Consider the following 72,089-nt stretch of genomic DNA (forward strand, 5'->3'; position numbering starts at 1 on the left):
TGCTTTCAATGCATGCCCTTCAGACCAGTAGAGCTTCTGAGAAATGCAGGATCTTAGGTTTTGCCACATCCACCAAAGTTCATGAAAAAAATCTGGTTGTTGATATCCACATGAAGTCTGTTGTTCAGTTGCTAAGTCCTGGCTGACTCCTTGCTACCCAAGGACTGCAGCACGCCTGGTTTCGCTGTCCTTCACTATCTCCCAGAGTTGCTCAAGCTCATGTCCATTGAGTCAGTGATGCCACCCAACCATCTCACCCTCTGTTACCCCTTCTCCTGCCCTCAATTTTTCCCAGCATCAGGGTCTTTTCCAATGAGTTGGCTCTTTCCATCAGGTGGCCAAAGTATGGGAGCTTCAACTTCAGCATCAGTCCTTCCAATGAATATTCAGGACTTATTTCCTTTAGGATTGACTGGTTTGATCTCCTTGCTGTCCAATGGACTCTCAAAAGTCTTCTCCAACACCACAGTCCAAATGCATCAATTCTTTGGCACTCAGCCTTCTTTATGGTCCAGCTCTCATATTCCTACATGACTACTGAAAAAATCATAGCTTTAACTATACAGACCTTTGTTGGCAAAGTGATGTCTCTGCTTGCTAATATGCTGTCTAGGTTTGTCATAGCTTTTCTTCCAAGGAGCAAGCATCTTTTAATTTCATGGCTACAGTCACCATCAGCAATGATTTTGGAGTCAAATTTTATTTGGAGAAAATAAAATCTGCCACAGTTTCCACTTTTTCCCCATCTATTTGCCATGAAGTGATGGGACTGGATGCCATGCTCTTAGTTTTTTTGAATGCTGAGTTTTAAGCCAGATTTTTTCACTCTCCTCTTTCACACTTATCACCAGGCTCTTTAGTTCCTCTTCACTTTCTGCCATTAGAATGGATCATCTGCATATTTGAGATTGTTATTTCTCTCATCAGTCTTGATTCCAGCATGTTATTCATCCAACCCATCATTTCTCATGATGTACTCTGCATATATGTTAAATAATCACAGTGACAACCAGAGATCAAATTGCCAACATCCACTGGATCATAGAGAAAGCAAGGGAATTCCAGAAAGAAACATCTACTTCTGCTTCATTGGCTACTTTAAAGCCTTTTACTGTATGGATCACAACACACTGTGGAAAGTTCTTAAAGAAATGAGACTATCAGACCACATTACTATCTTCTGAGAAACGTCTATGCAAGTTAAGAAGCAACAGATAGAACTGGACATAGAATAACAGACCAGATCAAAATTGAGAAAGGAGTTGTCAAGGTTTTATATTGTCACTCTGCCTATTTAACCTGAAGCCTGAAAACATTTTTCTATAGGAGGTTTTGCTGCATAGGCAGAATCAAAGCCATTCACCAGGTTAGGATGAACTAGCCTCTGGCACTGCCGAAGCAACTTTGCTACAATTATGGATCCTAAACATTCAGCTTTGGTTTCTATTTAAGTCACATGTTTGGAGAACAGTATTTTGGGCCAAGAAAAACCAAAGGGACGATACAGAGGAAGATGGTGGGATGCTCACATTACTCCGTTGGTCAGTCATGTCCGACTCTTTACGACCCCATGGACTGTACCTGCCAGGCCCCTCTGTCCACGGGATTTTCTTGGGAAGAATACTGGAGTGGGTTGCCATTTTCTCCTGTTGCCATGGCTACAGTCACCATCAGCAATGATTTTGGAGCCCAAGAAAATAAAATCTGCCAGAGTTTCCACTTTTCCCCCATCTATTTGCCATGAAGTGATGGGACTGGATACCATGCTTAGTTTTTTCGAATGCTGTTTTAAGCCTCATTCTTTTTCACTCTTGATGAAAGTGAAAGAGGAGAGTGAAAAAGTTGGCTTAAAGCTCAACATTCAGAAAACTAAGATCATGGCATCTGGTCCCATCACCTCATGGGAAATAGATGGGGAAACAGTGTAAATGGTGTCTGACTTTATTTTTTGGGCTCCAAAATCACTGCAGATACTGATTGCAGCCATGAAATTAAAACATGCTTACTCCTTGAAAGGAAAGTTATGACCAACCTAGACAGCATATTAAAAAGCAGAGACATTACTTTGCTAACAAAGGTCCGTCTAGTCAAGGCTATGGTTTTTCCAGTGGTCATGTATGGATGTGAGAGTTAGACTGTGAAGAAAGCTGAGCACCGAAGAATTGATGCTTGTGAATTGTGGTGTTAGAGAAGACTCTTGAGAGTCCCTTGGACTGCAAGGAGATCCAACCAGTTCATCCTAAAGATCAATCCTGGGTGTTCATTGGAAGGACTGATGCTGAAGCTGAAACTCCAATACTTTGACCACGTCATGTGATGAGTTGACTCACTGGAAAAGACCTGGATGCTGGGAGGGATTGGGGGCAGGAGGAGAAGGGGACGACAAAGGTGGCTGGATGGCATCACCGACTCAATGGACATGAGTTTGGGTAAACTCCAGGAGTTAGTGATGGACAGGGAGGCCTGGCGTGCTGCAATTCATGGAGTTGCAAAGAGTCGGACGTGACTGAGTGACTGAATTGAACTGAACTGAGTTTTAAGCCAGGGTTTTTTCACTCTCCTCTTTCAAATTTATCAAGAGGCTTATCACACTTATCTATGGGGTCACAAAGAATTGGATAAGATTTAGCAACTGAACAGCAAATATTTTTCTCAAGCAATGACAACAATCTGTTTAGTCTCTTTCCTTGTTGATATGCATTTGTATCTGTGTATAAATATTTATGAAATTTAGGAATTTTGGAGTGTAAGGTAAAACATAAAATTTTGCTCAGTAATGATTATTTCAAAATTATTGTTATATTTTACCTTTCTGTTCTCTACTTTTGAAACTCCCAACTGCAATGTATTCTTTGTCTATTTATAGCAAGTCAACAGAAGCAATTGTCAAAAAAAAAAGGTAACAAAAATTTTTAAAAATTCAAAGAGGTAAAGTTGCCTTTTTAAAAAAATTTTTTTAAAAAGTCATATTTATTAAGCCGATTCTTCCCTATCCTAAGCACTATAGTTTTATTTTCCAAATTATCTCACATACTGGGAGCTACTGGCTTTACATGTTCTAGCTGTTGTAAATAGTGCTGCAATGAACAATGGGATACATATGTTTTTTTCAATTTTGGTTTCCTCAGGGTATACGCCTAGGAGTGGGATTGCTGGGTCATATGGTGGTTTTATTCCTAGTTTTTAACAGAATCTCCATACCCTCTTCCATAGTGGCTGTATCAATTTACATTCCCACAAACAGTGCAAGAACATTCCCTTTTCTCCACACTCTCTCCAGCATTTATTGCTTGTAGATTTTTTGGTGATGGCCATTCTGAGTGGTGTGAGGTGATATCTCATTGTGGTTTTGATTTGCATTTCTCTAATAATGAGAGAGGTTGAGCTTCTTTTCATGTGCTTGTTAGCCATCGTATGTCTTCTTTGGAGAAATGTCTGTTTAGGTCTTTTCCCACTTTTTGAATGGGTTGTTTGTTTTTTTGGTATTGTGTTATGTGAGCTGCTTGTATGTTTTAGAAATTAATCCTGTGTCAGCTGTTTCATTTGCTATTATTTTGTTCCATTCTGAGGGCTGTCTTTTCACCTTGCTTATAATTTCCTTTATTGTGCAAAAGCTTTTAAGTCTAATCTGTCCCACTTGTTTATTTTTGTTTTTATTTCCATTACTCTAAGAGGTGGGTCATACAGGATCTTGCTTTGATTTATGTAATTGAGTGCTCTGCCTGTGATTTACTCTAAGAGTTTTACAGTTTCTAGTCTTACATTTAGGTCTTTAACCCGTTTTGAGTTTTTCTTTGTGTATGGTGTTAGGAAGTGCTCTAATTTCAATCTTTTATATGTAAATGTCCAGTTTTCCCAGCACCATTTATTGAAGAGTCTGTCTTTGTCCCATTGTATATTCTTGCCTCCTTTGTCTAAAATAAGGTACACATAGGTTCATGGGTTTATTTCTGGGCTTTCTATCTTGTTCCTTTGGTCTATATTTCTGTTTTTGTGCCATATCATACTGTCTTGATGACTGTAACTTTGTAGTATAATCAGAAGTCAAGAAGGTTGATTCCTTCAGCTCCAATCTTCTTTCTCAAGACTGCTTTGGCTATTCAGGGTCTTTTGTGTATTCATATGAATTGTGAAATCTTTTGTTCTAGTTCAGTGAAAAATGCCATCGGTAATGTGATAAGGATCGAATTGAATCTGTTGACTCCTTTTGATAATATAGTCATTTTCACAATATTGATTCTTCCTAACCAGGAAGTTGGACTATCTCTCCATTTGTTTATTTCATCTTTGATTTCTTTCACAGTGTTTTATAATTTTTGGTGTACAGTTCTTTTGTCTCCTTAGGTAAGTTTATTTCTTGATATTTAATTACTTTTTTTGCAATGGTGAATGGGATTGATTCCTTAATTTCTCTTTCTGATTTTTCATTGTTAGTATGTAGAAATGCAAGTGATTTGTGAGTATTGATTTTGTATCCTGCAACTCTGCTAAATTCACTGATTAGCTCTAGTAATTTTCTGATACTATCTTTAGGGTTTTCTTTGTACGGTATCATGTCATCTGCAAACAGTGATAACTTTACTTCTTCTTTTCCAATCTGGATTCCTTTTATTTCTTTTTCTTCTCTGATTGCTGTAGCTAGGACTTCCAAAACTATGTTGAATAATAGTGGTGAAAGTGGACACCATTGTCTTGTTCCTGATCTTAGGGGAAAAGCTTCCAGTATTTTACCATTGAGAATAATGTTTGCTGTAGGCTTATCATATATGGCCTTTACTTTGTTGAGGTAGTTTCCTTCTATACCCATTTTTTGAAGAGTTTTAATCATAAATGGGGGTTGAATTTCTTCAAAGGCTTTTTCTGTGTCTATTGAGATTATTATATGGTTTTTATCTTTTGATTTGTTGATATGGTGTATCACATTGATTGATTTGTGTATATTGAAGAATCTTTGCATCCCTGGAATAAACCCAAATTGATCATGATATATGAGTTTTTTGATGTGTTGTTAAATTCTGTTTGCTAACATTGTGTTGAGGATTTTTGCATCTATGTTCATCAGTGATATTGGCCTGTAGTTTTCTTTTTGTGTGTGTGTGTGTGTTTTTTTGTTTGATTTTGGTATCAGGGTGATGGTGGCCTCATAGAATGAGTTTGGAAGTGTTCTTTCCTCTGCAATTTTTTGAAATATATAGAAGGATAGGCATTAACTCTTCTCTAAATATTTGATAGAATTATCCTGTGAAGCCATCTGGTCCTGGGCTTTTGTTTTTTCAGAGATTTTTGATCACAGCTTCACTTTCAATGCTCGTAATTGGGTTGTTCATAATTTCTATTTTTTCCTGGTTCAGTCTTGGAAGAGTGAACTTTTCTAAGAATCTGAGCGTTTCTTCCAGGTTTTCCATTTTATTGCCATATAGTTGTTCATAATAGTGTGTTATAATCCTTTGTATTTCTGTATTGTCTGCTGTAACCTCTTTTTTTATTTCTAATTTTGTTGATTTGATTCTTCTCTCTCTTGATGAGTCTGGCTAAAGCTTTGTCAATTTTGTTTATCTTCTCAAAGAAACAGCTTTTAGCTTTATTAATCTTTACTATTGTTTCTTTCATTTCTTTTTCAATTATTTCTACTCTAGTTTTTAATCATTTCTTTCCTTCTACTAATTTTAGGGGTTTTTTGCTTTTCTTTTTCCAGTTGTTTTATGTGTAAAGTTAGGTTGTCTATTCAATGTTTTTCTTGTTTCTTGAGGTAGGATTGTATTGCTATAAACTTCCCTCTTAGAACTGCTTTTGCTGCATCCCATAGGTTTTGAGTTGTCGTGTTTTCACTGTCATTTGTTTCTAGAAATTTTTTTATTTTCCCTTTGCTTTTTTCAGTAACTTGTTGGCTATTTAGAAAGTACTGTTTAATCCCCATGTGTGTGTGGTTTTTTGTAGTTTTTTTTCTCATAATTGATATCTAGTCTCATAACGTTGTGGTCAGAGAAGATCCTTGATATGATTTCAGTTTTCTTAAATTTACTGAGGTTTGATTTGTGACCCTAGATGTGGTCTATCCTGGATAATGTTCCACATGCACTTGAGAAGAAGGTGTATTCTTCCACATTTGGATGGAATGTCCTGAGGATATCAGTGAGATCCATCTCATCTAATGTATCATTTAAGACTTGTGTTTCCTTAATAATTTTCTGCTTTGATGATCTGTCCATTGGTGTGAGTGGGCTGTTAAAGTCTCCTACTATTATTGTGTTACTGTCAATTTCTTCTTTTATGTCTGTTAGTGTTTGTCTTATTATTGAGGTGCTCCTATGTTGGGCACATAGATATTTATGATTGTTATGTCTTCCTCTTGGATTGATCCCTTGATCATTATGTAGTGTCCTTCCTTATCTCTTGTAATCTTCTTTATTTTAAAGTCTATTTTGTCTGACATGAGGATTGCTTCTCCAGGTTCCTTTTGCTTCCCATTTGCATGGAATATATTTTTCCATCCTTTCATTTTCAGTCTATGTGTCTTGAGGTCTGAAGTGGGTTTCTTGTAGATAGAATATATATGGGTCTTGTTTTTGTATCCATTCAGCCAGTCTGTGTCTTTTGGTTCGAACATTTAATCCATTTACATTTAAAGTAATCATTGATATATATGTTTCTATTGCCATTTTCTTAATTGATTTTGTAGATCTTTTTATCTCTTGTATTGTTTGACTATATAAGTCCCTTTAACATTTGTTGTAAAGTTGGTTTGGTGGTACTGAATTCTCTTAACTTTGCTTGTCTGAAAAGCTTTTTATTTCTCCATCAATTTTGAATGAGATCCTTGCCAGGTATAATAATCTCGGTTGTAGATTTTTCCCTCTCAGTATTTTAAATATATTCTGCCATTCCCTTCTGGCCTGCAGAGTTTCTGGTGAAAGATCAGCTGTTAAGTGTATGGAGTTTCCCTTGTAAATTACTAGTTGCTTTTCCCTTGCTGCTTTTAATATTCTTTCTTTGTGTTTAGTCTTTATAGTTTAAGTAGGATGTGTCTTGGTGTGTTTCTCCTTGGGTTTATCCTGTATGGGACTCTGTGCCTCCTGGACTTGATTGACTATTTCCTTTTCCATGTTGAGGAAATTTTCAACTACAATCTCTTCAAAATTTTTCTCATACCCTTTCTTTTTCTCTTCTCTTTCTGGGACCCCTATAATTCAAATGTTTGTGAGTTTTGATATTGTCCCAGACGTCTCTGAGACTATTCTCAGTTCTTTTCTTTCTTTCTTTTTTTTTTACTTTATTCTGCTTTTCAGAAGTTATTTCCACCATTTTATCTTCCAACTCGCGGATTCATTCTTCTGCTTCAGATATGCTGCTATTGATTCCTTCTAGAGTATTTTTAATTTCAGTAACTGTGTTGTTTGTCTCTGTATGTTTTTTCTTTATTTCTTCTATGTCTTTGTTAATTGATTCTTGCATTTTCTTCATTCTGTTTTCAAGATTTTTGATCATCTTTACTATCATTATTCTGATTTATTTTTCAGGTAGTTTGCCTATTTCCCCTTCATTTATTTGGAGTTCTGTGTTTCTAGTTTGCTCCTTCATTTGTGTAGTATTTCTCTGCCTTTTCATTATTCTTTTTTTAACTTGTTGTATTTGAGGTCTCCTTTTCCCAGGCTTCGAGGTTGAATTCTTTCTTCCTTTTGGTTTCTGCCCTCCTAAGGTTGGTCCAGTGGTTTATGTAAGCTTCATATAGGGTGAGATTTGTGCTGAGTTTTTGTTTGTTTGTTTTTGTTTTTCCTCTGATGGGCAAGGCTCAATGAGGTGGTAATCCTCTCTGCTGATGATTGGGGTTGTATTTTTGTTTTGTTTGTTATTTAGATGAGGCATCCTGCACAGGGTGCTACTGGTGGTCAGGTGATGCCAGGTCTTATATTCAAGTGGTTTCCTCTGTGTGAGTTCTCATTATTTGATACTCCCTAGGGTTAGTTCTCTGGTAGTCTAGGGTCTTGGAGTCGGTGCTCCCACTCCAAAGGCTCAGGGCTTGATCTCTGGAAGGACAAATCCATTTGCTTCTGTCTCTGGTACTGGTGGTATTTTAGGTTGCAGAGGTTTTCTGAAGAAGTGAAGCATCGCTGCTTCTGCCGATACTTGATGCTTGTACTGCATTCCCCCTTCGTACCAGCACCAGAGCCCACCACCTTGTTTCTGGGGTTCAGCGCACCTTGTGTTTTTATTGAGCGATGTAGGGAGCTGCAAAAGAGTGATGTTCCCAATCTTAGGGTGAAGAAAAAAACAAACAAATACAAAATGCATAATCTTCCTTGAGCCCATTGGAGTGCTGACATTGTGCAGCAAGAAACTGGCCCAGAATCTAAGGAGAAAGGAGCAAGGAAAGAAAAGATTGGAGCGCTAGTTTTGACAAGACACGGACACTCCATGATTGGGATTCAGCTGGGCACATGGCTCACTGCACAGTATGCCGTGAGAGAGGTGAACGTCTCGGGGTTATAGGTGTAAGGGGTATCCTCATATTTTTTCCAGGGTTTTCCCTCACAAACTTCACTGGTGCTCACCCATGAAAAAGGATAATTCTTAGACTCCTTCATGGTACAAAACAGGAGGAGAGGGGAATAGCAGCTGCCAGTGGGGCTCAGTTGGGGGGCACTGCTGAGATGCTCATTCCACCTCCTCACTGAACAAAAGCTTAATCTGTTGGGAGGGCAACAAATGTTGCATTAGGTCAGTGGTGGAGATTCCTTGCAGGTGAGGTAAAACAAGAGAGAGAGGGGGAAAAAAAATACCCTTTCCCTGGTGGAAGGTCAGCAGAGATAAAGACTGACGCTTTATTCAAACACAGAATAGGCCTACTCCAGCCCCTAGCAGGCCAACAGGCATAGAATAAAAGCAATATCTCAAGGGTGGCAAGAGGAATGAACAGGCAGAGTCCAGAGAATTTTTAGACAATAAAAATACTCTGCATGATAGTATAATAATGGGTAAATGTCATTGTATTCTTCTCCATAGAATGCATAGCATTGAACGAAATCTAAGGTGAACTCTGGACTTTGATTACTATGTGTCAATGTAGATTTATCCTTGGTAACAAACATACCATTCTGGTAAGTGGTGTTGATAATGGGGGAGGCTATGCATGCATATGGGAAATCTCTATATTCTCGGTTTTTCTGTGAACTTAAAACTTTTCTAAATTATAAAGCTTTAAATTTAAAAAAGTAATCCTGCTAGAGACAGACCACCTCTGAGATGCAGTGCAAAGGCCTAAAATTAACAGAGCAGCAGGCACTCAGGACCAAAAAAATTAAAAACCTATGAAAATCTAGCCTTTACTCTAAATGCAAAGTAATTATTTAGAGGAATTTGAAGCCTGTGGTGCACTAGGGTAACCATAGTAACAACCAAAAACAAACCCATCCCAACTTTTAATTAGAGTCAATCAAATCTGCTCACTACAGGCCTTGATTAAAGAAAAGTATGCCCATTTCCAGGTATAAAGCTACTAACTTCAGTCTTTACTATACTATACAAGAAGCCCAACTTTCAATGACAATGAAAAACTAGGAAGCATATGAAAACACACGCTAGGGTGATACCTTCTAAGAGAGAACACAATCATGACATAAGAGTTGAAATGATATGACAGTAAACTTAAAATAACTGTGTTTAATAGGTTAACAGCTTTCATGGGAAAAGGTAAAGAGCATACATGATTAAATGACTAATTTCAACAAAGAGGTGGAAATTATAAGAAAGAATCCAAAGGCAATGTTAGAAATGAACAACACTAACAAAGATGAAGTCTCTGATGATCTCTTCAGTAGATTCAATTCAGTAGTAGAAAGAATTGCCTAACATCAAGACAGGTCAATAGAAATTATACAAACTGAAACACACACACACACAAACCCCATGTATACATATACACACTATATGGATTTCTACTGATTACAGAATTTTTATTTTATCTTTGTTATATTATAGACTGGATGGGTTTGGCACCAGCCTTAGAAGCAAGTCCTTTAAAAGAATTCATTACTGATGGTTGACTTTCAGAGGCCTGCTTATCAAACTGGATAATCATTAATCAGATTTAAAGCCTCTTCCAATGATTACTAATTAGAACAGCTCTAGAAAATTATAGGGACTTGATTTATAAATTCTCAATTCTGTGTATATTCTAATTACTGACTTGGTCTAAGATAAAATGAAAAGCATACTTACACCTGTTAATAGACCCCCCCCAAGTTTGTCATGACTAGTCTTTATTTTAAGCTGTACTTCAGGTTGGGGTTTCCCAGTGGCACTAATGGTAAAGGGCCCACCTGCTATTGCAAGAGACACAAGAGATGTGGGTTCGATCCCTGGGTCAGGAAGATCCCCTGGAGGCGGGCATGGCAACCCACTTCCGTATTCTTGCCTGGAGAATCCCTTGGACAGAGAAGCCTGGCAGGTAGTAGTCCATAGGGTTGCAGAGATTCAGACACGACTGAAGTGACTTAGCACACATGCACATACTTCTAATTGCTAAATATTCCAATGTTTATGAGATATTAAGATAAACCAAAATAGGCTCCCACTGTAATACCAGATTTTTATTTTTTATAACTGTGGGATAAATGTCTTGAGGTTATTCAAAAGGTCAAAATGTCTAATATTTTAATCAAATATTGTTTAGAATCCCTCTCTCCACTATTGTATATCACAGATTCAGGCAAAAACATTAATTTCTGTAATATTATTACAAGTTTACAGAGTAATTTCAACTGTAGACATTAAAAATTAAATTAAATGTGAGAAAAAGCAGCAAATGACATTTGATGCATTACTGTGGTGCAGCTTAGTGTGTGGGATTTTAATTTTGAAAATACTGTAGGAGTGAGTTGTGGGAGAAAGAAAATTATCTATTGCAGAAACAACTCATCTCAAGATAGTGTCTATGTATGCGATTACTTTTGTCAGAAACTGTGTAATTGACAATAATTTGCTTGCTAATCTAATTAAACTATGAACAAATGGTGCAAGAAATTGTAAAGAATTCTGGGTAAAGCCTTGGGCTCTTCTTGATGGATGTTACTGAAGGTACTAAGCTCATTTTTCTGAGTCATTATTTTATGCATTGAATGGTGGAGAGAGAATTGAAAAATCATTTTTGCAGTAGTTCCGTGTTTAAACTCCTAGATAACTTACTAGTATATGAGGTGTAATCGTCGGGGGGTGGGTTAGGAAAGGAGGAGTTAGGTACCTGGCAAGCCAGCAATGAATCCTTTAGCTATAACCTCACTGACCACAGCCTTCTGACCCTCAAGGACCCCCACGTGTCTCCATCTACAAGCTCACACCAGTCTTCTGAGACCAAATGGGCCCTGCTTCAGAGGAGTTCTGCCTCTGAAGCTTGCCTTGGCATCAAACCTCACTTTTCTTCTCACTATGCTTAAAAGGATCAAAAATTTAAAGCAGATCATCAATATGTGCCTGGCAAGCAGGAGTGGCTTTGGGGAACTACCGGACAAGCTATTTCAGAAAATCTTGAATTTTTGATCATTGTATTCATGATATTTGCTGAAATCTATGTAGATATACCCCTTCCTTTTAAACCCTTTTCATTATCATTCCACCTGTGTATATTGTTTCATTCATTAACAATCTATTTGCTTCATTATTCAATAAATATATATTGAGGTCACACTATTCACCAGGGCTTCCCTGGTGGCTCAGCTGGTAAAGAAGCTGCCTGCAATGCAGGGGATCTGGGTTTGATCTCTGGGTCAGGTAGATCCACTGGAGAAGGGAATGGCAGCCCACTCCAGTACTCCTGCCTGGAGATTTCCATCAACAGGGGAGCCTGGCAGGCCATGGTCCATGGAGTCACAGAGTCAGACACGACTGAGCTACTGAGACTTTCGCACCATCCACCAGGTGTGTTGCTGTAGTTGTTTAGTTCTCACTTGTGTCCGACTCTTTGTGACTCCCTGGACTGTATATAGCTCACCAGGCTCCTCTGTCCATGGGATTCTCCAAGCAAGAATACTGGGAGTGGGTTGCCATTTTCTTCTCCAGGGGATCTTCCCAATCCAGGGATCGAAACAGCATCTCCTGCAATGGCAGGCGGGTTCTTTACCGTTGAGTCACCTGGGAAACTCATCCACCAAGTGTACTCTAGGTATACTCGTAGTTTGCATATATCTGACAAATGCCTGCATTTTATTTTCTCTAAGATCTACTAAATGCTTCTGCTTCTTGTGGGGTTCACCAATGCTTTTTTTTAATATAAATTTTTATTGGAGTATAGTTGATTTACAATGTGTTAATTTTAGATGTACAGAAAAGTGAATTAGTTTAACATATACATATATCCACTCTTTGTTTTGTTTTGTTTTTAGATTTTTCCCCCGTATAGGCTGTTTCAGAGTATTGAGTAGAGTTCCCTGTGATATACAGCAGGTTCTACTCAGTTATCTATTTTATATATTGTGGTGTATCTATATCAAGGGCTTCCTTGGTGACTCAGTGGTAAAGAATCCACCTTCTACTGCAGAGACATGGGTTCTACCCTGGGTCAGGAAGATCCCCTGGAGAAGGAAATGACAACTCACTCCAGCATTCTTGCCTGGGAAATCCAATAGACAATGGAGCCTGGCGGGCTGCAGTCCATGGGGTCACATGATTAGCGACTAAACAACGACAAATATACATCAGCCCCGATCTCCCAATTTATCCTCCACCCTATCCCTTGGCAGCCAAAGTTTGTTGTCACATCTGTCACTCTACTTCTGTTTTGTAAAAAAAGTTTATTGTATCATTTTTTTAGATCCTAGATCTAAGCGCTACCTTATGATATTTGTCTTTCTGTGTCGGACTTAACTTCACTCAGCACAACAATCTCTAGATCCATCCATGTTGGTGCAAACGGCATTATTTTATTCTTTTTAAGACTGAGTAGTAGTCCATGGTATTTATGTGCCACATCTTTATTCATCCCTCCATTGATGGGCATTTAGGTTGCTTCCATGGCCTGACTATTGTAAACATTGGGGTGCATGAGTCTTTTTCAATTATCTTTTTCTCCATCTTATTTCCATTTATTTGTTTGCTGCCATTAAGGTATAAATTCCAAGGGGTAAAGAGCATGCCTACCAGTTAGTTTAACTCATGGGCACCACAGCCCTGGGAATAAATTTCAATAAACATTTATAGAAAAAATTCTTCTGTAGCAAGACTTGTTTATTTGTATCCATGTTTCCTCAAGTTTTGGCTTATTGGATTATCTGTACATGTTTAATGGATAAAGAACTAATTAATGAATATATTCTAACCTCTTATTTTTTAACCCAAAGTCCTTGGACTTTTTTTTAACCTTTATTTTGACCATTTATTGAATTTCTGCCACTTTGTTCCATAACCTCATACTTGTTACTGATGCATTTGCTTCCCGAACCTGTCTGTATTTCCTACTCGAACGCTGTGTCTCTGATCATTAGTCCTTTTAGTTACTTGGAGTTCCTATCCTAACAATTCAAATTTCCATAGCTAATGTTCCTGTTCTGCCTTATCTTACAGCCATTCAAGTCCTGGCATAATAGCCTCTGTTCATCTTGTGCTCAAATCCTGGCTTAAGAGGGCCAGCCTGTCCTGAACTCTGCTACCAGTTCCCAAGATTAAATGAGGTGACAAGATAACATTTTCTGACTTGAGATTTCGAGTTCAGTTATTTTTGTATTCTGACTGTACGCAACATTTTCTATAGAATCCATTTACTTCATTTGTTTGATTTGGAATATCTATCTTTCCCCTGAAAACAAAGTCTGTGGAGGCCATTGACTATGCTATGTCTTTATCTTTCTATTTCCTGTTACCTTGCTGCCATTGTAGCATCTAGCTCAGTGCATTATTGTAAATAGTTGTACCATATATAAGGCAAAATCAAAACCAAATAATGAAATATAGTAATAAAATCAAGTAATGAAATAGGGACAAATTTGGAAGATGATGAAGTATTTCTTATATAATGACCTTTCTCAAATATATAAATTATTTACAAATCCACACTATTAGAAGCTAGTGTATTGTTAAGCTTCAGATAGGGAATTTGTCCCATGTGAGCCTTCCAAACTATCTGAGTATTTGGAATTGATGACAGCTTTAATCTGAAATTTTGTATTATAAATTTCAAAACATAATTTCAGTTTTGATGAGGTTATTTGGAGACCCTCAGGTATTATTCCTAATAAAGATGTACAAAGTGAGTGAAAGTCGCTCAGTCATATCTGATTCTTTGTGACCCTATGGACTATACACTCCAAGGAATTTTCCAGGCCAGACTATTGGAGTGGGTAACCTTTCCCATCTCCAGGGGATCTTCCCAACCCAGGGATTAAACCCAGGTTTCCCGCATTGCAGGTGGATTCTTTACCGGCTGGGTCACAAGGGGAGCCCCAAGATGTACAAAACTGATATATAATATAGCTAATGCATAATATTATCTTACATTTGTAAAATTATCTGTAGTTTAACAATCATCATTCTGTACATTTCTCATTTAGCCCCCAGGATAGTACTCTGAGGTTAGTGTATTACCTCCATTTTTAAGGTATGAAGCTTAGAGATGTTAAAGTGACTTGCCCAAAACCAAAACTCACCACTTCTCGTGTTACCTTTTGTGGTTTTTTCAAAATTAATACATCATCCTCTGTTCTGAAGTTCAGTAGAATATGACTGACTGACTCTTTGTGTTGCTTTTTAATTTAGAAGACCTCATCATTGGTAGATGAAAGCACAATACTAATTTAGATATGATTTGGACAGATTTAATTTTTGGTATATTTCAATAACTTAAAAATTATTTCTACTTTAAGTTTCTGAGTTATTTTAAATGCACAGTGATAACTATCACAATCTATGAAAATTGAAGTAAGTGTTAGACCTGGAAAGATCAGAGAGTACCTATAGACCCAGTGTGGTTAATGACTTACCCATAGACATTTTGTTGATCGAGACAAGAGTAGCAAACACAATTCATTTAATATCTGATGCACTTCTCTACATGATGTTAGAAGTCATGGGTATATACATAAATCTTAAATGCTGACTATACCAGATGCTTCATGCCAGCCTCAATAGTCAGACTGTACTGGTCACACAATATTCCCAACTGTTTTCATCAGCAGATGTCAGCACCACATGCATCACCTCACATTTGTATTAACCCAAGAGATGTCCCAAATAAAGGCATAGCAAAAGGAAGGATAAAGCTCATGAGGTGAATCTGTTTTACTTATAAAATACTGTTTAATCTATAAATACTATTCTTGCACATAAAAAGAGAATTATGACTCGCAATTTCACTAATGCCCATATTTTAGGGGTTTGGCTAAATGAGGAAACATACATGATATATAGTTATTTTCTTGTTTGCTTTTAGCATTTTCAGAATTGTATCTATTTTTCCTAATTACCTATTCCAAGTCCCTCCCAGTTACACTGAAAAGACTCAAGACTAACTTACTACATATTAAATTAATCACTTCATGTCATATTAAAAATAATTGTACAACTATTTTATTAAAAAGTCTACTCTTAAAATTAAGAGTATAAATTCTAATTTATTAAATGCTACTAACAGCAAATTATAGTGTCTATTATTTTAATATTTCTAGTATAGACATTCTATAACTTGTAAGTAAATAAAATTTATAGCAATAAATGGGGATGACTTTGCAATTAATCAGTCTGATTAATCAATCAATGAATCATCAAATATCTTTTCAAAACTAAGCTTGTGTCTTGTAAGACACAAGTTTCTAAATCCTTAAAGAAATTCATGATTTAGTTGAAGAGACAATAAATTTATAAAATTTTATTAAATATACAGTGCTGATAAATATTCAATGTATATAATTTATGTTGGAATTCCTAAGATGTTGGGAAAATCTTGACAGACCTAATCTAGGAAGAGAGGGGAAATTTAATCAGAACTTAAAGAGACAGTAAGCATTAAATAGGTGAGATGTGAAGATGAATAGACCAATGAATTGTGAGACAATGGAGAAAACTGAGCTGAATTCTTCAATTTTAAAAGTGAACTTATTTGCATACCTTAAATTATTTTGTGTGGTGTTTCTTACATCACTCAAAGGTTAGGAAAGAAACTTGTCTAGCTGTTACTACTTTGAATTGATTTCAATAAATACAAGATGTATTGAAGAAATTATCTGATGTCCTGAAGCAAAAGCAATATCAACTATTTGAAGCATCAATGCTTTTAATCACTTGTAAACTTCCTGTAGGATGAAAGAGAGCTTAATCCCATAAATTCAAAATTTCCTTAAGCCCCATACATGCATATGGGAAAATCCACATAAGTGCAAGTGAGGGAGGTATTGATCAGTGATATCTCATAAGGGCCTTTGAGATAATAGTGTGCTGAGGCTGCCAACAGAATAAATTTGGTATATATACCATGTTTGGGAAAATTAAAATCACTTACATCTGGAAGAAATTTATACCAACTGATGCCCATCTAGGTATAACTTTAAAGTTTTACATTTAAATAGATACTATTTATTGAATTTAAGGACCTTAAGAATTTTTATCTGACTCCATTTCTCAGCATTGCTATCTTGTTTGTAAAGAAGATTCTTTGATTTGAGAAATAATTTAACATTAATTTGCAATACATTTTTTGAAAACTATAATAGAAGTAAGAGACATCCAGGGAGACACCATGAAATATTTCTTTTTCTGAAAACATTACTAGATTCAGGAATAAATTCAGCTGTATTCCTTAAATTGAGGTATCTATACCAACCTTTAAAAAAGAGAATTATAGAGACTAAACACACTAGTGTGTGTGTGTGTGTGTGGGGGGGGGTGTCTTTCTATATGTGGGTGTAATTGAAAAGTGTTAAAAAAAACAATTTGCTTAAGTGATTTTTTAAAATGTAACACTTTCCAATTACTACTAAAAACTAGAAGAACATGAAGGAAAGGAAATCAAGGGTAAAGATCTAAGGGTCAATTTTCAGTTATTAAAGAAAAAATTTAATGAAGTCAAATGTTATCTAAAAATTTAATTGCATTTTAATCATTCTGCTCATTTACCACTCTTTCATAAGCTAAAGGAAAATAATGGAGTGGACTATGGACTTTTATGGCAATACAAATTCTTAGTATGAAATAGATTTCTCATGTACCACAGTTTTGCAAGCATAGTAAGTTTTCTAGTGTATATAACCACAGGAAATTTCCTACAGATTTATCACATGGAAGAAAAATTTATGATGACATGCTTTTAAGAAATGACTATATTCAAAACAAGAATTGAGAAATAGATTTTCATCAGGTGATGCACACTAAAAACTAGAGTGTGTTAAACAGGCAAGAAGATGAGAGAAAAGTTACAGTCTCTTGTGAGTCACAGTATCAGGTAAGTTAATGAGACTGAATTGTAAGGAATTAGGAGGTAGAACCCAAAGAGGTGTGGAATTGAAAAAGAAATTGAGGGGGCAAAACTATTCTGTAAAAGAAACAGAGGCATCAGGAAATAAAAATCCATGTCTGTTCCACTTAATGTACAATTTCATGTCACTGTACTTTCCTTAAACAATCCTGAAGCTTATTCAAACAACCAATATAACTTTTTCCTTAACTGCAATCAATCGATTCACCACTCAACTCTGTTGCATAGTAGGCAAGTAGATACAGCATCACCTAAACTATTACAAAGGCATTTGTACTTTTATTTGATCATAAAAATGAAGATGCTTTAGAAAATGTACTGTTATAAGAGAAAAAATAATTAAGTTGGTGAACCTATGTAATAGAGAAAGCCATTATTGGACTTAATCATTTTTAGAGAGAACTGATTGAATTAAAAAAAAAAAGAGGAAATGAACACCAAAGAGTGTCTATCCTGCCTAGAATGTGAGGCTTCCTTGGGTTTTACAGTCTTAAATTTAGTTTATATACTTTGAAGCTTTATTAATGTGTTATACAATAGATATCTTAACATTTTAGTTATTTGTTAGGTTTGAAAAATTAAACATCCATTCTCTAACAAGTTAAAGTTAGATAATTAAATTGAACACTAATTCATAACAAGTGAGAAGGTAGGCACATTTATAAAACTTTTTCCATTTTTTTTATCCAGGCAAGAATAGTGGAGTAGATTGCCATGCCCTCCTCCAGGGGATCTTCCTAACCCAGGGATCAAACCCAGGTCTCCCTTGTTGCAGGCAGATTCTTTACCGTCTGAAACACCAGGGAATTGTAAAATGGTTGTTCTGTGGCCATAAAGAACTGTTACAATTTCCCAAATATGTAAGACATATTTCAGTCAGAAAGTAAAAGTTGCTAGAAACCAGGAAATAATGGCAAGCTTTTGTAAAAGAAAATATAAATTTTTTAGAAGTATGTAATCTATTTATTGTGCTTCCCAGGTGGTGCTAATGATAAAGAACCCTCCTGTCAGTGCTGGAGACTTAAGAGACAGAGGTTCAATTCCTGGATGGGGAAGATCCCCTGGAGGAGGCCATGGCAGCCCACTGCAGTATTCTTGCCTGGAGAATCCCATGGACAGAGGAGCCTGGCGGGCTACAGTCCATGGGGGCAAAGAGTCAGACATCCCTGGAGAGACTTGGCAAGCACACACACTCTTGCCTTAGTCATGAACAAACAGTCATCCTAGAATTCTCTGATTTCAATATTAGTTTATCCAAGTAGTCAAGGTTTTGTGACAACTTATTCTTTCTCTAAAGGAGTCGTTCTCAACCAGAAATGGTTTTGCTCCCACGGGGCATTTGCCAAGAGATATTGCCAAGTGTTCCCTGAGGGGGCAAAATTATCCCCCGTTGAGAGAGCCCTAGTATCTCTCAGGTATAAGGGATATACCTGAGAGTGTTTGGTCAGCATTACTATTTCCAGTACTTTCTACAACAGGGGAAGGAAGACTAGTAGCTATATCAATAGTTGTATACAAATGACTGTAGTTTAAGTCAGACAGAAAAATATATATATATTTTGTCATTGAAAATGAGAAGAAATATTCCCAGGCTAGATTGCATGGGGTAAACTAAGGTAGATTGTTATGTGAGTCTGTGATACTTTCAGTGTCTAGACTACACTACAGAAGAAAGCAGAAACTTTTTAAAAAATTCATTTATTTTAATTGGAGGCTAATTACTTTACAGTATTGTGGTGGTTTTGGCCATACAATGACATGAATAAGCCATGGGTGTACATGTGTCCCCCCCCATTCTGAACCCCTCCTCCCACATCCCTCCCCATCCCATCCCTCTGGATTGCCTCAGTGCAGTGGCTTTGAGTGCCCTGCTTCATGCATCAAACTTGGACTGGTCATCGATTTCACATATGGTATGATATACATGTTTCAATGCTATTCTCTCAAATCATCCCACCTTCACCTTCTCCCACAGAGTCCAAAAGTCTGTTCTTTACTCTTTTGCTGTCTTGCATATAGGGTTGTCATTACCATCTTTCTAAATACCATATATATGCATTAATATACTGTATTGGTTTTTTTTTTTCTGACTTACTTCACTCTGTATAATAGGTTCTACCTCATCCACCTCATTAGAACTAACTCAAATGCATTCTTTTTTTATAGCTGAGTAATATTCCACGGTGTATATGTACCACAGCTTTCTTATCCATTCATCTGTTGATGGACATCTAGGTTGCTTCCATGTCCTAGCTATTGTAAGCAATGCTGCAAAGAACATTGGGGTACACATGTCTTTTTCAATTCTGGTTTCCTTGGTGTGTATGCCCAGTGGTGGGATTGCTGGGTTGTATGGCAGTTCTAAGGGACTTTAGAGCTATCAGGGACTTTCCTGATAGCTCAGCTGGTAAAGAATCCACCTACAGTGCGGGAGACCCCAGTTAGATTCTGAGTCGGGAAGATCAACTGGAGAAGGGATAGGCTACCCACTCCAGTATTCTTGCGCTTCCCTTGTGGCTCAACTGGTAAAGAATTCACCTGCTATGTGGAGACCTGGGTTTGATCCCTGGGTTGGGGAGATCCCCTGGAGAAAGGAAAGGCTATCCACTCCAGAGTTCTGGCCTGGAGAATTCCCTGGACTATATAGTTCATGGGGTTGCAAAGAGTTGGACACAACTGAGTGACTTTCACTTTCAATTTATGGCAGTTATATTTCCAGTTTTTAAAGGAATCTCCTCACTGCTCTTCATAGTGGCTGTACTAGTTTGCATTCCCACCCTCTCCAGCATTTATTGTTTGTAGACTTTTTGATGACAGCCATGCAGACCAGCATGAGATGGTACCTCGTTATGGTTTTGATTTGCATTTATCTGATAATGAGGGATGTTGAGCATCTTTTCATGTGTTTTTTAAGATATTAACTCTTTTACCACTTCCATTAAGCAAGGAGCCAAGTGTGCCTTGTCTTGGCTTTAATGAAAATGACAAGTAAAAGGAGAAAAATAGAATCGGAAAGCCTAGTTCTCTAGCATGAAGAATATTTCTTCACCAAAGACATAAAGGATAAATTGATTTTCAACAACTATAAATGGTGTTTTCTGAAGTTCATAAAGTACTGATTTTTCACAATTTATCACATGTCCAAAAGATCATGATTTTAGGAACTTTTGTAGTTTCCTTTGGGAAAGAGTCATTTGATTTGTGGGAAACTTTCATTTATTATTATTATTTCCTGAAAATAAAAATGTCAAATCAAATTTTTTGAAATCCCTTTCCCTCTCAGTCTTTTGAGTTAAAAATCTTATGAATTATTAAACACAAACAGATAAATCTGACTCTACCTTTTAAAACGAGTGGCATTCTTGCTTTTACCCTTAAACATAAAGACCAGCTATTTACAACCCTGCTTTTTTATATATATATTTTTTTATCTCTGGTGATTGGGGGAAATGCTTCTTACTTGTAGACTCTCTTATAAATGTAGAGAGATAATATCTATAATCTTTACAACCTCTCACTTCAAAGACCTTACAAATATGCAAATCTCATTTATTTTCCAGTTCTCTGTGCTGTTTGTAAAAATACCCTCCAGGCACAAGTACAATCAACTAGCAGTAGTTCAAAATAGTTTGTTTAAAAGAAACAGCAGCAGAAAAAAAAATCAAACCCTAACAAACCAAATAATATAGCATAAAATAACAATTATAACCTTCCCAGCCCAGGAAAATAGGCTGTTAAAATGACAACAGTAACAAAACTTGTTTAGTTGGACAAACATCACTTTAAGAGATCATGTGACATCTGAACAGCATGGAACAGAACATATATTTTAAGAACATATTTCTTTACTACTTTCTTTTGAGAGTTATCACTGATGCTTTGGCCATTGGAAATAAACTCCTTATACAACATTTAACTTCAAGTGTTCTGAATCCCCTAAGAAATTCACATACATCTGTCTGTGCCTGAAAGGAAGTATAAATCCGAAAACATCTGGCACTGTGTATATTTGATACCCTGCGTATCCTTAGCCATCATCTAGTCCCCCCACCCTTTTTTTTTTATTGCAGTATATATTTAGGAGCAACTGCTTGTATAAACCAGCATGACATCCTCATTCACACACTACCATCAGATTGAATTTCTTTTTATAATCCAGACTATAGATACAATTTAAAAAGCAATTCATAGGTCTCAGTCCCTAGAATGACTCACAATCTAGCACAGACGCTAAATAGAACGTTGCTTTCCCTTTGTTGCTATGTAACACAAAACTCATACATCTATGAAGATTTAGCACTCTTTGGCTCAAATCTGCAGTTTGAAAACAACTCATTGGCATCTTCAGTTTTTCTTTTTGCCAGCCTGTATCCAAAATGCAGAGAAGCGGTGCTGGTCAGGGAAAGTGGGAGACACACAAAGACTAGGCCAGGAAATGGACAGGAAGGAGGACGCAGCACCAAGCTGGCGTTGTGATAGTGCCAGGCTGGCCCGCAGAGCCTCCGCACTCGGCCCTTGCTGCAAGCCAGTAACCCGCACCCCGTTGCCAGGCAACAGTCACCGTCCTCGCTCAGCCATTGGCTGGTGCCAGGGTGGGTCTCTCCGCCAAGGAGCACCGGTCGCTGAGCGACCATTAGTGGGCCATTAGGCCAACAGTTGGTGGAGTGGTGGTTGTCGCCAGGCGGAGTGAGGTAAGAGGCGGATCCCGGCCCCCTTCCTTTCAGTCTCCAATTCACCTGGCCTCACCTCAGGCCAGCGGTGAGCTCGGGGGGCCCGGGGGAAAGGCCGGGGCGTGGGTCCTGCGGCGTCCAGAGCCCTCGCCATGGCCTTGAGGTGGAGGTGAAGCTCCCCCAGCATCCCCGCCTCGTGACCTAAGGGCGGCAGCGGTGCTCTGGCGGGATGCCTTCTCTGGGGCCTGGGGCCCGCCATTTGGGTGCCCCGCGGAGCCCGAGGGCCAGCTGGGCCCCTGCACCCGGGTCCCTCAGGGAAGGCAGCCGGGCAGGGCCTGGGGCTTGGCCTGCGGGCGCCGCCCGCTCAGACCTGCTCCTTCAGCTAGGACCGGGACCGCAGCGTGGCAGCTGCGCCTTGCTTGTCGGCACTGAGAACACTTGTCTGACAGAGATTTACAGGAACATCAGTCATCTTACCTCAAGAACAAGGGCTCTGACACCAAAAAGTTCGCAGCAACGAACCATGTCCCCCCCTCACCTTTCCAAGAAAAGGGCTTTGTTGAAAGCTTTTGGGGAGTTGGGTGGTTTTAAGACACGAGCCACTCGTCTCCTTGCGTGGCCCTGCAAGGAACCTTTCTCTGTTCCAAACGGATGGTTTGGTCTTGTGTGGCCTCTCCCAGACTTCACGGTGGTGGAGGGCGCGCTGCTTCTGCTGAGAGGTGACCGTGTTAAACAAGGGAGCTGAGGTGAGGCGAGAAGGAATGGGAGCGCCACCGTCTTTCCTCAGAGCTCTTGACTGCTTTCCGAGTTGAGACAGCCAAGTTCTTTGTTTTCTTCCTCTAGGAAGCAAATGAAGGTTTTGACAGGACCATAGTCAAAGAATACTCAGAAAGCAGGTAACAGAATGCGGTGCGCCGTATGGTAGCCCTGCTGCGCTTCTTTTCATGGATATTTTATTCAGCTTGTTTAAAATGACCATCACTATGAGTGTCTCTGGCAGCTAACAGGTAGCCTGGCGCATCTGAAATGCTGCTGGGAAGAACAGGTGTGTCTACCTGCATGATGAGTCTGTGTGCTGGTGTGATTGGAAGCAGTCCCACACACTCGTTTCTGGGGACGGCTGATCCAGTCCTTATTAATTACTTAGTCCTCCTAACTGCCTCACTGGTTATCCTCATTTTCTGAAGTACTCTGGAGAGGCAAATGAATAGCCTGGCATACTTGCCAATGAGAAAAAAATGCAGCTTGGGCAACAATGATGTGGCTAAGGCCAATCTCTTTCTATAGGTAGAATGCTTAGTATAGAAACAATTTTTTGTATGTTTTAGTGTTCATAATTATTTAGAAGTGAGTGATACACACATTCATGTGGATGCATGCTCTCACATGCACACATACACATATATATTCCTTTCAGAATATTATAGAAACTACATGGTACCAAAAGATACTTATATTTTTAAAACATGCTGTGGCTTTTGGCATTACTTGTTTTTGTACAGATGATGAGAGTGGACTCTGAATTCCCTATCAACACTGTAATGTCACTTGTCTTTGGTTAGAAGGGATAAATTTTCCCTCTGGTGCTGATTGACACAATGATGCTTTTATTGCTGTGTTGACTGTTTCAAAAATATGATTTCTAGGCTGGCAAATATTATCACAGGTGTACTAATGTTACATGGAGCACTTGTAGAAGTATTGGAATAGCTAAACTATTAAATCTTTTTTGGTTTATTGGGGGAACTGGCTCATTACCTTAGGTTTTCTATGCATTGATACTTTTTAAATTACTTTTTATACTCTGCACTGGTTGTCACTAGACCTGACTTTGAGATTTCAGAAATGGTGCTCAGTTCAGTTCAGTTTTCATTCCAATCCCAATGAAAGGCAACGCCAAAGAATACTCAAACTACTGCACGATTGCACTCATCTCACGCGCTAGTAAAGTAATGCTCAAAATTCTCCAAGCCAGGCTTCAACAGTACATGAACCATGAACTTCCAGATGTTCAAGCTGGTTTTAGAAAAGGCAGAGGAACCAGAGATCAAATTGCCAACATCTGCTGGATCGTCGAAAAAGCAAAAGTTCCAGAAGAAGATCTATTTCTGCTTTGTTGACTATGCCAAAGCTTTTGACTGTGTGGATCGGAAAAAACTGTAGAAAATTCTTCAAGAGATGGGAATACCAGACCACCTGACCTGCCCCTTGAGAAATCTGTATGCAGGTCAGGAAGCAACAGTTAGAACTGGACATGGAACAACAGACTGGTTCCAAATCGGAAAAGGAGTACATCAAGGCTGTATATTGTCACCCTGCTTATTTAACTTATATGCAGAGTACATCATGAGAAACGCTGGGCTGGAAGAAGCACAGGCTGGAATCAAGATTGCTGGGAGAAATATCAATAACCTCAGAAATGGTGCTAAACTTTATTAATTTTATCCCTATGTATTATTTTTGTCTATGTCTACATCATAGCTTCTGTTATGTTTCCTGAATATTTCTATACTATGTACTTTTCCTTAACCCATGATATTTTCAAATTTGTAACAGAAATAAATGAGATACTGGGGGAGAAATGAGCTCTAAAAAATTTTGCACTTCTCAGAAATTTCTGCCCCTGAGCATGGATACCTGATGTCAGTTGAGAAGTCTTTATTCACCTTTTAGAGAACAGTTTTCAGTCCTCCTGTTATGCACTGTGATCTGTGGGACTGAACCAAGATTTCAATCCTGACTTCTCTTCTGGTTGTAAACATAATTATATAGTACTAGGTGTTCATACAACCTTTCTCCTAAGTAACACAAAAGATTTTCCTGTCCCTCACCTCTGTTATTACCTATGAGCAATCACAGCTGTACATATTTTTCCATGTCACAAAGGGAGAAATGCAGAGAAAATAATAAAAGGATTTGTTTGTCATCACAGTGACAGTCTAGGTTTGAGCCTTGTTCAATCCCTGGGTCGGGAAGATCCCCTGAAGAAGGAATTGGCAATCCACTCCAGTACTCTTGCCTGGAGAATTACATGGATAGAGAAGCCTGGCAGGCTACAATTCATAGGATCGCAAAGAATTGGACACGACTGAGCAACTAACTTTCACTTTTTTTTTTTTTTTTTACTGAATCTCATACCCTTCCTTCTATTAAGCAACTCCTCAGTAAGAGAGTAGATAAAGGGGGATAGGAGTGGGAGGAGAATGGATGCAACATGATAGATTGGAAGATATTCTGATAGATCTCCCGGAATGCCATCTGTAGAAATCCATCCTGATTCGGAATGATCCTGGTCTAAAGCTGTTGCAGGAAGAAGAACCCCCTTGTGGGACCCAAGAGTGGGCTCTTATCTAGCACTTGGAAATACACACGCTGACAAAGCAAGATAATTTATTGGGAAGGGGCGCCAGAGAGGAGGGCCGCACGAGTAAGGGGACGAAGGAGGACTGCTTCGCCACTTGGCCTGCAGTCTCAGGTATTATGGTAATAGAGTTAGTTTCTGTGTTGTCTCTTGCCATTTATGTCAGATCTCACTGTTGCTGTGTGTGAAATGGCAGGATTAGGTGTATGCATTATTAAAACCCTGGATTCTTAAAAATTAAAGATTACTGTAGGGAATAGGAATTTATGTCTTGGTCATAGGTGAACTATCAATCAGAAGCCTACAGAGATGACTTTTATTTATATGGGTTAATTTTTTAACCATAGATTGGGATTTAAATGCTCATTTAATTTCAAGTTCTAATTCTAACCAGAACTTCCCTTGATATTTATTGCCAAGAGTGACAACTCCATTACAGAAAAGCATAAATTTCTTGATATATATTTGTTTTGCTGTGTTTTGCAAACTAAACTCCTTTATAAATATGTTTTCCCTATGTTTACTGCCTGCGGAGCCATCTGGCAAGGTGTAAACAGTCTCACAATGCACATTGACAGAAGCTTGGTATGTCAGCAGAAAATTAATAGTTGTTTTGTTTTTGTTGCTAATACAATTGATCATATGAAGTTATGTAATTTTTTGTTTATCTCCAAGGTTTTCCACATTATTAACACCTTGGTTTTCCTTTCTATTAATTATAAAAATTAATGAAATCTATAATAATCCTTTGTGTGAAATACTGCTTAATACAGCAAGGATGTATCAGGGCATTATTATCTCTTCCTTGTGTCTGTACCATGAAAATAACTTTTAGTACATTTTTATTTTTTGATCACAGAATTCTACACATAAAGAGCACAATACACATGAGAAGTGCCAAAATCAGGAATAGATGATATCACTGAACCTCCAGCACTTACAAAATATTGTCCAAATTGTCCTTTAGTACTCATTGGACATTACTCTTTGAGAGAAGAAAGCAATCAGATCTAGGGTATAAATTATGCAGTGAACAAAACAGATGAAATCAATAGTAGAAAAAACATTCACATATTTTTATTAGTAGTTACTCGTAGCATGCTGGGAATTTCTACTACCTCTCCTCTTTTAAGGTTATTCTTTGGCCCTATCATTTTAGGAAAGTTTGACAATGGCAGGACAACATTATAATTGAAATAATCTCTTCTCAACCCTTAAAAAATTGGCAGAGTAGTCATTTTTTCCCAGTGGTTAATGATATTATTTGGTAGAGCCTTATCTGAAGATACTGATTTTTAGCTTTGATGGTCTATATGACTTCAAATATCATTCATTTTCTCAACTTTCCAAAAGTGATAAAAATTTCCTCCTAAAACTCTCTGATTAAAGATGATTATATAATAACACTTTTCGTCCTCTATAAGGCCTACTGCCAAAAAAAGGAGATAAACTCTCTTCAGCGAAGCAAGAAAATAGCTATAGCTATCAAACAAACTATAAAAGCCCACTGCAAATATGGCAATGTTCGAAGTAAGGCTGGGAAGGACACGAAGGGTCAGCAGAGCTCTGGGGAACGTTTAAGTTTCTCCAAGAGCCAGTGGAGCAAGAGATCCAGGCCGTGACCTGGCAACGGACAGTGTGGTGAAATGTCATGGACGTAATGCTGAAGGAGACCCCTGGAGCCGATGAGGGAGGAAAGCAGAGTGAGGGGCAGTCCCTGCTAGAGCTGTGACTTAGGACACAGAGACTTTTTTCTTGCATTTTTATTGAAGTGTAGTTGATTTACAGTGCTGTGTTAGTTTCTGCCATACAACACAGTGAGTCAGTCACACATGCATATGAGTGAAAGTTGCTCAGTCGTGTCCGACTCTTTGTGACCCCATGGACTATACAGTCCATGGAATTCTCCAGACCAGAATCCTGGGGTGGGTAGTGTTTCCCTTCTCCAAGGGAGCTTCCAAACCCAGGGATCAAACCCAGACCTCCCGCATTGCAGGTGGATTCTTTGCCAGCTGAGGCACCAGGGAAGCCCAAGAATACCGGAGTGAAGAAGCCCACTGAAGCCCACTCCAGTGAAGAAGCCTATCCCTTCTTCAGTGAATCTTTCTGACCCAGGAATCGAACTGGGGTCTCCTGCGTTGCAGATGGGGTCTTGACCAACTGAGCTAACAGGGAAGCCCTATGTACACATCTTTTTTAAGGTACTTTTCTCATATAGGCCATTACAGAGTACTGAGTGGAGTTCGCTGCACTATAAATAGGGCCTAATTAGTTATCAATTTTATGTATAATAGTGTGCATACATTGAGCCCAATCTCCCAATTATCCCTCCATTCCCCTTACTGTTACCACATGGCGACAGTAAGTTTGTTTTCTACATGTGTAATTCTATTTCTGTTTTGTAGATAAGTTTATTTGTACCTTTTTTAGATTCCACATATAACCGATATCATGTATTTGATTTTTTCCTGTCTGACTTCACTCAGTATGAATCTCTATGCTCAGAAACATTTTGAGTGAAGAAAACCTAAATAGATACAATCCCAGGTAAAAGGAAATAACAGATTTAATAAGACACTAATCCTGATAGTGTCTAACTTGAATCAAAGCTCCATGTTTCCTCTAGTTCGTTCTCAGATTCCTCTGCTGGTCTTCAGTAAATAATCATCTCAGCTCAATGACAGGCCATATAATGAATTTGGCCTTTTAAAACTGCATTCAGCAAAGGACAGTCTGAAACAAAGACTGAAGAACGTATATCACAAGAGGATTTACACAAGCCAGTAAGTGAAGAATTTTAAAATAGGGTTCTATTTCTCAAAGAATTCATAGTTGACATAATCTCTTTTTAAAAATAAGGTTTAAAAAGAGGCTATAAGGAGACACTGACAAGTAAGGATAAGTACATGTAATAAATAAACAAAGACCAATGAACACTGAGCCACAAAGAGCATACAGCAAAAAGAGAATATTCATCAGGAAAATAGACAATACATCTGAACATTCAAATTCCCTTCTGATTATGTTTGTAATGAAAGCAATCTGCTTGGAATAAGTGATTTTGGTGGATTGGGGGATGTATGGAGAGTATGTTTCCATAAAATGCACAATTCCTGAAGTACTACATTTAAAGCTAAGATATATAAAGCCACAAAAAAGTAAATTTTCTATTTAGAAGATGTTAACAAAATTTATAGGGAATTTTCCATGTGTATTAGGAAAAATTATCTGTTCAGATTGATTACATTATTAAACTCACAGTGCAATAGCAGTAGCCAAAGGATAAGCTTTTTTTTTTTGAAGTAAACTTTCAAACCTCAATTCCTGCAAGATGGCACTAAAAGGACCAAGTGACCCCTGTGCCTGCAATGAATTGCACGACAGTAAAGGAACCCTGAGTTTAGTGACAGTGAAACTTTAATAATGGATAATAAGCTTGTCTTGTGTTTACTTCAGAGGAAGATACTATGTCTTCCAGGACTGCCCGCGATGTTGTTCGCTATATAGACACCTGTGAACAAATAATCTGGAAGGAACACTAGTCAGTCTTTTGCTCATAAAATCTGCAGAAAACCAAGAGGCCCATAGAGAAATGATGCCAGCAATTATCTACCCCTCATTTCTATGTCTCTTGACTTGTGAAATTTCCCATGAGTACATCACACTGCAAGCTACTCTAATTATTCTGGCTGATGAAGTGGGACCATATTTGTTCAATTTGTCATTTAGGGTTTGGCACAAGTGGGACCTCCATCAGTCAAGGGGTGCAATGTGACAATGCTTCCCATGTTATTTCTTGGCTCTCTGGTAAGCCTTAGGGTTCCCAATCAGTTTAAATAATCATGTCTAGCCTTTGCTGCTGAAGAAACCACTTGAGGGTATCCATGTTAGCAGCTAGGTTGTGTTAGTCTGTGCTGTGAATGACTGACCAACAGTTACAGAAACGTGGGCTGGAGAAGGCATTCAGGTGTTCTGCATGAGAGTTGCAAATACAGAGGCTATCCTCTGCTGTTTGTGATACTTTTTCAGGAAGTCTAAGAATTATGGCAGTCAAATTTTTGTCAGAGCTGTTTGTCACGGAATGGCAGACCTAATTCCAGGTGGTTCAGTGGTAAAAGAATCTGCTTGCCGGTGCAGGAGACACAGGAGATATGGGTTCAGTCCCTGGGTTAGGAAGATCCCCTGGAGGAGGAAATGGCCACCCACGCCAGTATTCTTGCCTGGAGAATCCTGTGGACAGAGGAGCCTGGGGGCTATAGTCTATAGTGTCACAAATAGCTGAACGGGAGTCAGTCGGACTGACCCAAGAGTCAGTTTAATTTAAGGTGTTTGCAATGGTTTGGGAGAGCAATGTCAGGCATAGCTTGAGTGAACAGCTGCAGAATTCAATTCTGAAAGATGAAAATTTTTAATGCTCTTTCCTCTATTCCCAGGTCCCAGGGTAACTGTTGCCCCTCCACTGCCGCAAAATAAGTGTGCTGCATTTCCCAGTCTAGTGGACAGAGTTTCACCTTTCTTGCAAGCATCCCCTACTTACTCTATTGGCTGGGAGGATCAGGTGCAAGAGGGACAAAGACACTTTTCCAAAGCTTACAGAAATCACTATTTTCTTACTTTAGCCTCCACGAAGCACTGTAGGGGGACCTCAACAAGAAGTGTACTTGGACAAGTGGTTATTATCCTGTGGTCAAGCACCATGTCAGTCCAAATAGAAAATCCATGTGACTGAACCAGAATTAACCTTGAATCCTCTAAGCCCATTTTAAAAGAGTGTAGCAGTATGCTGGCCTAAGGTTGCTGGATTCCGGTGAGAGCTCTTCTCCTGACTCACAGATGGCTGCCCTCATGCGCTGTGTTCAAATAGCCTGTCCTTGGTATCCACTCAGAGAGAGAGGGAGAGGAATCTCTTTCTCTGCTTAGAAACCCACCAAATCTAATGGCTTAGGACCTTACCCATGTGACCTTATTTAATCTTTATTAGGTCCTAAAAGCTACATCTTCAAAAACCATCACATTGAGAGTGAGGGCTTCAACATATGAATTTGAGGGGGGGTGGGGGACAACTTAGGCCATACTATGGAGTACATTTTTATTAAATAGTCTTAGCTCTGCTGTGTTAGCAAATATGTCCTGAAACCTCAGTGAACTAGCACAGTAAAACTTTATTTCTCTATCACACGCAGAGATCTAGACTTCTTCAGTCCTGTGATTCATCCATCTCAAATGTGATTTTCAGGGACACTTCAGCAAGGAAAAGACAGTGTGGAACTGGAAAACCAAATATTGAATAATTCCTTTATAACCATAAAATTTTAAAACTGGAGGGGGAAATAGAGTCAAGTCCAATATTTTTATCTATATTTTATAGGTGAGTAAAAGGAGCATAAAAAGGATAAATGAGTCACGCAGAACAAGATGGTGACTGGGTAGAAGTTGAATCCAGATGTCCTAGCTTAGTATGAGTTAACCAGTCTCATCTGGTTGAGATATTAGGTCCTGGAAATCAGAAAAACAAAGTAAATATACTTTTAAGTCTAATTCTAGTCTAAAAATATTATAGAAAAGTTTACATTCAAGAAATTTAATTTACAAATTTGTTTCTGATGTAGGTCTTGGTAATGATTTTTTGAGTCTGACACCAAAGATAAAAGAAATAACAAAAGCAAAAAAACACAAAAAACAAAAACCAGAACTACATCAAACTAAAGGACTTCTGCACAGCAAAGGAAGCCATGGGAGGAAATGTTGCAAATCGTGAGTTAATATTCAAAATATAGAGGGCTTCCCAGGTGGTGCAGTGGTAAAGAATCCACTTGCCAATGCAGGAGATGTAGATTCGATCCCTGGGTTGAGAAGATTTGCTCGAGAAGGAAATGGCAACCCAACATAACTCACTCATACAACTCAATAGCAAAAAAAAAAAAAAAAAAAAGAAAGAAATACCTAACTAAAAGTAGTGAGAAGATCTGAAGAGATTTTTTTCCAAAAAGACACAGATAGCTAACCAGGTACATGAAAAGATGCTCAACATTGTTAACCATCAGGGAAATGCAAATCAAAACTACAATGTGATATCACCACATATTTTTCAGAAAGGTTGTTGTCAACAAGACAATAAATAATAAGTTCTGGCAAAGATGTGGAAAAAAGGAACCCTTGTTCACTGCTGGTAGGAATGTAAATTGTTGTAGGTGCTATTGAAAATGATATGGAGGTTCTGTGAATAATTAAAAATAGAGCAATAATGTGATCCAGCAATTCTACTTTTGGGCATTGATCTGAAAAGAAGGAAAACACTAACTTGAAAATATATATGGTCTCTCATATTCATTGCAGCATTATACACAATATCCAAAATATGGAAACAATGGATGAATAGGTAAAGAAATAAATTGATATATATATATATATATATATATATATATATATATATATGTACATATATGTGGAACATTTCCTATATATGTAATATTCAGTCATTAAAGATTTAAAGGAATAAAATCTTGCCATTTGAGACAAAATGGATGAACTTCAAGGGCATTTCATTAAGTGAAATGAATCAGACAGGGAAATAAATACTGTATTATTTCTCTTATATGTGGAATCTGAAGGGAGAAATGCTCATAGAGTCAGAGGAGAGATTAGCAGTTGCCCCAGAAATGGTGAAGTTGGAGGGGAGAAATAGGTGAACTTTTTTTTTTATTTAACTAAATTGAATTACATCTTAAAATTATTTGTCCCCAGATTTCCATAAATTTAACAGTATAGTTGGATCATACAAACAAAAACTTGTGTTGATATATTATCATATGGAAAAAATTTTGTTGGTCTTATTTTTTCAATAGTTTTGTTTTCTGATTTCTAGTTGCAGAATATATTTAACCACAGTTTCTTTCTATCTTCTGTGTCTACAATATGCTTTGTAAGTAGAAACTTGACCTTGTTAGAGCTTTCTGAAAACTTATAATGTACCATAATAGCAAAAATTCATTTCTAAGACAAATTCTTCTAATAAATGGAACTCAAGGTAATTCAATTACTTATAAAATATATTCATTATTATTTCTAGTATGTATGGCATATTGGATTTCTTTTACATAGAAAGGGAAGTGAAATCAAACCCACCAATTCTGTATCTATTCAACGATTCTTAATTGTGTTCTCCTGTGTTGCCGTTTTCATCATTAAAGAAATAATTCTAAGACTCAGGCATTAGACATAAATATCAAACCCATTTCAAAGACTTTTTGTTAATATAAAATAATTTAGAATTTTATTCTGTTGCTATCTTTTGACTAGTAAGAAAGGAAACTCTTGTCCTTGTGAATCACAGATATTTTGAATATTTTATAAATTGAGTATGGATCATCTCTGTGCAGAGAGTTGAACCATTTCTTCAGCATGACCTTAGAGCAGAAAGACCAAATGGGCCTCAGTTCAGTTTAACTTCAGTATTTCCAGAGTTTGTTAGCTGTGTGACTGTTTTAGACTACTAATGTTGCCATAACAAAATAACATAAACTTGGTGGCTTAAACAACAGAAATTGATCTCTTATAGTGCTAGAGGCTGGAGATGCAAGATCAATGTTTTGAGCAGGCTGAGTTTCTCCTGAGGGCTTTCTTCTTGACTTGCTGATGGCCATCTCCTAGCTGTCTTCACAGGGCCTTTTATGCAGATGTACATCTCCAGTCCCTTATAAGGAAACTGGTCCTGTTAGGTTAGAACTCTACCCCACAACCTCATTAAATGTTTATTGTCTCCTCCAAGGCCCTATCTCCAAGTATAGTCAACACATGAGTTTAGAAGTGACAGAGTTCAGTTCATAACAATGACCCTAGGCAAATAATCTACCCATGAGCCTCCTTTTTCCTGGTGTGTACAATGGAGATATTTAATAATTGCTATGAAGGGTTATTATTAAATGGCATACTATGTATCAAGTTACTGACACAATATCTATGCTTAATAAATCGTATACATATGACTGCTATTCTAATTGTAAATTTGCTATGTCCACCCCTGATTTTCCATCTACTATTGGTTGTTGCATGGGTATTAAAGAAGCAAAAGACAATAAAGTTATGGTTTTGTCTTATTAAAAATACATAACTTATGGCATTTGAGACAGTGGTATTTATGATAAAAAAAGATTTTATATATAGATATACAAATGAGATTTATAGTGGCTGGAGATTTGATAGGTCATGACACTATAACATTTGCAGTAAAAATTAAAGGATGAATATTATTTTGATATATACAGAGATATGGGAAATGGGGTATACATTGGGAGATTGGAAGGGTATTCTACAACAGCTTTATCAAAGAAACATGAAAATAAAAGCAATATGCAGGTATCATGGGTATGAAACTTACAGACTTTATGACTATCTTTAAGAAAAAGAATACACATTTGAGAATAAAAATTAGAGGCAAAAGTAAGTATTTATTAGAAAAAAAAAAGTAAATCCTACTAAATTACTAGAAGCTTATAGATCATGACTTTTCCCTATTAGGCAGTTTATCAGAAATGGTACAGAGAAATCCCTCCTGATTGCAACCTGAATTCCAGATTCTCTCTTGAACTATTTACAACTCCCAGCAACTTCTAGTCTTGGAGATGCTTGTGCAATTAAGAGTCCCTGGTATATCAAGTTCATCCGAGTCAAGGTAAATCTAAGTGTGGTTAGGAATGGTAAGGCTATATTGGAAGAATACCCTTCCAATCTCCCAATGTATACCCCATTTCCCATATCTCTGTATATATCAAAATAATATTCATCCTTTAATTTTTACTGCAAACACCAGGGGCAAAGGCAGGAGGGGTGGGGAGAGTAGGGTATCTAAGATAAAATTGAAATGGGGATAAATGAGGCCAATCATGGGATGCCTTAAAATCTTTCTAAGATCTTTTGGCTTAAGATCTTTTTCTAAGATCTTTCTTCATTGAAAGAACCTATGGGGAGTTTGGAGAAGGAATTCTTATATTTCAGGACTATGTTCTTATAATACAAAGCTCAGAAAATGATTTGCAGATATATCATTCTTTCGTGGTGTTAAAGTGGAATATGTATTCACATAGGAATTGATTTGACCTCTACTCCAATCTAATGTGTGCTATATATAGTAAGATGACATGATGGTGTTTTAAGGTCTATTTTCAGTGCTTATAAAAATATATTTTTCATTTTTATGCCTTTAAAAGACCAAAGGTACTCAGCAAAAAAGAAATTTGATGAAATTTTCATTATTTCCTTATTTTCTTTAAAAGTGATTTTATTTTAATGATAGTTTTAGATAATGGGATTAAGCAACTGAATTTCATGATATGCTACTTTGATGGAGACAGTTGTTTTCATTATTAATCTCCCATGCATAAGAGCAGATAAACAGTAAAGAAAGATGACAAATTAGCAAGTAATTTTTTTCTTAATTAGAAATAAGAATACAATTGCATATTTGAGGAAAGTGAAAGAGCTAAAGCTAAGCAAGCTAAATTTTGTCTCTTTGCTGTTGAATTCCCCATTTGCTTTGTAGGAATCAAAGATCAAAGTCCCTATGGGATGACACTTAAAATACTTATGTAGCTTGGAAATTATCTGTCATGATGAATCATTAAAGGAAAACTTTATCATAGTAGAGTTGATTCCTGCCAAGTGAGGATAACTCATGGGTGTTCACATTCTCTATAGATCTAAGACTCTTCTATGTAAGGAGGGGTGGGGTGGGGTGGTGTTTCCACAATGGACATCTATTTTGCACCAAATTGTTGGATAGGAAATGTGCATGCTATTTCCTTCCAGTCTATATCAGCTCCCCTCCGATATCACAGCTTGTTCTCCTGCTCACATAGGTCTTCACTCTTCCCAGGTAGGCTGTCGCTAGAACCTGATGCTCTGTCTGCTTTGATTTTTAGAGTGTTATATTCAGACCTCCGAAATCTTAATGACCGGGAGAATTTGTTAAAATGAAGACTATCTGGGACCTGAGTCCAGAATAGGATCTAGAAATCTGTACTTTTCACAAGCAAGTTGGAGGTTTTTTGAGTTTCAACTTTGAAAGCTTCTCTTCATGACTAAAATGCCAAGTTGAAAGTCAGAAGACTCAAATCCTACCTCACCAATATTCATCAGTGGTGTACATCACTTTGAGTTTGTATGACTCATTTTTCCTATTGGAGATAGGCTTATAGACAAGCAGTGTGCATTTTCTAACACTAAAGATCTATGTGCTAAGTCAGGCTGTGGAACAATCCCTTTTAGTCCTTCCTTATTACCCTTTCTACACCATTTCCTAATCCGGTGGTTCTCAATGTATATCCTGAGACCAGTACTACCAGCATCACCTGGAAACTTACTAGAAATGCATATTTTTGGACCCCATTCGAATTCATCTGAACCAAGAAAATGGGTGTGGCACACCCTCCCAAAGATTTTCATACTGCTAAAGTTGAAGAGCCACTGATCTAGTCAGTTCCTTTGAGTCCATCTCAGTGCCTACTGATGGGGTGGAAAAGGAATCTGTTAAATTAATTCACATTGAGTTTTAAGGATATTTGTATTTCAATAGAAAATCCTGGTAAAATCCTGTGTTGAACCCACAGAAATCTAGTAATAGAAGAATTCATGTTATAGATCCTGGAGGGAAAGTACTTTAATGATAGGTTGCTTGGGAGTGCTATCAAGCAATTATATACTCTGTACTTAAACTACACCTGAGGGCATCCTGCTTCCAGTACCTATTTCTGTGTAGATACATCAGAATCTGTTATGCTGTGCTGAGTCACTCTGTCGGGTCTGACTCTGCGACCCCATGGACTGCATGCAGCCTGCCAGGCCCCTCTGTCTGTGGGATTCTCCAGGCAAGAATACTGGAGTGGGTAGCCATGCCCTCCTCCAGGGGATCTTCCCAACCCAGGGACTGAAACCACATCTCCTGTGTTGCAAGCAGATTCTTTAACATCTGAGCCACCAGGAATCCTATGTTATCTTTCCTTCTTCCCTTCTCTATAGGGAAAAAAATTAATGGATAAACTAATCCATGTTGATATACAAATATTTTATTGACCTTAAGTAGCTTCTGTTTTCACAGGGGTCTTTTAGAGAAGATCTCTTAGTCTCATGAGCTGGAAAAATCTAGATAACATGATAGATTGACGAGATAGAAAGATTCCATTAAGTTTGCTCTGTCTCCTCATAACCCTGATATTTCTTTCTTGCTTTAAAGGAGAGTTTAGATTTGTGTCTAGTATATTTACCATAAAAAAAAAGAATATAAGGAAATCTAATTGCTTTATTACCTTATTTGATGTGCAGTTAAAATGTATTAAATTTACTCTGAAATTTATAGGAATGCATATTTCTACTCCGTATAAGGAAAAATTTTCTAAGAACTAAAGTTGTTCATCTGGAAAGCTCAAAGACACACAGCTTAGATATTAAGAGCACATTCTTTGAAAGCAAAAGGAACTGAGTTCATATCAATTCTTTGACCTTGAACAAATTAGTAAGTGTTCTAAACCTCAGTTGTCTCAAAAAATGATGATAATGTCTTCTTCATAGGGTCATTATGAAGATTAAATGGGATAATTATGAAGTACTTAATACAGTGACTACTTAGAAATGGTAGCTCTTTTTAAAAAAAATTTATCTTTTAATTGGAGGGAAATTGCTTTACAATGTTGTGTTGGTTTCTGCTGTACAACAATGCAAATGAACCGTAATTATACATCTATCACCTCCCTCTTAAGCCTCCCTCCCCTCCCCGACCCCATCCCCCCAGGCCATCACAGAGTGCCAGACGGGGCTCCCTGTGTTCTATCATAACTTCCTACCAGCTATTTATTTTACACGTGATAGTGCATATATGTCAATGCTACTTTGTCCATTAGTCCCACCCTCTCCTTCCCCCACTGTGTCTACAAGTCCATTCTCTACACCTGCATCTCCATTCTTTCCCTGCAAATAGGTTCATCGATACCATTTTTCTAGATTCCTTATATGTGCATTAATATATTTGTTTTCTCTTTCTGACTTCACCCTGTATAACAGGCTCTAGGTTCATCCACCTCTCTAGAACTGATTCAAATTTGTTCTCTTTATGGCTGAGTAATATTCCATTGAATATATGTACCGCAGCTTCTTTATCCATTCGTCTCTCAGTGGACATGTAGGTGCTTCCATGTCCATCCTGGCTATTGTAAATAGTGGTGCAATGAATATTGGGGTACACGTGTCTTTTAGAATTGTGGTTTTCTCAGGGTGTATGCCTAGTAGTGAGATTTCTAGGTCATATAGTAGATTTATTCCTAATTTTTTAAAGGAACCTCCATACTGTTCTCCATAATGGCTGTATCAGTTTACATTCCTATCAACAAGGCAGGAGGGTTCCCTTTTCTCCACATCCTCATCAGCATTTATTATTTGTAGATTTTTGATAATGACCATTTTGATTTGTTGACATGATTCCTCATTGTAGTTTTGATTTGCATTTCTCTAATAATTAGTAATGTTAAGCATCTTTTCATGTGTTTATTAGCCATCTGTATGTCTTCTCTGGAGAAATTTTTTGTTGTTGTTTTTTGGGTATTGAACTGTATGAGCTGCTTATATATTTTGGAGACTGATCTTTTGTCAGTTGCTTCATTTGCAACTATTTTCTCCCATTCTGAGGGTTGTCTTTTCATCTTGTTTATTTTTTCCTTTGCTGTGCAAAAGCCTTGAAGTTTAATTAGGTCCCATTTGTTTATTTTTATTTCCATTACCCTACGAGGTGAATCAAAGAGGATCTTGCTGTGACTTATGTCAAAGAGTGCTCTGGCTGTGTTTCTGTCTATGTAAATAGCGGTGCTGTGAACAGTGGGGACTTCCCAGGTGGCACTGGTGGTGAAGAACCTGCCTGGCAATGCATGAGACACAAGAGATGTGGGTTCAGTCCCTAGGTCAGGAAGGTCCTCTGGAGAAGGGAATGGCTACCCATTTTAGTATTCTTGTCTGGAGAATTTCATGTCACATCATCTGCAAACAGTGAGAGTTTTCTTTCTTTTCCAACTGGATTCCTTTTATTTCTTTTTCTTCTCTGATTGCCATGGCTAGGACTTTCAAAACTATGTCAAATAATAGTGGCAAGAGCGGGCTGGTACCTCTTATTTTCATAGTTTCAAGAAGAAGCTGAATCACTACCTTGCAGAGATGCTATAGAAGGTGAAGTGAAAACACTGCTAATTCTATTTCAAATCTATGAATCTCACACCCTAGAAAACTATACATTCTTTAACACCTCCATTTTAATGAGAACTATATTTGGGAAATAATTAAATAGAAAAAAAACCCTCAATGAAATTTTAACCTGCATTTTGGCTGGTTTATTTTTGCAGTGATTTATAAAATAATCCTAAATCCTCCTCAGTAATATTTTTTCCATTATGAGACACTTCCATCCTTAAAGCACATTCTCTTTGATGGCATTTCCATCTCTCACTGAAAAACTCAGACACAGGTGTACATTCACACTCACACACGTGTATCTGTGCCACTTGCACGTCTCGTGAAGCTCATTGAACACACTCTGGCTTGGCTTCACATGTTAACTGGTCTCTGGCAGAGAATTTTTTTTCTTTTTATCTAGTCTGTTTCAGTATAGTTTTCAGGAACATAGGTTTCTGCTTTCCCTGGATTAAGTGATGAATAAAAGTTTTTTTGATATGGCAAGTTATTTCTTGCCATTATTCAAAGAATTGACATTGGATGGTTTTACTTTGTGATTCCTTAACTGAGTTTGAAAAACATTCAGCAATAAGCAGTGTTCTAAAAACTTTTAAAGAGATTTTCTCTGGTGTCCTTGGAAAATGTGATTTTAAATGAACACTGAATGGATAAAAGCATTTTCAAAAAGTGGGAAAAATACTTAACCTCATAAACAAAGGCTGTTTATAAGGTAACAGCCTCATAAACAGGAGGCTTATTTTGTTTGTTTTCCAAATGAAAACAAACCTGAGACTTTAATCAAAGTTTTAACTGTTTCACTAGCTTTGTTTAGAAATTTCATATCTTGCTATTCATTCTACAGACTTTTTGGCAAAAATTGTGTTAGAATTAAAGCTAGAAATGCAGCTTGAAAAAGTGGACACTTTATCACTTGTGACAATCTTTCTTGACTTCATTCCTTCCTGCCAAATAGATGCACTATTAATAATGTATTTATTTCACTATTGCCTACATTTGCTTTCATACTTGGTAAGGGCCCCTTGGGGACCTAGAATGCCAATAAAGTAGATTCCAGCTGGAGATTTATGGAGTCAGTGATCCTGGGTCCATGGCAACAGTCTAACAATTGATTTAGACAGAGGTCCTGGACATTCAGTCAATGTCAGTGACTTGGCAGGCAATACATTTATGGGGATCTATGATCTTAACACAGACTGGGGCCTCTGGTTTGGACTCCGCACTGCTTTGTTTATCATCAACCTACTTTGGTAAGGGAAATAGAACTGCTGCATGTTCTATGTAATCATGTATAAGGATTATGAAATTCTTCCACTTACATAAAATTCCAAGGGCAGCATGGAGTCAAGAGGAAAAAATAAAATCAGAAATTCTGGGCAAAAATCACCTTCTATATACTAGCTGTATGGTTACAGACAATCTTCTAAGATTAGTAATTATAGTTTTACTGAGCTTATTTTAATATAAATAACTATATAATAGTTTTATATACAATAGTTTTATCAAACAGGTACTTTCATTGTCCCAATTTTACAAAAAGAGGAAGCAAAGCATATGGAAGTTTAGTACTTGTCCAAAGTCACATAACTTGTGTGCGTCTAGGGTTGGAGTGGAGGGGCGACTGAAATTTTAACCAGGGAATCTAACTTCAGGGTCCATATTCTTAACAATTAAACCTACTACCTTAGTTTTGTTATCTATAGATTACCCAAAGAAAATAATAGCATCTTTGATATCAATAGCTTGAGGTTTTTGTTGGTCCCCAACATAATGATGTTAATAAGTGTTCACATTGTTAAATTAAACATAAAAGAGTATTACATAGAATTATGTAAAGACAGGAAATAAATTATTATTATTATTTCAGTACCAAGTATTCTAACATAATTTTTCAAGCATGTCTATAAGTTAAGATTTATAGCATTAATCATTTTTTAAAGGTGAGGGAAATAAATTTATAAGAGGTAAAATGATTGGCCAAATTCCTCATAGTTAAGAAGTGGTAGAACTGAGATTCAACTCTAAAATCCAATTTGAGTCTATCATATTAACCTTAATAATCATAAATAATATTTCTACCTTTTAGAATTTAATGCTTTTATTCATTAAAAGTACATATGGTTCTGAAAAACTATTGTGTACTTTTTTAAAGCACATTGATAAATTGTTCAGAGAAATAAGAGCATTATTATCTTCCCTCTGTAAATTCCAAAAAAATTCTTCAGGAATAATAGAGTAAGTGTCTGTTCTAGATATTATAAAATATATACTTTAATTCCACTGAAAGCTCAAATTGATTTTTTTTGGCAATCACTGAAAAAAATATGATGCCTACGTGAAATGTTCTGTGCATAAAGCAAGCAATTGGTTTCTGCAATTGTAAACATTGGTTGCTTAACAAAATATTTATGGGCTACATTAAGTCATCTAGAACGAGTTTTGCATTGTCAACGCCCTTGGACAAAAGAGTGTTCTCTTGGTAATTGTAAATATATGTGGAGGCAAAGACTCTACTATATGCAGAGAGGAGAAAATCCAGACCTGCTACAGAATCCAAATCCAATTTAGAGACTAAAAGCAAATGAAGTCTGGCTTTCCATGGGGCCCTAGTTTCAAACCCGGTTGAAAGGGTCAGAGGTAATGGCGATTCGATATGCATATATACTGCAGCAATTATATTTTTATAAGGTCAATTGGAGTCATATGGGTAGTTTAACAGAGCATGTCTCCTTTATACCATTAAATAACCACTTGGCTTAAAAATCCTCTAATCAAGTCTAAAATAAGAGGATCATTTTAAAACTGTAGATATCTAGGCGTGAAAGCCCTGAAAATCTGCTCTGTTTTATTTTACCAGATTAATTATGATAATCTTGGACTTGGACTGTAATAGAGATAATAGTATAAACCAGTTAGGGTAAACAAAATCAATATTTGAGGTGTGTAACTTATAAAAAGGTAGCAATTGCCAGCAATTAAGTCCAAGAACACCAGGGTAGAGTATATTAAAGTGGGTTTAAAATGACATTAGAACCAAGACCTAAAAATAACCCAATATTTACCATTCCTCTTGCTGGATTCTTGCTTAGATAAAGGAAAATTACCATTTTACAATGGGTGGACTTTTATCTTGAATCCTCTGTAACTTGCTAATGGGCTAGACTGAGACAATGAAGGTGATCCCTAAACTAGGTAAATTCAAATGGGCCAAAACCAATATAGGCTGAAAGATTTGTTCCACTCACACCCTCCCCAAACCCCAAACCCAATTTCAAGCTCCAGTCCTAAAAAAGGCCAACTCACATGTGCCCAGATAAGAGTGTGAAAAAAAACTTTAAAAAGATTTGCTCTAATGATGATGGTGGATCCAGCCTAGGTTCCCTGCCTTAGACTTACTTCAGATGTCTTCTGAAAGATTTCCCTTAAGTATGTGGGAGAAGAGAGTGTTCAAAGAAAGACATAAACAAACAAACTAAACCTCACAGATACAGAGAACAGAGTGGTGTTTGCAAAATGGGTGATGGGGTTCAAAAATATCAACTTCCAGTTATGAAATAAGGCACCGGTATGTAATGTAAAGCATGGCAACCATAGTTAACAACACTGTGTCACATATTTGAAAGCTCCTAAGAAAGTAAATCTTTTTATTTTATTTATGTTTTAATTGAAGGATAATTGCTTTACAGAATTGTGTTGGTTTCTGCCAAACATCAACATGAATCAGCCATAGATATGCATATGTCCCCTCCCGCTTGAACCTCCCTCCCACCTCCCTCCCCATCCTATCCCTCTAAGTTGTTACAGAGCTCTGCTTTGAGTTCCCTGAGTCATATAGCAAATGTTCAGTGGTTATCTACTTTACATATGGTAATATAAGTTTCCATGTTACTCTCCCCATACATCCCACCCTTTCCTTCCTCCTCCATCCCCGAATCCATGTCTGTTCTTTATGTCAGTGTCTCCATTGCTATTCACAAGTCTGATCTCTGTCTATGTCCATTGCTGCCCTGCAAATAATTTCATCAGTACCATCTTTCTAGATTCCATATATATGTGTTAGTATATAATATTTTTTTTCAGTTTCTGACTTACTTCCTCTAGGTTCATCTACCTCATTAGAACTGACTCAAATGCACTCTTTTTAAAGGCTGAGTAGTATTCCATTATATTTATGTACCACAGCTTCTTTATCCATTCATCTGTCAATGGACATCTAGATTGCTTCCATGTTTTAACTATGATAAATAGTGCTGTAATGAACATTGGGGGTACATGTTTCTTTTTCAGTTTCGGTTTCCTCAGGGTATATGCCTAGTAATGGGATTGCTGGGTCATATGGTAGCTGTATTCTTAATTTTTATGTAATCTCCATACTGTCTTCCATCGTAGCTGTATCAGTTTGCATTCCCACCAAGAGTGCAACAGGGTTCCCTTTTCTCCCACCCTCTCTAGCTATTATTGTTTGTAGATATTTTGATGATGGCCCTTCTGACTGGTGTGAGGTAATATCTCATTGTAGCTTTCATCTGCATTTCTCTAATAGTAAGTAATGTTGAGCATCTTTTCATGTGTTTGTCAGCCATCTATATGTCCTCTTTGGAGAAATGTCTGTTTAGGTCTTTTCCCCACTGTTTGATTGGGTTGTTTGTTTTTCTGGTCTTGACTTGTTTGAGCTTCTTGTATATTTTGGAAATAAATCCTTTGTCAGTTGTTTCATTTGCTATTATTTTCTCCCATTCTGAGGCTTGTCTTTTCACCTTGTTTATAATCTCCTTTGCTTTTTAGTTTAATTAGGTCCCACTTATTTATTTGAAAGTAAATCTTAAAAGTTCTTAACACAGGAAAAAAAATTCTGTAAGTATGTATGGTCATGAATATTAACTAGAATTATTGTGGTGATCATTTAGCAATGTATACAGATGTCAGATTATTATGTTGCACACATAAAACTAATATAATGTTGTATGTCAGTGTGTTAGTCGTTCAGTCGTGTCTGACTCTTTGAGACCCCATGGACTGTAGTTTCTGTTGATGGGATTTTCCAGGCAAGAATACTGGAGTGGGTAGCCATTCCCTTCTCCAGGGACCTTCCCAACCCAGAGATAAAACCCAGGCCTCCCTCATTGCAGGCAGATTCTTTACCATCTGATCCACTGGTTGGTTTGGGTTTAGTTCGCTAAGTTGTGTCTGACTCTTGTGACCCCATGGACTGTAGCCCGGTAGGTTCCTCTGTCCATGGGATTTCCCAGGCAAGAAAACTGGAGTGGGTCGCCATTTCCTTCTCCAAGGGATCTTCCCAACCCAGGGATCAAACCTGGGTCTCCTGCATTGCAGGCAGACTCTATCAACTGAGTTACGAGGGAAGCCCTACACCTCAGTTAAAAAATAATAAAGAAAAACACCACCCAGACATACAAAGCTTTTGAAATTTCTTCCCTTTAACTGTAGCCCATTGTAGTACTTTAAATCTTAAAAGTTTAGATTGAAAACTCTTCTCCCAAAGGATGAAGTTGGGGCTGGATGGTAAAAGAAGGGAGCAGACGAGAACCTTGAACTTCCCCTACATAGCACCATATTTGTGAGTTTTTAATGTGCCTTTTATTAACTCCAGAGAATTAATACTAAATCCCATAATCAACCAAGAATGTTAGAATCCCTTTTGGGAGAGGTTATCAATGATTATCAGAGAAGCCCTGTCCACAACTTCTCCAATCCATGCCACTATAATACTTTCTTTTAGATCAATGAATTGGGAACTTTATATGTTTTCATTTTACCTCTAATAGTTTTTTGTTTGTTTGTTTTAATAGTTCAGGGAAGTCAAGCTATTCAAAGTTCACCTTACTGCATAAAATAAGAAAGTCTTCTGAATTTCACTTTGAAATTTTCCATTATCCAATTAGGCTGAAAAACATGGTTTTCCAGTATATTTGAGATAACATCATAATTTGAAAATGCCATCATGCCAAATATAGCAGCAGTGTGCTAATCCTCTCTAGCAGGTAGCAATAGACAACTTTCTACAGATAGTTTCTTTTTCCCACAGAAAAGTTAAAATCCTGAGTTTGGAATTTCTCCCTTAATTTTTCTCCCAGAAAGTTTGAACTCATAAAAGCACCCTTCCTCCCTGATTTCTTATTCTACCTTGTACCAGCCAGATGGGTTTTATTCTGTAGCAGCAGTTGGCTCATCTGTCACTGAGACAGGTGGAGCTCCTTCTGTACTTCCAAAGCTGTGCTCCACCGCCAAATAGTTTATGCAGCCAGCATTTGCAAAGATCCATACAGTCAATAAAGCCACCAAGGTATCCAAATATTAATCCTACGTCAATGCAATTTAGAAATCACAAGTATTGCGAAGCCCATTAGAGCAGTTTAGACACAAGTCACCAATTTCACTCTGCAATATTATGTTTCAATTAAAAGTAATGTTCCCAGAACCCTAACATGTAGACCTGTATTGATTTGCTAGCCACAATCCAAAACAAAGAATTGCCATTTTAGGTAAAACGAAGTAAAAAGGAAAGGCAAACAAAATTATCAAGAAGAAAGATAGGCTTCTTGGTTTCATTCTCTGCTTTGTATCAACAGATATCAGTGGTCAGCAACCCACAATTTATAAAAGTAAATTACAATCACTTATGTCAACCCTAATCTCCACATTCATCCCACTCTCCCCTTCCCCCACTGTATCCACATGCCCATTCTCTGTATCTGAGTCTCTATTCCTGCCTGGCTTGTAGGTTGATCCGCACCACGTGTCTAGATTTCACATGCAGGCATCAATATGCAACATCTACTTTTCTATTTCTGACTTACTTCACTCTGTATGACAGATTCTAAGTTCATCCACAGCTCTGCAAATGACTCCATTTCTTTCCTTCTTATAGCTGAGTAATATTTCATTATACATATAGTATTTCATTGTATAGATGTACCACTTTTTTATCCATTCATCACTATCATGTGTAAAATAGATAACCCATGGGAACCAGCTGCATAGCTCAGGGAGCTAGGGTCAGTGATCTGTAATGACCTGCATAGGCAACTGAATAGGGGCTGAATGGGAGGGAGGTCCCCGAGGGAGGGGATATATTCGTACATATCACTGATTCACTTCACTGTACAGCAGAAACTAACACAATATTGTAAAGCAACTATACTCCAAAAACTTTCAATTGCTTATAAAGATATTGTGTACTGGTCACAGCAAGCACTCTCTTCCAACAACACAAGAGATGATTCTACACATGGACATCACCAGATGGTCAATACTAAAAATCAGATTGATTATATACTTTGCAGCTGAAGATGGAGAAGTTCTATACAGTCAGCAAAAATAAGACTGGGAGCCGATTGTTCAATTTAAATTGAATGAAGTAGGGAAAACCACTAGATCATTCAGATATGACATAAATCAAATCCCTTACAATTATACAGTGGAAGTAACAAATAGATTCAAGGAATTAGATCTGATAGAGTTCCTGAAGAAATATGGAGGTTCATAACATTGTATGGGAGGTGGTGATCAAAACCATCCCAGGTAAAAGAAATGCAAAAAGGCAAAATGGTTGTCTCAGGAGGTCATACAAATAGCTGAGAAAAGAACAGGTCCAAAAGGCAAAGGAGAAGAGGAAAGATATCCATCTGCAGAGTTCCAAAAAATATGAGGAGAGTTATGAAAGTCTTCCTCAGTGAGCAACCCAAAGAAATAGAGGAAAACACTAGAATGGGGAAAACTAGAGATCTTTTCAAGAACATTAGAGATACCAAGGGACTATTTCATCCAAAGATGGGGACAAAAACTGGCAGAAATGGTATGGAACTAACAGAAGCAGAAGATATTAAGAAGAGGTGGCAAGAATACACAGAAGAACTATACAAAAAGATCTTAATGATCCAGATACTCATGATGGTGTGATCACTCACCTAGAGCCAGATATCCTGAAGTGCAAAGTCAAGTGGGCCTTAGGAATCATCACTATGAACAAAGCTAGTGGAGGTGATGGAATTCCAGTTGAGCTATTTCAAATCCTACTGATGATGCTCTTAAAATGTTGCACTCAATATACCAGCAAATTTAGAAAACTCAGCAGTAGCCACAGGACTGGCAATGTCAGTTTTCATTCCAATCCCAAAGAAAGGCAATGCCAAAAAATGTTCAAACTCCCACACAGTTGCACTCATCTAACATGCTAGCAGAGAAGGCAATGGCACCCCACTCCAGTACTCTTGCTTAGAAAATCCCATGGATGGAGGAGCCTGGTAGGCTGCAGTCCATGGGGTCGCTAAGAGTCGGACACGACTTAGTGACTTCCCTTTCACTTTTCACTTTCATGCGTTGGAGAAAGAAATGGCAACCCACTCCAGTGTTCCTGCCTGGAGAACCTCAGGGACAGAGGAGCCTGGTGGGCTTTTGTCTATGGGGTCGCACAGAGTTGGGCACGACTGAAGTGACTTAGCAGCAGCAGCAGCAGCAACATGCTAGCAAAGTAATGCTCAAAATTCTCCAAGCCAGGCTTCAACAGTACATGAACCAAGAATTTCCAGATGTTCAAGCTGGATTTAGAAAAGGCAGAGAAACCAAATTGCCAACATCTGTTGGATCACAGAAAAAGCAAGAAAATTCCAGAAAAACATCTACTTCTGCTTCATTGACTATGCTAAAACCTTTGACTGTGTGGATCACAACAAACTTTGGAAAATACTTAGAGAGATCAGAATACCAGACCACCTGATCTGCCTCCTGAGAAACCTGTATGCAGGCCAAGAAGCAACAGTTTGAACTGGACATGTTATAGTGGACTGGTTCCACAGTGGGAAAGGAGTAGGTCAAGGCTGTATGTTGTCACCCTGCTTATTTAACTTACATGCAGAGTACATCATGAGAAATGCCAGCCTGGATGAAGCAAAAGGTGGACTCAAGAGTGCCAGGAGAAATAGCAATAACCTCAGATATGCAGATGACACCATCCTATGGCAGAAAGTGAAGAGGTACTAAAGAGCCTCTTGATGAAAGTGAAAGAGGAGAGTGAAAAAGTTGGCTTAAAACTTGACATTCAAAAGACGAAGATCATGGTATCTAGTCCCATTACTTCATGGCAAATAGAAGGGGAAAAAGTGGAAGCAGTGATAGACTTTATTTTCTTGGGCTCCAAAATCATTGCAGATGGTGACTGCAGCCATGAAATTATAAGATGCTTGCTCCTTGGAAGAAAAACTATGACAAATCTAAACAGCATATTAAAAAGCACACATTACCTTGCTGTCAAGGTCTATGTAGTGAAAGCTATGGTTTTTCCAGTAGTCACATATGGATATGAGAGTTGGAGTATAAAGAAAGCTGAGCACCAAAGAATGCTTTTGAACTGTGGTGTTGGCAAAGACTCTTGAGAGTCCCTTGGACTGTGAGATCAAATCAGTCAATCCTGAAGTAAATCAGTCCTGAATGTTCATTGGAAATACTGATGTTGAAGCTCCAATACTTTGACCACCTGATGGGAAGAGCTTACTCATTAGAAAAGACACTGATGTTGGGAAAGATTGAAGGCAGGAGAAGGGGATGACAGAGGATGTGATGGTTGGATGGAATTACCAACTCGATGGATATGAATTTGAGCAAGCCCTGGGAGATGGTAGAGTACAGAGAAGCCTGGCGCACTGTAGTCCATGGGGTATCAGAGAGTCAGACATGACTGAGTGACTTAACTGAACTGATAATAATATTGGTTACCATTTCCTGGAGGAAACAACCTCTATGTATGAAATGAATTCTGTTAGATATTAGAACCTAAAGCACCCCTGGTTTCTGCATATTGAGAGATTTGCAAAGCATACCCCTAGATATTTTTATTTTCTTAATGTCTACTCCTCTAGTATATGAATGTATTCTATCAGTCCCTTAGTTTTTATTTTCTCCTCTCTCAAAAACCCACTTTTGACCTGAGACAAATTATGAAAATTTTATGAAAATTTATGAACATTTTCTCAGTGTCAGTCAGTTCCCTCATCTATTAAAGGGCATAATATTAATAGCACCCTACCTCATAATGTGGTAGAGGGATTAAAGAAGACGTGTAAGTAAAAAGTTTAGCACAGTGCCTGGCACACCATGGGTGCAGGACATGTTTTCAATAGGCCACTTCCAAATAAATGTCCAGGCCCTGAGGGACTCTGCAGTTCCTCCCGGGGCTTCTGGGTCCTCAGCAAAAGGTGATGGGGTCCTTGAGTAGGGGAGATAGTCCAGATGACAAACCCAGAAAAGTGATGGAATAACTTTAGGGATTATGAAGACACCAAGTGCGTAGCACCATGAAGGAACATCCCAAGAGTTGTGCCATAGGTTTATACATCACTCAAAGGTTTACTCCAATATACCCCTCACAATTCACATGGCACCCCAAGGTCTAGTATCTATTTATACTTTTGTATGTTTTTCTTAACCTAAAAAGCATGAAAGCTAATAGAAATCAGGATTCTAGCATTTTATTTTTTCAGGACAGAGTGATTATTTTATTTTTGTTGTAAGACTGTTTTTTTTTTTCTGTTTTTCATGTTTAGCTTATATTGGAGCATAGTTGATTTACAATGTTACAAATTTATAGCAAAGTGATTCTATTATACCTATTCTTTTTCATAGTCTTTCCCCATATAGGTTATTAGAGAATATTGAATAATAATATTGAGTTGAGTTCCCTGAGCTAAACAGTAGGTCTTTGTTGATTATCTATTTAATATATAATAGTGTGTATATGTTAACCCCAAACTCCAAATTTACCCCACCCTACTCACCTTTCTACTTTGGTACCTGTAAGTTTGTTTTATTATTCGGCCATAAAAATGAATGAAATAATGCTATTACATGGATGGAACTAGAGACTATCATACTAAGTGAAGTAGGTCAGACAGGGAAAGACAAATATCATGTGAAATCTTATGTATGGAATCAAAAATTGATACAAATGAATTTATTTAAAGACACAGAAACAGACTCACAGGATTCTCCCATTTTAACTTCTTTCTATAATTTGTATTACCTTCAATATTTAACATAGTACAGGACATAGTTCACAATCTTATTGGTTAACAAAAGGAGAAATCAGATTTGATTGTTTTGTGTCTCTCAAAACTATGAAAATATGTGTGAAATCTTATTTTAAAAAAGGCAGACAAAGGAAGATAACATAGAAGAAATGAATTCAATGAAAAACTTAGTATAATTATGGACTTCAAATAATTCTAATGTTTTAACACTTTTTTTCACACTTTCAACCTAGCTTGGTGTTGTTCCTCAGGTATTATAATAATGTCATAATTTTATCTTATTAATTCTTCAAGAAATGACTGGATATAGAATGCTTGTCAACGTACTAAATAAATTGGTCAACAAGTGCATTTTCAACATCTTGGCAACAAACAAGACAAACGTAAAAATCCATCATTGTTTAAGCAAAGTTTATGGAATCTTGTGTATTCTATTACATGTTCTCACAGAGCAAAGGACTTCCTAGTAATGTAAGTGTGTTATAATGTTTGAACATTCAGTGTTCTTTTGCAGGTGACTATGTGACTTAGAGTGTTTATGAATGAAACGAAGTATAGTCTGTGTGAATTTCTTCTATTTTGATATTTTTCTCTCTTTCATTAATCACAAAGAAGAAAAATTGTGTTTTTATAGTATATCCAGAGCCCAAAACTTCAATTTTGTTCTAAGTAAGCAGTTCCTTTCATAAAGATTATTTAACTCACTTTTAGTGACTTCTTATCCCTCAGCAGAGAGCTGGTGTCACACTATTACCACGTCTTCTTAGGCAAAGAGAACACAGTTCAGCACCCATGCTAGTGGGTCATTGGTTTGAGAGAAAAGTCAATTTGTGTTAGGTAAACTCTGTACATCTACACATCCCTGGAGAGCTGAATGAATCATGGTTGATCTCCTTTCAATAAGCAGTGGAGGAAATGGAGAAGCAGTAAGACTTAAAAAGTTCAACCAATCTAGTTCTTGTACTTATGTATTTTGATAATTATGCATAAATATTTATTATTGAGAGCAAGAAGATAATTATAAAAAGTATTTTTGAAATAAGAAACCCTTCACTTAAAATCTTGTTGACTGTAAATGGAATTTAATATGGAGTCTTGGTGTTTAAATGCATTTTTCCTTTAGCCAACTGAGCTAAAGACTCAAAGATAAGATGCAATCTTTTTGTACCCCCTGAAGAAAGCCAATGGTACTATCCAGTAAAATTAAACACATGCCCTTCCTTGCCAAGGGCCTGGAAAATTCTGATAGCATGCATGTGACTCCACTGGAAAGTAGTCACCAGCTTCCAGAAAGGTGAAGGTTGCTGTTGGCTGCTTCAATCACAGCTCAAGCAATGAAAAGAAAGGTGAAATCTATCAAGAAGGGGAAACAGTTGTTGAACCAGAGGTAGAGCTGAGGTGTTTTGTCACCTGTCTTTGAAAATCTGCAAACACATACACTTTGGATAAAACTGAGAGTTGACAAAGATCAAGTGCCCACCAAGTCTCCCCTGCCAGCCCAGAAAAATGAATAAATGTCAGTGATTGTAGATGATGTGAGCTCACTTTACAGACCAGTGTTACTTAGGAATCCTCAATACTTTATGCACTTTACACATTTAATTTTTAATATGAATATGTAATAAGAATGTTGATAAAAATCTTAATGTTGTATTATATTATTCATACTAGTGCTTAAACCATATTCTAGATATTCCCAGGAGGGCTGAGGAAAGTTGTATACCTCCCAGCAAGATGACATAAAGCTAATTATCAGGGGGAGATACATGAAAAATCAACCAGGTTAAATTGCTATGTATACAATACAAGCATATTATCAGTAGATGTTTGAATATAATCTTCTTCTCAATAACCCAATTGACTGTCCTATTCTTCAAACACTTAAAGACATAACAAATCTTTCTAGTTCTATTATCACATCTTTCTTTCTAGTTCTATTAGTTTATATTCTCCTTAAATTATCAATTTAATGTCTTCTGGAGAAAAACTTATTGTCATTTATAATAAGTAATCTTAGAAGCAGAAAAATCTAAAGTTATTGTTTAATCTTAATTGGATTCTGTCATGAACACAGTGTGAAATATTCTAAGCACCTAACAGTGGTTTTCTAACATCTGAAACAATATGGTTGAAATGTATAATAAGATGTGCTGTTTTTATGAGAAAAAACTATAAAATCAGACCTTTTACAATAAAAATAAGACAAGAAAAAATATTTTGAGAGGGGAATTATCCTATGTTACAATGTAAAAATCAGGTTAGAAAGCTCATAAATGATTTCCAACTTTGGAAAGTTAGAATAGATATATTCTTCCTTATACCTCCCACTAAGTACAGTTAAAATCTTTTGGCATAGTATATAATACAAACTTAGGAAGTCTCTAGAAAGAGAGAGAGAAGACAGCACAGTCTAGGGATCTTGTGTTTGAAGTAATGACATTGATGATTCTCTGGATTTTCTTTTTGCTTAGTATTGATTAACCAAGTGAAATTTAGTTCTGGAGAAGCCAGTAACCCAGAAATATTGGAAACACCAATGCACACAAACAAAAATAGCCCCAAGGAAAGTTCATTCCTTTTAATCAAATGTCCAAAAAAAAAAAAAAAAAGGAAGTCTAGCAAGACAGAAAAATTGTAGACAATAATCACTCTTATCTAGCAAACACCAGAGGAAAAACCATGGCCTTACTCCCATCCTTAATAACAAAGGCTGAGACTGGAACTTTTTTGTCCATTCTTACCAAAGTATAGACCTTCCCTGGTGGCTCAGCTGGTAAAGAATCTGCCTGCAGTGTGGGAGACCTGGGTTCAATCCCTGGGTTGGGAAGATCCCCTGGAGAAGGGAAAGGCTACCCACTCCAGTACTCTGGCCTGGAGAATTTCATGGACTGTATAGTCCATGGGATTGCAAAGAGTTGGACATGACTGAGTGACTTTCACTTCACTTCACCAAAGTATAAGATACCCCTTGGCTGACTATCACACTGCCACTGTCAAAGAAGCTCAAGTGGAGAGCCCTGAGTTTTTCCTCATTGGAGGCCAGTAAGAGGCCCTTTGCACTAGCTAATAATCCTATGTAATTCAGAATTACTAAACTTCTTTGAAAAATTTCTTGGTTGACAGATAATAAAACTGGACATTTTTAAGTTGCTACAAATGGAATCACTAGCAGTATTTAAGTCTCTGCAAATTTGTGAAATAATTTCTTGTGACATCTTCAAATACTCCAAAGCAAAAGCATAATGGTATAAGCCATCATAAGAGTCTGCTGTGTCTCAGATGGTAAAAGAATCTCCCTGCAACGTGGAAGACTCAGTTTCAATGTCTGAATCGAAAAGATCCCCTGGAGAAGTACCGCTCCAGTACTCTTGCCTGGAGAATCTCTTGGACAGAGGAGTCTGGTGAGCTACTGTCCAGGGGGTTGCAGAAGAGTCTGACACAACTGAGCAACTCACACTTTCACTTTTATAAACCAATCACATTTTCTTTTTTACAATTCATGTCTTCCCTTCATATTACCTGAGGTACCCATTTGAGTGATTTGCACAAGGTATATTTTCAATATGTGCCTGCTGAACTGAGATAGCTTGGTGCTAGGGAGACAGCATGGACCTGGGAACATGAACAATTTTTTCTAGCCCTAGATTTAGTAGAACTGGTTGTGTGACCCAAGTAAATCATTAGTTGATTTTTTACTTTGATTTCTTTGTGTAAAAAATTCAGAAATGGAGAAAGAACATACTAGTTCATCTCTAAGTCTTCCTGTATTGTTTTGTGATCCAATAAATACTATTAACTTATTTCCAGCTTCTTATAGTAATTTTCTGACTAATCTCTAGTCTTCAAAGTTCACATTGTTAAAACAATTCAAAACAAAATTTAGCTGAGTGAATTATGAAGATATTATTGACCTTATTCAACAATTCATGAATTGTGCAGAATTCCATTTAACATATAGAAAGGAGCTCCAAGGAGCTGAACAAAATGATAGACTTAAAGGCAGAAGGAGCAGGAATAAAAAACATTATGCCAGACAAAAAGCGAATTGATTATTTCAAGATAACTTTCCTGTAGAAGATAGCAGAAATCTAACAGCAAATGACCTAACCAGTGCTGATCAGGCAATTCCTGATTGACTGGTTTAAAATTTCTTTCCTGGAGAGCCAAAATAGTAATTGTTAGGTCTTGGTTTGGTGATGTGGAGTTTAGCGACTCCATTTCGGGCTTGTTCTCATTTTCAACAACATCCATTCATTGCTCCAGTTAAATCTTCCTAAAAGACTTTTTTGATCAAGACACTTACTGTTAATAAAATTAAGACAAGAAAAACAAACAAAATCTCTCCACTATGCACTAAACAAAACTTAAAACTCAGACTTTCAGTTTGGCTTTACAAAATCCTCATGAATCATGACCTGTCATCACTTCCAGCAACATCAGGATTCTCGCCTGACAGCTCCCTGCCAATCAGCAAGCACAGCTGAGTTCTACTTCTGTGTTTTTGACATGCATCATCCCTTCCACCCAGAGTGCCTCTCCCCTCCTTTTCTTTTTCCATTTTTCTGCCTATAATAGCTCACATTTATTGAGTGCTAACTTATACTAGCAAACACAGTAAAACTTTTACTTCATAGTCTCATTTTTGATTCTCACAATGACTCTCTCAAACTGGCCCATTTTACTAATAAGTAAACAGACGCAGAGAGGTTAAACAAGTTTCCCAAGGTCAAGCAGATAATATACTCATAAAATGGGGAAACAAGAACAAAACCTGTGTTATAAACTGAATGAGTACATAAATTTCAACAGGAGACCAAAGGAAAGGTCATCAGGTTGGTTTCCAGGATAATAGTAATAAGATCTACTTTAAAAATAATTTAAATTTTACAAAGAAAGTTTATATCCTCTATCCTATTTTATTTTTTTAATTCATTGTCAACAGAAGCTTAGTTTGAGGGGGAAATGTGTAATGTACTTAAAAGAAAACCATTTGAAAACTTAATAATTATTTTTCAATTTGAACACAAAGCTTAAAAATGAAATGATTATTTCATATTATTTTTGGTTGCAATAAAAATATTAAAGCATATTTTTAAAAGGCTGTAAAGAATTTTATTAGTACACTGATTTCCTTAAAGAAAATATGGAAATTTTGATGTTTAAAATTTTTAAACATAAAATCATAAGTTTAGTTGAATGTAATAAATCCCTCTTCCTCAACACAAGGCCTGCCTAATTGAAGGGTGAGTTTGGTGTTATTAAGCTTATACATCTATTTATTTTGTTGTTTTTAAATTTTAAGCCTTCAACCAATTGACTAGGGTAGGCTTTCAAAAGATTTAAGAGGCCTTTGTTTGTTGAACAAATACTTTATATTCACCATTGGAAAATAGGTTAAGCCTGCTGTGTCAATTAGCTTAATTGATGAGAACTTCAATTGGTCCTGGGGTGTGTTAATTTCCTGAGGTGAACCTGTTGAGAGAACTACTTAGAGAAACTTTCACAGTTGGGAAAGCTTTCAAATACACTTGACTTAATCTAAGGTCTAGGTACCATAATTTCACATACATTAAATGCCTCCAAATCCTCCTTGCTTCAACATCTTTGATGTCAAGACAATCTTTGCCTCCCTCTTCCTACAGTTTCTTTATCAGGCTCCCACTTAGACAAGAAGGACAGGATTTATCTGGATCCCTCCAAGGGGTAAAATTAAGACCAATAGCTTGACTAGTACTGTGTAAGAACATTCTCAAGGTTGTCTGTACAATAGCTGTGTAGTTTAGGACTGGGTTATGAATATATATATGCTTGTGTGGGGTGCATCCACACAACTGTGTACATCTTTTTTGTATATATTGCCACACCATCCTAGCAGACCTATAAAATACTTATCCATCTTATAAATGGAATAAGCTTATCCTAGATTGCATAGCAGATCCAGGATTTGATTCCAATATCAGAAACTGATCTCCTTTCTCTATATTGCACTATCTTATGAAAGGTGTGGCTTCCCTGATGGCTCTGTGGATTAAAAATCTGCCTGCAATGTGGGAGATAGGTGGGTTCAATCCCTGTGTTGGGAAGATCCCCTGGAGGAGGAAATGAGCACCTACTCCAGTATTCTTGCCTGAAAAATCCCATGGACAGACGAGCCTGGTGGGCTACGGTCCAAAGGGTCACAAAGAGTCAGACACGACTAAGTAAGCATGCATGCAAGGTAGACAGGCAACACATACTAAAAAATATTCAAGCATTTTTTGGAGAGAAAGATGTTGGGTTAATATGTTGAACATATCTTAGAGTGATTTGACAGCTCAGTCTCTTTCTGAAGCATCTGAAAATTATGAGATCTCTAAATATTTTTAGAGGCTCTCCTCTTCTCTTCTCTTCTCTCCTCCTCCTCTTTCCTCTTCTCTCTCTCTCTCTCCCTCTCCCTGTCTTTCTCTTAGCATGATGGTCCATGCACACAAAATGATGAAGACAATAACAAGCAAAATGTAGGCCCCTGTAACCTAATCCTTTTTGGCTTTGCAGATGATTGCCAGGTCTCCTCCCAACCACCCTTACCCTCCCTCAATAATGAAGCTGTAGATTCATCTAACACCTCAACCTCCTTGCTCATCAACATTCACTTCTACTGAACTTTTACATTAATTTCACTTAAACAATCACACCTTATTACACTCTGAATCTTTTTGTCTCTTCAAGTGCCTGAAATTCTATGACTTTCAAATTTCTGTCTTTATAGTGGAGCAGTGTCTTTTTGAATATATCTATTTCCTCAATGGATCCCACTACCTGGACTTATATTTCTTCCAATCTAAGATCGCCAAAGTATACAGCATAATCTTTATCTTTACACCACTTTCTTCTTTGATTCTACTAAATCATAGCCCCTGGTATCTTTGAATTTACCTTTGTCTTCTACTTTTTTCTAATCAAAGTTCTTGTTGGTCACAATTAGGTTAATTTAATGGGACTTTTACCACTTAAACATTTATTGTCTCATCACTCTTTCTCCTTTTGTTCTGAGACATGGCTTTTCTGAGACCTTTCTGGCATGATGGAGAGTAGTCACCCTTCTTCAAGAGTTCTATAATCTTTACGATTATAGAATAGATCTGATAATGTCGCTTCCAAGCTAAATTAATGTAAAATAAATGTTTACATGCATTATTTTTCCTTTTTTAACTTGTAGAAAATACATGTGTCTTATCAAAGGTCACACAGACAATTAGTTGCAGAATTGAATATCAATCTTTCCTTACTATAGCATCTTTATATTACCCCCAGCTAGGCCATCATAATCAACAAAAGAATCTGAAATGTAGTACTTGGATGTAATCTCAAAAATGACAGAATGATTTCTGTTTGTTTCCAAGGCAAACCATTCAGCTTCATGGTAATCCAAGTCTATGCTGTGACCAGTAATGCTGAAGAAGCTGAAGTTGAATGGTTCTATGAAAACCTACAAGACTTTTTAGAACTAACACCCAAAAAAGATGTCCTTTTCATTATAGGGGACTGGAATGCAAAAGTAGGAAGTCAAGAAACACCTGGAGTAACAGGCAAATTTGGCCTTGGAGTATGGAATGAAGCAGGGCAAAGGCTAATAGAGTTTTGCCAAGAGAACACACTGATCATAGCAAACACCCTCTTCCAACAACACAAGAGAAGACTCTACACATGGACATCACCAGATGGCCAACGCAGAAATCAGTTTGTGTATATTCTTTGCAGCCAAAGATGGAGAAACTCTATATAGTCAGCAAAAGCAAGACCGAGAGCTGACTGTGGCTCAGATAATGAACTTATTGCCAATTTTTCTGGATCATTGAAAAAGCAAGAGTGTTTCATAAAAATATTTATTTCTGCTTTATTGACTATGCCAAAGCCTTTGACTGTGTGAATCACAATAAACTGTGGAAAATTCTTTGAGATGGGAATACCAAACCAGCTGACAGGCCTCTTGAGAAACCTGTAAGCAGGTCAGGAGGCAACAATTAGAACTGGACATGGAACAAGAGATGGGTTCCCAATAGGGAAAGGAGTTCATCAAGTCTGTACATTGTCACCCTACTTATTTAACTTATATGCAGAGTACATCATGAGAAATGCTGGGCTGGATGAAACACAAGCTGGAATCAAGATTGCTGGGAGAAATATCAATAACCTCAGATATGCAGATGACACCACCCTTATGGCAGAAAGTGAAGAACTGAAGAGCCTCCTGATGACAGTGAAAGATGGGGAAACAGTGAAAACAGTGGCTGACTTTATTTTTTGGGGCTCCAAAATCACTGCAGATGATGACTGCAGCCATGAAATTAAAAGATGCTTACTCCTTAGAAGGAAAGTTATGACCAACCTAGGCAGCATATTAAAAAGCAGAGACATTACTTTGCCAACAAAGGTCTGTCTAGTCTTTCCTGAAGTCATGTATGGATGTGAGAGTTGGACTATAAAGAAAGCTGAGTGCAGAAGACTTGATGCTTTTGAACTGTGGTGTTGGAGAAGACTCTTGAGAGTCCCTTGGACTGCATGGAGATTCAAGCAGTCCATCCTAAAGGAGATCAGTCCTGAGTGTTCATTGGAAGGACTGAAGTTGAAACTGAAACTCCAATACTTTGGCTACCTGAGCGAAGAGTTGACTCATTTGAAAAGACCCTGATTTTGGGAAAGATTGAAGGTGGGAGGAGAAGTGGGCAACAGAGGATGAGATGGTTGGATGGCATCAGCCACTCAATGAACATGAGTTTGAGTAAACTCCAGTAGTTGGTGATGGAGAGGGAGGCCTGGTGTGCTACGGTCCATGGGGTCACAAAGAGTTGGACACGACTGAGCAAGTGAATTGAACTGAACTTGAGTCCATAAAAGACTCCTGTTTATGTAAAAAATAAACTTATGGTTACCTAGGGGTAAGGAGTAATGGGGTAAATTGGAAGAACAGGATTGATATGTGCATGCTCTGTTCATGGGACTCTCCAGGCAGGGATATTGGAGTGGGTTGTCATACCTTCCTACAGGGGATCTTCCCCACCCAGGGATTGAATCCACATGTCTTAAGTCTCCTGCTTTGGCAGGTAGATTCTTTACCATTAGTGACACCTGGGAAGCCCATATACACACAACAATACATAAAATAGATAACTAATAACGACCTACTGTATAGCCCAGGGAACTCTGCTCAATACTCTGTAATAGCCTATATGGGAAAAGAAGCTAAAAAAGAGTGGATATATATACATGGAAAACAAATTCACTTTATTGTACACCTGAAACTAATTGAAGATTGTAAATTATACCTCCAACAAAATTTTTTAAAAAGACTCCTTTTTATATGTAGGCTGAAGCTCAAATCCCTTTAAAATTGTCCACCTTTAAAATTTCACCCTTTTTACTCCCACACACTTAGCTTATACTTGTTTTCAAATTACTTGTCATTTCTCTGAATAAGCAGATCTTCATAAATTCATACATGCTCCACTGATTGTCATTAGAGTGGTTGCTAGTGTCCAGTCATTAAGGATGAAACTTCTCTGTAGGACTTGGATTTTCCATGAGCAGGTTTCCAGGGGTACCCCAGAATTATGCAACCCCAAAACTTGAGATCATCAAGAATGATCACTACATAGTGCTCTTTATTTATTCCTTTTCATGTCATTACTATAGAAACCCTAGTCTTCTACATTAATACTCATCACTTAGAACTTTGATTCCTTTACATTCTGTAATTACCTTCTGACCTCAACTCCCACTCCTCTTCTGCTAAGGGGAAATTTAGACTCCCTAAATCTCTGAATCTTTTATCACTAATCTGTCAACATCCCTCTCTATTGGAGTCAGTTGTCATTTCCTAGAATCAATATTCCTCCTCCTTTGATGTCAGGGCTGGATTCCCTATAGGCTTCTCCAGCAATACTGCTATCATAACTCTGAGATTTTGCCATCCACGAAGATCCTTCCAAAATTGAGATCGCTCAGTAAGTTGATCTCTTCTACATTATCATAGCCACACATTCTCATGGTTATATCCTAGTTCTTATGACCAATAACAACCTCCCATCCAAAATTTCAACATCAAACCTCCCACTTTTTCTATTTCTTGCTCACTCCCTCCAGTACTCCAACTCTAACAGTTCTCCAAACATAAGAACATATTTGATTTTCTGACTCCTCAAAAATCTGTTAGCTCCTTAAGTTCTCACTTCCCTCCTTGTTTAGATTAAATTTCCTAGTCAGTTATTGCAATGGTTCTGCTTCGTTTCATACACACTCAGCCTCCTTGCCCTCCATGCAAATGAATATGTCTGAGGAAAAATACACAGTCATGCTGACTGGACACTCTTTATAATTGTGATCATTAACCTCAAGTGGTTTCTTAATGCTGCCCAGTAATCATATTTCATTTTGCTATTACCATTCACACTTCCACTCAACCATAGCATCTCTTTCCTCAAACTTCCAGAATCTCCTCTCTCATCATCATTCATAGCTGATCATTTGCTTGCTGTTTCAGAGTCAGCCACATAATTTGCAGGATGGAATACGAAATAAAAAATGCAGAGCCTCTTATTAAAAAAAAAAAAAAAAGGAAATAAAATGACAGTAAAAGTACTGAGATATAAAATTTTTTCCTTTCATGGTCCCTCTCTCTCTCACAATATCATGGCAGTTTTTTACTTTGTATTTAATCTTGTCCTAAGTAAAGAAAAATTTAAAAGTTTAATTTATCATCATGGATTTTTCTGTTAATCTTTATATCATGCAATGTCAGTTTTCAATGCAAATACAAGAAAACTTGTATGCAGAACCAGCAAAATTACAAAACTTACATTTTGTGTTTCGTATATGCATATGTATCTTGTTTCTGCCAGAATAGAGGAAATGTTCTAACTTCTAGAAACCTAACCAAACAAAACTAACCAAACATTTTCTTTTTCCTTCTTTATTCATGAACATTCTTTTTAAACTCTCTACCTCTGCTTACTGCTGAGTGAGGAAAAACTGAAAGAAAAAGAAGTATAGGTTGCCTTGTGTTCCCCTTTCATGTCATCCTTTTCAGTAGAAGAAGTCAACTACTACAGGGAAGTATTATAACTTGAATAAGAAAAGATATAACAAATTCCGGAGCTTTTTTTGCTTCTTGGATCACTATTGCCTTTTTTTTCTGAGTTGCAAGCAAGTTCTTGCACAACTGAAAGTGTGGCTTCTTGGGCTGTCAGTGTCCCAGGTATTCATAGTCACTGGCCTGTCTGTCTTGTGCTTGCTCTGAGTCTTGCTGAATTCCCATGCCTAGCAGGTCCATTGCAGTTCTGTGTTCACAGGGCATCATGAATGCCATATGTGAAAGTGACAACAAGAAAGAGAAGATACATCTATTGTGTCTATCTCTTCTACTCACACTTATGTTGCTTTGTCTCATTGGATTTTACAAAAGCTCAGACATAAATCTTTTAAGAATTATATAACATCAACAACAGAGATTCAAAATTCATGGGACTCTTCTGAGTACTGGGTCCTGTGCAGTTGTATGGGTTGTACACCATAAAGCTGGCCCTTTATCATTAGAAATAGAAAGAGAACTTTCACAAGCACCTGTAACTACACCTCATCTTAACTTACCTCTCTGCCCATACCTTCAACTTCCCATCTATATGATTAACAGTACACACTCCTGTTTAAATTCAATCCCTCCATGTCTCTGTTGGAGCTTTCCCATTCCAACTATTCAAAATGTTGCATTTCTCTTTTTTCTTCTTCATCCTCTCTGCTAGATTACTCTTTTTAGCAAATATATTGCTATCTATCCCATATTTTAAAAGTAAAATCTTCTCTTGACTCCATAACAGAAGCTACCATGTCATTTTTCTCCTCATCTGTAAAGTAAAAATTTCCTCAAATGATTGTTTATTCTTACTGCATCCAATATCTCTCCTCACATTCTCATCTGGATTCGCTCCAATCAGGTACCACCATCCAAACCATATGTAATCATTCAGTTTGATTCAGTTCAGTTGCTCAGTTGTATCCAACTCTTAGTGATCCCATGAACTGCAGCACTCCAGGCATCCCTGTCCATCACCAGTTCCCATAATTTACCCACATTTATGTCCATTGAGTCGGTGATGCCATCCAACCATCTCATCCTCTGTTATCCCCTTCTCCTCCTGCCCTCAATCTTTCCCAGAATCAGGGTTGACAAAGTAATGTCTCTGCTTTTTAGTGTGCTGCTTAGGTTGGTCATAACTTTCCTTCCAAGGAGTAAGCATCTTTTAATTTCATGGCTGCAATCACCACCTGCAGTGATTCTGTAATCATTAGTGGCATTGTTTTGCTAATTCCGATGGTCAGTATATAGCCAAATTCTCATTTATTTTATCTATTGCAACATTCTCTTGGCTTTGATATCCTCTTTTCTAGTTAGCTTTTGTGATGGATAGTTTTGTGTCAATTTGACTGTACAATGATCTCTAGCTATTTGGTTAAACAGCAGTTTTGATGTCACCATAAAGGTATAATTTTAGGTGAGACTACCATTTAAACAAATGGACTTGAAGTAAACTATATTACCCTTCATAGTATGGGTGGGCCTCATCTAAATAGTTAAAGGCCTTAGAGAAAAAATGATTAAAGTTCCCCTAAAAAGAGAGAACTCTGCCTCTAGGCTACCTCTGGACTCAAGCTGCTGTTCTCTGGGTATCCAATCTGCTGTCCTACCCTACAAGTTTTGGATTTGCCAGTCTCCGTAATTTTGTGAGCAATTGCATGGATAGATGTAAATATAGAAATAGATATAGGTATTTTCTATTGGTTCTCTTTCTCTGAAAATTCTAATAAGCTGCTAAGATTTCAAAGTTTTCCATCTAATTTTGATCTTACCTCTCAACCTAGTTCAGCTGAGCCTTTTTTTTTTTTTCATTTTCCTCCATTTTCCCTTATCTCTAAACTGTGGGATACTGAAGCATTTTTCCTTGGCATTATTCTCTTTGCTATTTACACTCATTCTCTTGGTAATCTCATCCAAATATATATTTTCTCATATTGACTTTATCATTTCCTCTATGTATATATTGGGGGGAGGAGTATATTTAATTTTTTGTACTATTTTACAGTAATTTACATACCTTATTCCACTTCCTCAAAACACTTCAGTGTGTATTTCCTAAAATCAAGGTTTTCTCTTATATAACAATAATATAATTATAAAAATTAAGATTGATATATAATAATACCATTATTTAATGTAATAATTTCTTTAAAATTTCATCAAATGTCCTACAAATGTCCTTTACCACAACAGGATCACATATCATATTTACTTCTCAAGTTTTTTGAGTTTCTTTTAATATAGAACAATTCCTCAGTCCTTCTTTGTCTTTCGTGATATTAATATTTGAAAAGTACAGGGAATTAATTCAATAAAATGTCTCTCAATTTGGGTTTGTCCAATGTGTCCACATGATTTTACTCAGATTATATATTTTTGGTAGGAGCACCATGGATGATGACTTTCTGATTTCTAGCCTAAGCTCTTTGCTTTTCAGCAAAGTCGTTTTGTTCTGTGAGAATGATATCATATTGGAGTAGTGTGGACCCTAATCCAATATGACTGGTGTCCTTATAAGAAGGGGGATTTTGGACACAGAGAATGCCATGTGAAGATGAAAGCAGATATAAGGGTGATGCTGCTACAAGCCAAAGATGGCCAGCAATCCACCAGAAGCTATGACGGAAACATAGAACAGATTCTTATTCATAACTCTCAGAAGGAACCAACCCTGTTGACAAAATTAGTTGACGTCATTGATCTCCAACATCTAGAACTGAAGGCATACGTTTTTAAGACATGCAGTTGTGTTAATTTATTATAGCAACCCTAGCAAAATAATAATCAACCCATTCATTCCACTCTAGGTATTTACCTAGGAGAAATGAAAGTTTATGTTCAGCAAAGAATTCTACATGGATGTTCACCATAGGTTTATTTATAAATGCCCCAAACCAGAAGTAACTTAAATATTCATCATTGGTTAATAGGTAAATATAATAATTTTAGCATATTTATGTAATGAAATATGCAGTAGTTAAAGGAACAAACTACTGATAGCCTCTACATGAATGAATATATAATTTTAAAAAAACTGCTGGATGAAAGAAGTCAGGAACAAAAAACACATCCTATTATAAAGATTCCTATCGAATGAAATTCTAGGAAATGCAAAACTAATTTATATAGTCAGAAATATCATCGTTTGAGAGGACAGAACTTGAGGGATTGGTTGGGAAAAGGGACCAAGGGATTTTTTGTGGTGATGAGACTATACTTTAATTGTACTGGTGCTTATATTTGTCAAAACTTACTGAATACTACACTTTAAAATGGCAATTTTTATTTTGGAAATTATACCTCAGTAAATTTGATTTTTAAAACTGTATGGTTAGTAAAAATACAGTTAAAAATACTTAAGATGGAAATAATATATATAGAAACAATAGCAATTCCTTCTTTGATTTTAATTCTTAACGTTATGGTGTTCATTTTTGTAAACAGTGTAATAAAACGTCTAGCTATAGAGTCATTATTTTTTAATGGACATTCTCAGGATTTCTGGCAGTGTCTCAAATCTGTCACTGAGAAGGTTGTTGGGTGTTTTGATTGTAAGCTAGAAAACTGGAAATTAGGTTGGAAATGAACTCAAGTATAATTGAAAAACACATTGCAGGATTTGGATTATTGATAAGGGCTGCTTTTCACATAGAATTTAACAACAATGCACAGTACTTGCTATTTTTATGAAGTATTTTACCTATCTAGATTTTTACTTAAAATGGTAAGTTTAGGTGTGGCCTCTTACTGTCAAATTTCCCTCCCTTTGGCTCTGTATATTTTTAGGAAAGTTGGATGAGGTAGATTATCTAAGAGCAACTTTCTGATCAGCAGGGAAATTAACAGGGTTGAAAGCCATTAAAAACTTAATTAGGTTTATATTCAGGTGCTATCTGTTAGAATGCTTTAGTATTCCCCACTTGGTTACCCATGCAGTCACCTTAAAAATACCTACACCTGAATCTCATACCTATTTCTTTTTAATTGTCCATGAAGTAAAATTTAAAAAATAGCTCCAGTTGATTCACATGGGAAACCAGTGTCCCTAAATGACTGGGTAACTTTCCATGGTTGCCATTTGACTATATATGTATGTATGCATGAATGTGTGTGTGATCAGTTGTGTCCAACTCATGTGACCCCATGGACTGTAGCTCATCAGGCTCCTCTGCCCAGGTTCGAACCTGAGTCTCCTGCATTGGCAGGCAGATTCCTTACCACTAGCACCACCTGGGAAGCCTGACATACAATTGATAATCTGTAATAATTTGGGAAATCATGGTTTCATGGCTCTGGTTGACTCTAGTCTTCACCTTTGAATCAATTAGTTTCTGTGGATGAAGGACACTTTGAGTCTTTTGCTATTCAAATTACCACCTTTACAACACTTTATCTGAAGCTTCTACTTTGAAGTTACAGAGATGTGGAAATGGTTACTTTAGAGATAAAGCATCAGTTAAAAATGTTTAAAAAAAAAAAAGTATTCCAGTACTGTGAATTTCTAAACTATATTCTTGTTCAGTATAAAAGTCTCCAGTTCAGTTTATCATAAAGGATTTAGAAGTATGTAATAGAATTCATAGTTTCAAAAGTTTTAGTTGTAGGTTATCCATTCTTAACTAATCACTTTCTAGATTAGTTTTGTCATGGACTGAATTGTATCCTTGCTAAATTCACATATTGACATCTTAAAACCCCGTACCTTAGAACATAACTCTATTTGGAGGTAGACCCTTCTTAACTTAATTGGCTACGTGGAACCTTATTTGCAGCTCCCAGGTCGGTCTTGTGTGAGTTCTTTTGTTGCGTCACACGGGCTCCAGAACTCGCAGGCTCAGTAGTTAGTATGCAGGTTTAGTTGCTCTGCAGCTTGTGGGATCTTCTTCCAACCAGGGATGGAACTTGAGTTTTCTGCATTACAAGGTCATCTCTTTACCACTGAACCATCAGGGAAGGTCCTGGAGTGAGGTGGCTAGGGTGGGCTCTGATCTAGCACGAGTGGTCTTCTTATTAGAAGAGATAAGGATAGAGCTGCACAGATAGACGACCAGGTGAGGGGATGGGGAGAAGATGATTAGCTACAAGCTGAGGAGAGAAACCTCGGAAAAAACCCACCCGCTGACACCTTGACCTCAGACTTCTAAGGGTAAGTATTTTGAGAACACACATTTTTGTTTAAGACGTCTAGTCTGTGGTATTTGTTGTGGGAGCCCTAGAGAACTAATACAGGCCTTTTCAACATCAGCTGGTCAGCAGAACCACCTGTAGCTACAAGAAAAATTTGAAAATGTTGTGCATACCAATTAAATTACAGTTAGAGGGGAGAAAATGTAGGGTGAGTGAACATAGATTTTTTTTTTTTAGTAAGTTCTCCATGTGATTTTTTGGTAATTGAGGACAGGTTTACATTTAAGTTCTTTCAGTAACAATCTGCTGCAAAGCTGCTTAGTAAGGCTAACTTGAAACCTGATAAACAAGTCATAAATTTTTTACAATCTACCCAGGTTTTATTTATTATTTTGACAAGTATGTTCCTTAAATTATTTAGTATTTGTTCCTTGTGAGATATAAAACAAAAGTAAATGGGTTTAAATTTTTGTTATCTGTTATTAAATTCTTTCTTGTGTGGTTTATGCAGAGATGTTATTTATTCTATTGTAATATTTCCCTTAAGATTCAGATTTCAATATGTTCCTGTTTTGTCTATGTGATATCATAGCCCTATAAAAAATATAAATGCCAAGATTTTAAGCCATTTCATGAGTATTTTGAGGGTTAATTATTAAGTTACAGCTTCTAAAATGCTTTGGTTTTATTTCTTCAGAGAGAATGTGCTTTATCACAGGTAAAGAATGGGGAAAAAATTCCTGCAACTGGAAAGAATACAAATAAGAAAACTGCAGCAAATAACCACTGCAGAAACTGTGTTCAGAAATGCCACTTAAAATTTGGTTCTTTCCAGACTCTTTCCAAACAAGTTCTGTTGCTTACTAAGCTAAAAATAGTTACCACATATTAATAATTATCTGCACATGGGGATTTTCCAGGAACTGACTTCTATAATTTGGGATAAAAATCACCTGGAGACCTCTGGTTGCTTCTGATAATCAGTTCTGACACAAAGTCAGAACTTAAGATTAGAACATCAAATGCTAGAATACATGGTCTATACTCAAATACTAGCTTTTCTTTTTCTTGGCTGTGTAAACTTGGGTAATTAAAAAAAATTTTTTAAATCTCGGTTTATTTTGCCACAGAGACTTTTTTGTGTGTATGTGTCCATTTATTTAAGGCAGTAGTAAACAATGTTAACTTATATCAGAAATCATCTATTACAATTATGTACAAATCCTTGCATCCTTCTCTATCTGCCTTTATATTTTAGTAGTTGATGAATATTTTTCTTTTCTGCCTTATTTCTCTCTTCTCACTGTCTTTTACACTGGTAATTTATGTTCCGTTTGTTGCTATTCTGTATCAACCACAGAGCAGTATGGTTCTGTCTTAGTCTTCATGAGAAATTACTTTGTTGGTAACATCTTGAAAAGAAGCTCTTGCTATTGTCAATCACACTTATCTTGCTTGTCATCCCCTACACCACCTTACAAGGAAAAGATAACTCTGAGATGATTGGTTGTTAAGGTAAAGCAGGAAAATTGAAGATGGTAGTGCCAAAATATCTCAGAAATCAGAGCAAAAAGTCCCCGCTTATTAAAGAAACTTCCTTTTTACCAACTTGACACACTCGGGCAGTTCACCCTAATAAGCCTTCAGTTTTTCCCATTAGGTCATGACTTGATTCATCATCTCATGAATCAGGGACACTAAAACCCTACCCTAGACTAACACCAATGTCAGCTGCTTAATTGCTATAAATCATAATCTCTCTTAATTTTTAGCTCCTTTGACTATCTTGTTATTCCTACTTGCTTCTGGACTTTAATATTCCTGACTTTCAATTATCCTTTTTAAAATCTGTAACATGCTTAACACTTGAGTATCTTACATGTGGAACATAATGTTATATAATCATTTGTTTTGTACACAGCTGTTGCAGTTATGTCTTTTATTTCTCGGTTGTGTACTCATGAGGGAAGAGGCTATGTTTTTTTTATATATTATTAAAAGTCATTTGTGAATATTAAAACCATTAGATGAAAGACACTAGAGAGCAGGACATCCCTACAGTGTTCATGAAATAATTGATCCTTGAATAACGTGGGGGTTAGCGGGTACCACTGTCCCTTCGGCAGAAAGTCCTCACGTGACTTGACAGCCCTCCACGTAAGCAGTTCCTCCATGAATGTGGTTTCAATTCTGTGGATTCAACCAACCACAGATCATGTAGTACTGTAACAGTACCTATTTAATGAAAAAGTCTCTGTGTAAGTGCTCCTGAGCTGTTCAACCCCTGTTGTTCAAGGATCCACTCTAATTGAGTGGGCAAAAACACACACAATTTTACTATGAACAATTTTGGGAGGTTTCCACCTAAAATGATCAAAATTAACATTTAAAATAATGGAGCAATATGATATTGGGACATGTCATTTTGTGCCACCTGATTTGATCCAGAATGAAGTGTACAGCATCACCTACATAGTATTACTGGAAAGAAATGTATGAATTTCATCAAGGGGATAGATGTAATTTCCAATTTACAGGAAATGTATGAGCTAGAGAAAATCATTAAATGATGCCACAAGGAAACATTCAACCAAGTGCAGGGTGTGGGACATTTTATAAAAATACTGACCTAATCTTTTCAAAAATCCAGTATCATGGGAGAAAATAAGGTAGGAGGATTGTCCTACACTAAGACTACAGACACATATTTAAAAGTAAGGCATAAATTTAGACTATGATTTTGAAAAGTAACAAGATTTAAGCAGAATTGGATAATCTCGTATATAATATTAAGAAATTGTTAATTTTATCCAAAGTATGTTTTATTATTGCAATATACATAGATGCTCTTATTCTAAGGATCTATGCTCTAAAGGATTTAGGAATAAAGCATCATGTTGTCTGTAACTTACTTTAATTGTTTATGAAATGTTATTTTTATTTATGTTTATATATATATATAGAGAGAGAGAAAGGAAAGAATGCATATTTGAAAAATGCTAACATTTATACAATTTTTTAATATTTCTTCACTGTGTTATACTTTCAAACTTCTGTCTATAATTTTTATAATAAAAATTGGAGAAATGTATAGTTTTGTGAAAAGGCAATTGCAGGTGTAAAGATGGTACCATTTTTTATTTCAATCTTTATTCATTAAACACTTATAAGAGTCAGACAGATTCCAGCATTCAAAATATGGTCAAATATTGTACACTGTTAGTGGTAATTTAATTGGTACACCCACTATAGGAAAACAGTATGATGGTTTGTTGTAAAACTAAAAACAGAATTCCAATATAACCCAGCAATTCTGTTTCTGGGTTTTCATCTGAAAGAAAAAAACCTAAAAACACTAATTTGAAAAGGTACATGCACCCAAATAGTCATAGCAGCATTATTTACAATTGCCAAGATATTGAATAAACCTGAGTGTCCATAAACAAATGAATGGATAAAGAAAATGTGGTACATGCATACACAATGGAATATTATTCAGCCGTAAAAAGGAACAATATTTTGCCATTTGCAGCAAGATGTATGGACTTGGAGGGTATTGTGCTTATGAAGTAAGTCAGACAGAAAAAAACCAAATATAGTATGATTTCACTTATACATGGAATGTGAAAAATACAACAAACTCAGTTCAGTTCAGTTGCTCAGAAGTGTCAGACTCTTTGCAACCCCATGAATCGCAGCATGCCAGGCCTCCCTGTCCATCTCCAGCTCTCGGAGTTTACTCAAACTCATGCCCATCAAGTCGGTGATGCCATCCACCCATCTCATCCTCTGTTGTCCCCTTTTCCTCCTGCCCTCAATCCCTCCCAGCATCAGGGTCTTTTCCAATGAGTCAACTCTTCGCATGAGGTGGCCAAAGTATTGGAGTTTCAGCTTCAGCATCAGTCCTTCCAATGAACACCCAGGACTGATCGCCTTTAGGATGGACTGGGTGGATCTCCTTGTAGTCCAAGGGACTCTCAAGAATCTTCTCCAATACCATAGTTCAAAAGCATCAATTTTTTGGCGCTCAGCTTTCTTCACAGTCCAACTCTCACATCCATACATGACCACTGGAAACACCATAGCCTTGACCAGACGGACCTTTGTTGGCAAAGTAATGTCTCTGCTTTTAAATATGCTATCTAGGTTGGTGGTCATAACTTTCCTTCCAAGGAATAAGTGTCTTTTAATTTCAAGGCTGCAATCACCATCTGCAGTGATTTTGGAGCCCAGAAAAATAAAGTCAGCCACTGTTTCCACTGTCTCCCCATCTATTTCCCATGAAGTGATGGGACCAGATGCCATGATCTTAGTTTTCTGAATATTGAGCTTTAAGCCAACTTTTTCACTCTCCTCTTTCACTTTCATCAAGAGGCTTTTTAGTTCCTCTTCACTTTCTGCCATAAGGGTGGTGTCATCTCATAGATATAACAAAAAAGAAGCAGACTCACAGATAGAACATATTAGTGGTTATTACCAGTGAGGGGTATTCAATACAGGAATGGAGAAGTGGAAGGCCCAAACTATTGCATGTAAGATAGGATCAAGGAGGTATTGTACAATACAGGGAATCTAACTAAAATTTTCTAATAACTGCAAGTGGAAAGCAACTTTTAAAATTGTATAAAAATCTTTTTAAAGTTTTTGCAATAAATTATTTTTTTGTTTGGTTAAATCCATGAAAATTGCATTAAAACAAACAAATACATCTCAGAGGAATAAAGAATGTAATATGACATAAAGTAATAAAATATAATTCTCTAAAATAATATAGATTTCAAAGGAATACAAGATTATTTACCTTTAAGAAGCAAATTTAAGGAAATCTTTCTCTAGCAAGTAAGATTAAACACAGAAAAAATTAAAAGTCTTCAAGGTCATTAGAAATTCTATTTAAATAATAAAGAATATTTGATAATTAAGCAACTCCTAGAAGTGCTTCCTGCTTAGATATTGTTTTAGGCAGCCAGTACATTCTATAGTTTTTGTAGAGCATAAAATGTTACGGTCTTGTTAAAGGGAAAAGGGGTGGCATAAGAGCATGAACATGTAGTCAAAGGGATCTAGGCCATTTAACTGTTAGTAGTGGCAGTTCCTTTCATTTTTATAGGGCTTTAGTTTTTTTTCAAAAGGGCTTTGCCCTGCACGTCTCAATTTTTGTTTCACAATACTCCTGTGGGTTAAAGGTGTGAATACCATGCTTCTCTATACTATGCAAAGGGCTTCCCAGGTGGCCCTAGTGGTGAACAACCTGCCGGCCAATGCAGGAGACATAAGAGATGTGGGTTTGATCCCTGGCTCGGGAAGATTCCCTGGAGGAGGGCCTGGCAATCCACTCCAACGTTCTTGCCTGGAGAATCCCACTGACAGAGGAGCCTGGCGGGTTACAGCGCATAGGGTCACAGAGAGTCGGACAAGACTGAGACTTCTTAGCACACAGGCGCATACTAGCAAAAAACAAACAACAAAGAGATCTTTAGGTTGTGCCTTGCAGAAATATTAACCTCCTTTATGTAATGGGAATACTAAGAATAGTGCCTATCACATGGTAGATAATAGAATTCTAAATAAATGAATCAATCGGAGAATGAATGAGCAAATTCTTGAATGTTTGAGTTAGTTGGGGAAAAATGTAGGAACTCTTTCACAAATCTCTTTACTGGTCTGCCTTTAAGGAGTGGTTTATTTTCTATGTAGGTCAAGAGAGTTTTATGAATGAGTGAAATATTTCTGCTCTGGAAAGACAAGTTGCCTTGTAAGTTGTTTTTATTTAATTGTACATAGAAGGAAAGATTAAAATTTAAGTAAAAATTTCCCAACAATGCTTTCAGACCATAGGGCAGTAGTCTAAAATAGTGCTGACATATTTTAAAATTTAAATTGAGTAGGGACATTATCTAAAGACTAAAGAATAAAAGCTGGTAAGCTTCTGTTTATGCAGGAAATCTTTCCAGTGTAATCACCTTAGAAAACTTCTTATTTCATCAAAAGACACGTTTACAAACACATTTTAATGCAATGATTGTATTTATTTTTGAATGGGGCTCAGAATTTTATTTCTTTGCTATTTAATGGCTCATTTCCCAGCTTGCTTATAAAAATATAG

Source organism: Muntiacus reevesi, chromosome 19 (genome assembly GCF_963930625.1).
Source record: "Muntiacus reevesi chromosome 19, mMunRee1.1, whole genome shotgun sequence".
In the NCBI taxonomy this organism is placed as follows: Eukaryota; Metazoa; Chordata; class Mammalia; order Artiodactyla; family Cervidae; genus Muntiacus; species Muntiacus reevesi.